Genomic DNA, 60948 nt, shown 5'->3' with positions numbered 1-60948 from the left:
ACTGCTCTGATGTTTCCATTCTCTCCTGGTTATGACCATAGAGCCTTGTCCCAGTCTCTAGACCTGCCTGTCTGTGTGATGGATGACCACCTGACCTCTGAAGCTGTCAATGAGATGGTAAATTGACCTTGTCATTTCATATTACAACATTAATCCAATAAAATGTTATAGTGATGCTATCATTGGCAATGTTGACGTACCACAACCATCTCTGTTGTGTTTCAGTTGTTTAAATTTGTCCAACGTTGCCAATGCTCCTCCACTCTAACGGTTCATAAGTTCTTTCAGTATGATATTTGTTGTATATGTTAAGTTTGACTCTGTTGGTGCCATTATTTGAGACTCATAATGTTTATTTCTACCAGAAGCAAAGCAGCACTGTGGAAACCACAGAAGAAGAGAGCCTCAACAGTGCGAAAAATCTTGAGTCTTTTTCACTGATTATCAACTTCCTGCAGAACCTAACTGAGGAGTATGTTCTATTTTCTTTGGTACAGTACTACTATCAAACCTGTAAAGGATTGTATGAAAGCAGATTCATCAACTACATTTCCATTGCGGAAAAAGTTACATCACACCACAATGTTGTCAAAACAATTGCTACAAAGCATGTGTAAAATACTGTTTAATCTGATGACTCTACTGACCGACATTTCTGACAATATTAATACTATTAATATGAATAATTTTCAGGCAATGGAGTAGGATTCGTTATGGCATTTCTGACCCGGTAAGATCTGAAAGCTTATTTAGAATACAATGATCACTGAATGTTTAGCCTTGTTCATAAGCTTTTGAAAGACGCACTATGCAACATTTTAAAACACTTCTTCTGTTTCTGGAATACAGCTGACAAAACAACAGCTTGCCGGCTTGTGTCTGAGGATTGTCCAGTTTTTATCGGACAAGCTGATGCAGATCATCATCCCAGGTCTTTACGAACTACTGGGCATCCAAGATGCTGCCTCCTCTCCATTGTCACAGAGATCTCTCACAGTGCCACTCACCAGTCTGTTAGACGATAAGGTTAACACCAAGTCCCGCGTGAGATTTACTGAGGCTGGTGTACCTAAGAGGCCAGGCAGTCGAAAGTCTTACAATAGCTTTCGCATCCCGACTCCCTACCCTTCCTCCAACTGTATGGATCAGGAAGAGGAAGAAGAGCAGGAATCACAACAACCTAAGTTCAAGGAGATGTACCTGACTAAGGAGATGGGCAGTCTGGGCAGTGGAAGCTACTGCCCAAAACCATTGCCCAAGCCAGCCATGAGGTATGTCTGTAACCATTCTTCAATACTGCCTTTTATTTATGATTGTCCTTCAACAGTATTTGATGTTTATAGCAATTTCACATTTTTTTTTTAGAGGATAGATATGGCCATATAAAGTTGAATTCTGAGTTTACATACACCTTAGCCAAGTACATTTAAACTCAGTTTTTCACAATTCCTGACATTTAATCCTAGTAAAAATTCCCTGTTTTAGGTCAGTTAGGATCACCACTTTATTTTAAGAATGTGAAATGTCAGAATAATAGAAGAAGAAAGAATCATTTATTTCAGCTTTTATTTCTTTCTTCACATTCCCAGTGGGTCAGAAGTTTACATACACTCAAATAGTATTTGGTAGCATTGCCTTTAAATTGTTTAACTTGGGTGAAATGTTTTGGGTAGCCTTCCACAAGCTTCCCACAAGCTCCTGACAGAGCTGGTATGACTGAGTCAGGTTTGTAGGCCTCCTTGCTCGCACAAGCTTTTTCAGTTCTGCCCACAAATGTTCTATAGGATTGAGGTCAGGGCTTTGTGATGGCCACTCCAATACCTTGACTTTGTTGTTCTTAAGTCATTTTGCCACAACTTTGGAAGTATGCTTGGGGTCATGTCCATTTGGAAGACCCATTTGCGACCAAGCTTTAACTTTAGCTTTAACTGAAGTCTTGAGATGTTGCTTCAATATATCCACATAATTGTCCATCCTCATGATGCTATCTATTTTGTGAAGCGCACTAGACCCTCCTGCAGCAAAGCACCCCCCACAACATGATTCTGCTAACCCCGTGCTTCACGGTTTGGATGGTGTTCTTTGGCTTGCAAGCCTCACCCTTTTTCCTCCAAACATAATGATGGTCATTATGCCCAAATAGTTCTATTTTTGTTTCATCAGACCAGAGGACATTTCTCCAAAAATTACGATATTTGTCCCCATGTGCAGTTGCAAACCATAGTCTGGGTTTTTTATGGCGGCTTCCGGAGCAGTGGCTTCTTCCCTGCTGAGCGGCCTTTCAGGTTATGTCGATATAGGACTCGTTTTACTGTGGATATAGATACTTTTGTACCTGTTTCCTCCAGCATCTTCACACGGTCCATTGCTGTTGTTCTGGGATTGATTTGCACTTTTCGCACCCAAGTACGTTCATCTCTAGGAGACAGAACGCGTCTCCTTCCTGAGTGGTATGCCGGCTGCGTGGTCCCATGGTGTTTATACTTGCGTACTATTGTTTGTACAGATGAACGTGGTACCTTCAGCCATTTGGAAATTGCTCCCAAGGATGAATCAATTATTTTTCTGAGGTCTTGGCTGATTTCTTTTGATTTTCTCATGATGTCAAGCGAAGAGGCACTGAGTTTGAAGGTTGGCCTTGAAATACATCCACAGACCCAAATGATGTCAATTAGTCTAACATAAGCTTCTAAAGCCATGACATCCTTTTCTGGAATTTTCCAAGCTGTTTAAAGGCACAGTCAACTTAGTGCATGTAAACTTCTGACCCACTGGAATTGAGATACAGTGAATTATAAGTTAACTAATCTGTCTGTAAACAATTGTTGGAAAAATTACTTGTGTCATGCACAAAGTAGATGTCCTAACCGACTTGCCAAAACTAGAGTTTGTTAACAAGGAATTTGTGGAGTGGTTGAAAAACGACTTTTAATGACTCCAACCTAAGTGTATGTAAACTTCCGACTTCAACTGTACAAGCCAGTTTCAATACAAATTACTTACAAAAAAATACAAAAAAAGTACTCTAATTTATCATATTATTTGACTTTAAAACAGAATAATTTAGTCTTTTTTTTTCTTCTCCAAACCGGCAGAAGCTTTTCTCTTATCTTTCTGTAATGAAAAGAACTATAGAAGTTGAATAAATTATTATTTTTTATCATTAGATGTGGTTGACACACCTCCACCACACTAAGGTGTTTTCCCAGAGAAAAAGCAACGATTCCCCCACTATTTTCAATGGTGCAGATGTGTTTGACACTCCTCCTCCACCAGAGCAACGTTCCTCACAGCATTACATATTATCTGTTTGACTGTGATGATTTCTGTTTTTTTTTTCAAGAACCTCTCTGTCTGATGTGCAGAAGAAGACAACCAACTCTGACTCGCTACAAGTCCTCTTAGGTGTCTCAGAGGACACCCTCGTCACCTGTGTGCAGGACAGCCTGCAAGGTTCTCTCTCCAAACTTGCATGCATGTCCAATTCTCCATCTGGAAGTGCAGGCTCTCCGAAGATGACCCCTGCTGTAATGGCAGAAGTGATTAAAGATGTCAAGTCGGCCGTATCAGTAGTCGTTAAGAGTGCCTCCGCTAGCCAAACCTCTCAAGTGACACCGGTAAGGGGAGACTCACAGACCAAGGTGACTGAGAGCATGGTGAGAGAGCTGGCTGCTAAACTTGAAAAAGTTGACCAAGAGAGCAAGAGTCTAACAGGGCAAGTCATGACCATGATCTCTGACACAATGGTGGCTTTTGTTGACGAGAACGAACAGAATTTGCTGAAAGATCTGAAGGACAAGATCACGTTTTTGGCATCGCATGTTGGCTTCATTGAGGATCTTGATGCCCTGATAAGGAAATACGAGAGCAGCTACAATATTAGTGAATCTGGTTCCTCCTGCACGCTCACATCTAAGAGCATCCAAAAACTCTCCAGCCGGGAGTTTCAAACATCAGCAATACAAGCAGTGAGTGGAGTTCTTGCCAAAAAAGTCAGTAGTTTGAGCTTTCCTAGTTCAGTCGTTCAGTCTGAGTTAACAGGTGCTGTATCAGGTCAAACATTGTCTGGCATTGTAAAGACAGAGTCAATTTACCCAGTGGGCTCAGCAGCGTCAGTAGTTGTTAAGACTTTCGTGTCAGATATGAAGTCCTTGGCTGAATCTGAAGAGAGTCCCCAACAGAAGAGTGCCTGGTCTGCTGCTGTTCACATTTACCACAGCATCCAAAACAACTTGAAAGATTATTTCGGCAAGCTTCAGAGATTTGCCCTAAAGAGCATTGTCACATCTGATGACAACATCACAACTTGCACCAAAGAAGTCATCTCAGAGCTTCTGGTCTTGAACAAGACTGAGATGTCAAAGGAGGACCCCCTGTACACTGTTGGAGAAAAAGGATCAGACTTCTCTATTGAGAGACAACAATTTGTAGAGGGCGTTCTGGCTCAGCTTGGGGATATCTCCCATTCCAGGGCCTCATCACCAATAGTATATGAGTTCCCCTGTCAAATTGAGGACAGCAGAAGTAAGGCCACAGCTTCTTTGACCAGTCTGTTAGATTGCATGAAACAACTATCAAGTGAGGAATTCAAGAGAGACACCACTCAAGCAGTGAGTGAGTTCCTAGTTAAAAAGTCCAACAGTAGCTTAACTAGTGCAAAGCCTGCTTATTCTGTAGCATCCAGGTCTTGTTCCGTTCAAAACCAGAGAACCTTGTCAAAGGATATTTGTGCGGATTCTGCTGCCTTTGGCATCATTGACACATTTGTGGAAGACCTGCAGAGCTTGGCGCAACCTGCAGAAGTAGAGGAGAGAGAACCTGACCTCCAGGAAAATGCACAAAAGCGAAAGAGCAGGATCTGGTCTGCTACTATTAGTTTATATAAAAATATTAAGAAGACATTAAAGGGCTTCACCATTCACCGGCGGAGGTCAGACGTGCAGAGAAGAATGTCTAGCCATACACCCACAGAAGACTCTGGACATCTTGGGACTAAGGAGTACCTTGGTTTGGCAAGCCAGAACTTGACGCAAGCTAGTAAGAGTGTGCCTCACTTGCTCAGTTTGAACCAGGAAGTGACTCTACACATGGGTGTCAGCGAGAGTTCAAAACTTCTCTGGACTGAAACAGACGAGGGTCTAATGAACAATAGTACCAAACAGGTCATTTCAACAATCTTGACCTCATGCGAGGATCAGACATCAAATGCACCTTGCTTCTCCACAGTAGGAAAGAAAATATCTGATATGTCCCTTGAGGTCAACATATTGGTAGGTGGTGTTCTGTCTCAGCTGAAGGACATCTCCTTGTCAAGGTCCTCAACACCATGTGAAGACATGTTTGAACGTCTCCAAGGTTCTCCTGAGCGAACCTCTCCAGTAAGTCTAGATTGCAGCACGGCTGCCTCCAAAGGCATTGCATCTTCCCACAGTCTTTCAACAAAGAGCCTCCAAAAACTTTCTAGTCATGAGTTCCAAACCAAAGCTGAGAAAGGAGTGAGTGAGGTCCTCTCTAGATCATTTAACATTGTGGAGGAAGGTACAACAGATAAGTACCTCCAGTCTGTATCTACATCCACCACATCTACTGATATTTTACAAACCATGGTGAAAGACCAGCAGGAGCTCACCCAGACCACCCAATCATCTGACATGGTATCTGGAACCTCCCTGCTCACCACTGGACAGGTTTCTGAGAAAAGAATCTGGTCTGTTGCTCGTAACATCTACTACAGTCTGCAAAGTAAGATTACGGAGTTTCTCAGAAAAGATCTTCAAATGTCAGACACAACACTTGGTTCAATCCAAATATTTACATATCAAAGCAGTCCTGCTTCACAAAGAGCAAGTCTCTGCCATCTTGAGGTCAACCAGAGCAGTGTTACACCTGGTGGAAACAATGCCTGTGTGGACATTCCGCACAAATTACTACCTAAAACCACTAAGCTCTCAGGATCCATGCTGGAGGATATTGACACGATCCGTTGTAGGAGTGCTGACAGCCAAAATACAAGAAATACCTCTTCTTCACGCTCCTCCATCTCTCTAACACCTACTTCAAAATCAAAGCAGTCAGAATGGGACTTCACCTTGCCCGGTACTCCCATCCCCACTGAATTATGTGCTCAGAGTGACTTTCCCATTGTAAGAAACATGATCATTCAGGACTTGTTTCACACAGATAACTTACTTCCCCCATCCTTTGTGGACAAAGTCAGGCAAGCTGCTGGGGTGGTAGTGGACGAAATGGTGGAAAGTGTTGAGAACACACAGGAAGATGGACAGGGTGCTTCTCATCCTGACAACCTCCGATCTGCTGTTAGGAAATTGAGAAAAATAATTTCCACTGGGACCATCCACATGTTCAGTCATGAATTTGTGGATAAAGTGATAGCCCTTCAGGACAGCCACAGCACTCCACAGGTCTTAACATTGGCAGCAGCCAGAAGTGCTTCAGACTCCATTCTTTCAAAGCTGAAATGGGGAAAGGAACAATGTGCCATATCCAGGAAGCTCTCCTCTCAGCTTCTCCAGATATTTGCTGAAGAGACAGTGAAGGGCTTCCTAAAACAGTGGTTAGATGAGTATAAAAATATCAACATTGATGTTTCAGTCCAGAATGAACCAAGCACCTCTACTTGCATGGTCTTTCCTATCCAGCTCAATCAGAGCAAGCCAGAGGATAGTGACACAATGAATCAGCTCACGAAGGTCATGGTCAACAAAATGATGGATGCCTTATCAGTTGGCTCAAGTCATCAAATGATCACCAAAGCCAATGCCAAATGTTCTTTTGAGTCCGGTACCAGCATGGCCACCAGAGACATTGTAGAAGGGATGTTGGATTTGGTAAGGGATAGCATCAGCAGTACTGGAGAGCAGATCCCCATCTTCAAGTCCAAGAAAAGCAAGAAAACCATGTTCAGCAAGATATGCTTTAACATAAAGGTATAGTACAAGTGCAGATTTTTCATGAATAACACTGCTTTTGAATGTATGAGATATTATTTGTTTATATAATTCAGTATTTTAGCATTGTATTGCCTTTTTCCAGTTGATGTACTGTACTTTAAGATATATAACAGTTTGTTTTAATGTGCCTTTTCCCACCAAACAGGGTTCCAAGAAAGTTAGAAAGGACCACTGTCCTCAAAAGTCTCTGGAGTACCAGCCTCAGAACACTTCCCCTACTGTGTACTTTACAGGTAAGCCCTGCTGCTGCTCATTCAAGACTAAGATATTATTACTTTAGCGTTCAACTAATTCATTTGGAAAGACATTGCACTCTGCTCTGAATTGTTACCCATGACATACTGGATGGTCTTTCTTTGCAGAGTCGAGGACAAATTCTCATGGCTCCTTTGCTCCAGAGGGAAATGACATCGCATATTCCTTCCCACCTGAAGAGAAGAGTCGCAAACCCTCCCTTTTTACCAGAATGTATAGAGCCATCACTAGAAGCTTCTCCAACCCAAGATAATTGTCCTCATTAAATGAGATTACATTCATTTGTTGTCATATGTTGACTGTTTTGCTAGCACAGACTGTAATATGTTCTGCGATTCACCCACATGCATTGAGGAGTATACCACCTCAGTCACAGGCTACATCAATAAGTGGATCGACAACGTCGTGCCCACAGTGACCATATGTACATATCCCCGACAGAAGCCATGGATTACAGGCAACATCCACACCGCGCTAAAGGCTAGAGCTGCTTCTTTCAAGGAGCGGGACACTAATCCTGACACTTATATGAAATCCTGCTATGCCCTCAGACTAACCATCAAACAGGCAAAGACTATATCTATAAGCCTCATCCAAAGGAACGAAATTCTAAGTCGTCCGCATTGTTTCAGGCATCATCCGTTCCAAAGTCTCATCTTGTTCACTGTAAAAAATAAAAATAAAAACTCAAATAAGAGTTCCTTTTTGGACAATTCCAGGTTGTCCCTCCTTGTTTCAGTATGTTTAATCTGCCTAATGACCAGGATCCTGGTGTCTACCCAATGTGCTGAGCACTCCTCCTGGACAGAGTCCGCGCTACATTCAGCTGCTGCAACCATGGTCTCTGTGTGAAGGCACTGTTAGAGAGTCAATCAACCAGAACAAGGTTAGGAGACCAAATCTGTGTCCTAGCATTGTGAAATACTGTATATGTAATGGCCTCAATACATTAATGAAGCGCCCTTACATTCTATCCTCTCCCCATACTGAAACAACTTGTTAGGGTGAACCAATAAGACTGACACTATATACCTTCTAAGCATGATAGTTGGCTCATGATTTGTTTCAGGACTTGTTAGGGTAAACCTATAACAGCTTCTAACCCCAAGTCATAAGACTGCTGAACAATTAATCAAATGGCCACTGGACAAGTTCAACTGTTTTATTATTTGTTACTTTAGTTTATTAGGTAAATATTCTCTTCAACTCTTCTTGAACTGCACTGTTTGTTAAGGGCTTGTAAGTAAAGTATTTCACGGAAAGATCTACACTTGTTGTATTCAGCGCATGTGACAAATTAAAGTTTGAGTTGATTTAATTTGATTATGTACCTTCTAAGCATGATGGTTGGCTCATGATTTGTTTGTACTGAAATCTATTCAGGGAGGATAAGGGTATATCATAGGCAGTGATGTAGTGGTAAAACCATTGACTGGTAAATGCTGATTGCCGTTCAGGATTAAAGAAGTAACGCTCCCTCTACTTTCAATGCATCTTCCACAAAAGGTGGGTAAATGCTTGAACAAAATAAAATAAAAAGTGTGTAAACAGCTTTTACATGTGTTCCCCCCCACCACCACTGATTATAGGAGGCTTCTTCTGACAGTATTCACACCTTTCATAAGAAACCTCCAGAGAAATATTCATATTCACCGTAGCTGTCATTTAAACTTGGACTAACCTGGCCAAGGCCAAACAGTATATGGCGTTTTCTCTGGGTGTGCGGTCGCAGTGGAGAGAAAAGGCCTCCAGTGAGGTGGTGAGGATCTGGGCGGAGTTTGGTGAGGCAAACACAGGTCTGAGATTGGTGTCTCTGGAAATGGGCAGGAGCGGGACTCTGCTCCTCCATTGGTTGCTGTTCTGATCCCCACTCTCATCCTCCTCACATCCCTTCGCTCCACATCCCCTCTTCTTCTCTCTTTCATCCCTCGTGGCCACAGGGTGTTGCTTCGGTAGTTGAAGAGGTTTATCCTGGGATGCCAGGGCGCGGAGCGGGCAGGTTACATGAGATGGGCAGTTGATGGGGGTCAAACGTCAAGAGGCTGTGGACATCACCCTGATACCCGCCTTGGCCTCACTCCTCCTGGGCTTGGAGGACATCTTGGGGAGGGTGAAGCCGTCCACCAGGACCATGTCGCCCACCCTGGTCCTGAACGGAGCCCTGTTGAGGCCCATGCAGTGCCTGGATGCTGCCCTCCTCTGCCCCAGCCTCACCCAGCCCTTTATCTGGAGGTATGTCCGCATGGGCAGGGCCATACCTGTGAGGACCACCACAGAGCACAGCTTGGTGGCCAGGTGACTCACACACTCCCTGTGGCCGTACACTCAGTATATATAAGTTAGGAGTCATATAATTACAGGGGTAAGATGAAGTGGCTCCTTTGCACTGATCTTAGGTCTGGTTTGTGTTTTTACTGCTAATGGTAAAGGTTAGGATTTGGTGAGAGTAAACTGATCCTAGATCTGTGCCCAAGGGTCATTTCTATCCAGAGACAAATCAAAGGTCCATGCTATTTAAATTTATAATCTACCACCATCTCGTGGCTCAAATTTGTAACAACATTTTCTAATTCATGTGCTGTACTGAGTTTTGTTCTATCACATTGAACACTAATCTGGGTGCAGATTAAATTGAACACTAATCTGGGTGAAAATTAAATTGAAGACTAATCTGGGTGCTGATTAAATTGTTAACTGAAATATTATGAATATCAAATCAAATGAAATCAAATGTATTTATATAGCCCTTCGTACATCAGCTGATATCTCAAAGTGCTGTACAGAAACCCAGCCTAAAACCCCAAACAGCAAGCAATGCAGGTGTAGAAGCACGGTGGCTAGGAAAAACTCCCTAGAAAGGCCAAAACCTAGGAAGAAACCTAGAGAGGAACCAGGCTATGTGGGGTGGCCAGTCCTCTTCCTCTTTATGAACATTTGAACATCTTGACCATGTTTTGTTATAATCTCCACCCGGCACAAATGACCAGCATGGTCGAATAATAATAAGGCAGAATAGTTGAAACTGGAGCAGCAGCACAGTCAGGTGGACTGGGGACAGCAAGGAGTCATCATGTCAGGTATTCCTGGGGCATGGTCCTAGGGCTCAGGTCCTCCGAGAGAGAGAAAGAAAGAGAGAATTAGAGAGAGCATATGTGGGATGGCCAGTCCTCTTCTGGCTGTGCCGGGTGGAGATTATAACAGAACATGGCCAAGATGTTCAAATGTTCATAAATGACCAGCATGGTCGAATAATAATAAGGCAGAACAGTTGAAACTGGAGCAGCAGCACAGCCAGGTGGACTGGGGACAGCAAGGAGTCATCATGTCAGGTAGTCCTGGGGCATGGTCCTAGGGCTCAGGTCCTCCGAGAGAGAGAAAGAGAGAAGGAGAGAATTAGAGAACGCACACTTAAATTCACACAGGACACCGAATAGGACAGGAGAAGTACTCCAGATATAACAAACTGACCCTAGCCCCCCGACACATAAACTACTGCAGCATAAATACTGGAGGCTGAGACAGGAGGGGTCAGGAGACACTGTGGCCCATTCCGAGGACACCCCCGGACAGGGCCAAACAGGAAGGATATAACCCCACCCACTTTGCCAAAGCACAGCCCCCACACCACTAGAGGGATATCTTCAACCACCAACTTACCATCCTGAGACAAGGCTGAGTATAGCCCACAAAGACCTCCGTCACGGCACAACCCAAGGGGGGCGCCAACCCAGACAGGATGACCACATCAATGACTCAACCCAGAGAGCCCCAGTAAAGCCAGTGACTCAGCCCCTGTAATAGGGTTAGAGGCAGAGAATCCCAGTGGAAAGAGGGGAACCGGCCAGGCAGAGACAGCAAGGGCGGTTCGTTGCTCCAGAGCCTTTCCGTTCACCCTCCCACACCTGGGCCAGACTACACTCAATCAGATGACCCACTGAAGAGATGAGTCTTCAGTAGAGACTTAAAGGTTGAGACCGAGTTTGCGTCTCTGACATGGGTAGGCAGACCGTTCCATAAAAATTGAGCTCTATAGGAGAAAGCCCTGCCTCCAGCTGTTTGCTTAAAAATTCTAGGGACAATTAGGAGGCCTGCGTCTTGTGACCGTAGCGTACGTGTAGGTATGTACGGCAGGACCAAATCAGAGAGATAGGTAGGATCAAGCCCATGTAATGCTTTGTAGGTTAGCAGTAAAACCTTGAAATCAGCCCTTGCTTTGACAGGAAGCCAGTGTAGAGAGAGAGGCTAGCACTGGAGTAATATGATCAAATTTTTTTTTTTTTTTGGTTCTAGTCAGGATTCTAGCAGCCGTATTTAGCACTAACTGAAGTTTATTTAGTGCTTTATCCGGGTAGCCGGAAAGTAGAGCATTGCAGTAGTCTAACCTAGAAGTGACAAAAGCATGGATTAATTTTTCTGCATCATTTTTGGACAGAAAGTTTCTGATTTTTGCAATGTTACGTAGATGGAAAAAAGCTGTCCTTGAAATGGTCTTGATATGTTCTTCAAAAGAGAGATCAGGGTCCAGAGTAACGCCGAGGTCCTTCACAGTTTTATTTGAGACGACTGTACAACCATTAAGATTAATTGTCAGATTCAACAGAAGATCTCTTTGTTTCTTGGGACCTAGAACAAGCATCTCTGTTTTGTCCGAGTTTAAAAGTAGAAAGTTTGCAGCCATCCACTTCCTTATGTCTGAAACACATTCTTCTAGCAAGGGCAATTTTGGGGCTTCACCATGTTTAATTGAAATGTACAGCTGTGTGTCATCCGCATAGCAGTGAAAGTTAACATTATGTTTTCGAATAACATCCCCAAGAGGTAAAATATATAGTGAAAACAATAGTGGTCCTAAAACGGAACCTTGAGGAACACCGAAATTTACAGTTGATTTGTCAGAGGACAAACCATTCACAGAGACAAACTGATATCTTTCCGACAGATAAGATCTAAACCAGGCCAGAACTTGTCCGTGTAGACCAATTTGGGTTTCCAATCTCTCCAAAAGAATGTGGTGATCGATGGTATCAAAAGCAGCACTAAGGTCTAGGAGCACGAGGACAGATGCAGAGCCTCGGTCCGATGCCATTAAAATGTAATTTACCACCTTCACAAGTGCCGTCTCAGTGCTATGATGGGGTCTAAAACCAGACTGAAGCATTTCGTATACATTGTTTGTCTTCAGGAAGGCAGTGAGTTGTTGCGCAACAGCCTTTTCTAAAATGTTTGAGAGGAATGGAAGATTCGATATAGGCCGATAGTTTTTTATATTTTCTGGGTCAAGAATATATAAATATATGAATATGTATTTCAATGAACCCAAAGGGCCTCTTCTTCTCCTACTATACGGCCTGCTGTGCTCTACTGTACTCTGCTGTACTCTACTGTTCTCTGCTGTGCTCTGTCTGCTGTACTCTGCTGTGCTCTACTGTACTCTACTGCACTCTGTCTGCTGTACTCTGCTGTGCTCTACTGTACTCTACTGTACTCTGCTGTGCTCTACTGTACTCTGCTGTACTCTTTCTGCTGTACTCTGCTGTACTCTGCTGTGCTCTACTGTACTCTACTGTACTCTGCTGTGCTCTACTGTACTCTACTGTAGTCTGCTGTGCTCTACTGTACTCTACTGTACTCTGCTGTGCTCTACTGTACTATACTGTACTCTGCTGTACTCTGTCTGCTGTACTTTACTGTAGTCTGCTGTGCTCTACTGTACTATACACCACTGGGTATACAGACTCTTCAGATACTGTTAGCGAACACCAGACTGAGGTCGAGGCGATTACATGGGAAAAAGGTTTATGACTGTAAGGGTGTTTGGTACAAAGGCAACACTACATCGGGCCACATTTCAGCTCTATCCCAGGTCAACCATACAATACTATAGATTTCCACTCTAGTCAACCAGCAAGAAGGAGAGACAGACAGAAGGTCTGGCTTTGACTATGTCAATGATGGGATGTGTAAGTAAGGAGTAAGGAACACAAATAAACATTATTCTGATGGTTAAATTTGTACTTAGATACATAACCACTCTCCTCTGTTAGCAAATCTTCCACATAACTTTGTGGAACAGAGTGAGTTCTGTCCCTGTCTGGCTCTGGACATGTACCCAGGGACCTCTGTACAACAACACTTCACACTCACGAAGCAGTGTTCTTACTAATCAATCACTCTACCATAACCATGGTCTCGGTATAAAGCAGTGTCCTTACTAACCAAATACTCTACCATAACCATGGTCTTGGTTGAGCAAGGGCAATATTACTTTAAGTCTCAAGCAGGGTGACCTCAACATACTATATATCGCCATACTATATACCACCACACTATACAGTGGGGCAAAAAAGTATTTAGTCAGCCACCAATTGTGCAAGTTCTCCCACTTAAAAAGATGAGAGAGGCCTGTAATTTTCATCATAGGTACACTTCAACTATGACAGACAAAATGAGAAAGAAAAAAAATCCAGAAAAATCACATTGTAGGATTTTTAATTAATTTATTTGCAAATTATGGTGGAAAATAAATATTTGGTCACCTACAAACAAGCAACATTTCTGGCTCTCACAGACCTGTAACTTCTTCTTTAAGAGGCTCCTCTGTCCTCCACTCGTTACCTGTATTAATGGCACCTGTTTGAATGAACTAAATCACCTAATCATACCTAATCATACTATATAATCATACTATATAATCATACTATATAACCATACTATTTAACCATACTATATAACCATACTATATATTACCACACTCTATATCACCATAATATATATAATCATACTATATAACCATACTATTTAACCATACTATATAACCATACTATATATTACCACACTATATCTGAAACACTTTATGTTAATGATAGTATGAAGCTGTTTCAAGCAATAGCCAGCTCACTTTGATATGCATTTTCAAGCACGGGTAGAAACAGCTAGGTGTTCGGCTGGTACCTTCAGCAGGCAGCAGATGGCACTGCTAGGGGTGATGCCAACGTCTGTCAGGACCCAGCTGTCCCGAAGGATGGATGGGTGCTAGAGGGGGGTTCTGTGGTACCAGAACTCATGAGATATGAGAACTCACGCATATCATCACATTTGGGTAGAGCCATTTACAGAAGGTGAACACATGGGGAACATTTTTAGTAGCCTAGGGTCCGGGAAAGTGTTGGCCTTTTTAAAACCGCATTTCGTGCAATTCTACATCCTTTTACATGACTGGAGACTTTGGCATTATCTTTTTTTAATCCGCACAAATGATCGAAATGGCAGGCTACTTTGACACTGACAAACTTAGTATCTGAGATCAATAAAAACGACCTTGTCTTGAATCCATCAATAGCCTATAGGCCTAGGTTTGTGGAGAAACATATAGTAGGCTACAATATGAGGAGGAAATTAGTCCTAAAAATGCTTTCCAGTTTCACTGACTCACCCAATGATGCGCAGCTCACTCGCTGGAGATTGTCGATGCGCTCGTGTCAAAAGCCTATCTCTCCCTCTCTCTGTTTTGTAAAACAATGTTTGGGTTTTGATCAAATATTTTGGTAGTCTACAGCATAGTCTTATCTTTTCAGCAAGAGTCATTGCTTTTCAATCTGTGTTTTCCCTCGATTGTATTTGAAATATTGCAAAAGGCCTGTTTTGTCTGCCTGCTGTTTTTTCACTGACAGATTTGCCTCGCGTTCCCGACTGTAGGCTATTCTTTGTTATTGGGCTACAATCCGCAGCTAGGCTATTTAAAAATGGGGCCATTGGTCCTCTGTAGCTAAATTACAGGGCTTCTCATGACGTATTAGGCTATTCTGAATGATTTAATTTATTTCTGAACAGACAGCAGTAATTCCGTAACTTTAGAAAATTCCTCCAGAACCCTTCATGCAGCTATGATTCTATAAGGAAACAAATGATGAAGTGCAACTCTGGAGAGATGAGGGGGCAGGATAATTGACGAAGAGGCAACTCGAATGAACTTTGATCGCTTTTATTATAATTGTTACATAGCAAAAAGTGAAAATTATTTTTCATGGCACGAGAGGTACCGGATTCGGCCAAGTAGGTTCCGGAACAAAACAGTCCAGAACGGAACGGTGCCGGATCCTGTTCTGGCATGATCCTGCTCAAATTAAGCACTGATTTGAAGTACCTATGCCTCTACCTGCTGAGTATAAAGATTATTAAACTAGATTCAGTGGGCTTGTCATTCACAGTACTGATGAAAAATCAAGTATATTTGATCTAAATGTGGGTATACGAGGACATCTAGTGGTCACCGGATTTTTAAAAAAAATCATGCAAGCTATCTTTGCACTAGCATGCGATGCCATATATTTGACGCAGGTATTTATTTTTCAACATGTATTGTCATTGACTGGAACAAAATATAATTGTATGAGCTATGCCTCTGTGTCCCGGCGTTGTTGTACCCCTCTACTATCTGGCTTGGTGGGGCGATCTCGTTCTGCATGCCTGCTTCACTGAGATACAATGTGTCGTCATGCATTTGTGCATGCACGCTGTTAACGGTCATACCCGTCTTGCTAACTTAGCTAGCTCATCAACCAGTATTTTATTCGCTTTTTCTGCACGATAGCACTTATTAAAGCCTTGAAACTCATGGGGACCTCACTGTTACCACGGGTCATCGAGCTAGCCCTTATTTGGCAGCAGGGTTGCATCGGTTTCCATTGGATTTGACAGCTTGTTAGGCTGGCTAACTAGGTAGCTAATTCGCTAACGCGAACTGTTTATCACGTAGCAGCCTATGCTGACTAGCATCGCTAGCAACTAGCTAACATGGATAAAGTCTAGTCGTGGGTCCACAAAATCAAACAAATGGTACTGAACTGATGACAAAATCATGTTTAGAAATTGTAGTAGCTATTTATGTTTTTGTTGTTGTTGTTGCTTAATGACATTGCGAATATCATATTTTTTGTCATTTAACTACCGGTATGTATTTAATCCGGTTTCGGCATGAGAAAAGTATTAATGGCAAATTCCAGCACTAACGGATACCGGGAAATAGAAATAAGAGAACCGGTCACGAATGCGGAGCCACGCCCTAAAATAACATGTGACCACAAGGCGTTTGTGACGCATTCATGTGTTCCAATTTTGTCATAATTGTCTGTAGCTTCTAAATTGCTTATGAGCTTGGCTGCCCTTCAGAAAGTAGCTGATTCTTGTACTCTACAGCTGTATTTTCCTACAGTTACTAATAATACTAGCAACAAAACAGATTTCATTCCTTAAAATGATATTGCCAGATGGAAGAAAATAATAAGGTAGGCCTAAACTGTAATAAGATATACCTTAAAGACTGCTTGTGTTTAATCCTGAATCCAGTTGCCCCTCTTGTACTGGGATAAAACAATAGGCAAGCCATGAACCTTATGGAGGAGTACATGTGTTTTGTAGACACACCTGGGTTCTAGACTGGCTGAGGTAAACATTTTAGGAAAGCCTGGGTTTTTAATATCGAAGTCATTCTAAGGGGTAGGTTTGACAAAGCAAATGAGTGAGTGAGGCTTTTGACATGAAGACAGTGGTTAGATTCTGCCATTGGGACTGCTCTGATGTTTCCATTCTCTCCTGGTTATGACCATAGAGCCTTGTCCCAGTCTCTAGACCTGCCTGTCTGTGTGATGGATGACCACCTGACCTCTGAAGCTGTCAATGAGATGGTAAGTTGACCTTGTCATTTCATATTACAACATTAATCCAATAAAATGTTATAGTGATGCTATCATTGGCAATGTTGACATACCACAACCATCTCTGTTGTGTTGCAGTTGTTTAATTGGCCCAACGTTGCCAATGCTCCTCCACTCTTTAACAGTTAATAATTATTTCAGTATGATATGTTGTTTATTAAGTTTGATTATTTGCAATATAATTACATTTCTACCAGGAGCAGAGCAATTGTACCAGGAGCAGAGCAACCTCAGTGATGGAAACCACAGAAGAGGGAAAGCTCAACAATGTGGAACATCTGACACTTATGGACTTCCTTCAAAACCTAACTGAGAAGTATGTTCTGTTTTCTTTGGTACTATCACACCTTCAAGGAAATAGGATCAAATTAGAAACTGATCAATCGGAAAAAAATGTTCAGTGCTAGAAAAGTTGTCACATTGCAATTTTGCCAAAACAACTGACACAAAGCAAGTATAACTTCACGATCAGGCAAATAATTAAATAAAAACAATTCTGCCACGCATCCTGATATGACAACATTTATAACAATATTGTTTTCAGGCAATGGAGGGGGATTCGTGAGGGCATGTTTGACCCGGTAAGATCATGTTACTGACAATTTAATTAGATTACCATGAAAACTCTGCCTAATGTTTAACCTTGTTCATAAGCTTTAAAAAGACGCACTATGCAACATTTTAAAACACTTCTTCTGTTTCTGGAATACAGCTGACAAAACAACAGCTTGCCGGCTTGTGTCTGAGGATTGTCCAGTTTTTATCGGACAAGCTGATGCAGATCATCATCCCAGGTCTTTACGAACTACTGGGCATCCAAGATGCTGCCTCCTCTCCATTGTCACAGAGAACTCTCACAGCGTCACTCACCAGTCTGTTAGACGATAAGACTAACACCAAGTCCCGCGTGAGATTTACTGAGGCTGGTGTACCTAAGAGGCCAGGCAGTCGAAAGTCTTACAATAGCTTTCGCATCCCGACTCCCTACCCTTCCTCCAACTGTATGGAGCAGGAAGAGGAAGAAGAACAGGAATCACAACTTAAGTTCAAGGAGATTTACCTGACTAAGGGCAGTCTGGGCAGTGGAAGCTACCTGCCCAAGGGGGCCATGAGGTATGTTCTTAAAGGGAAATTTAACAACTTCGTATTCATCTCCAGCATCACCATATGTGAAAATTACACATTTCCATGCTTTGTAGTAAAAAAAATATAGAGGGACGTAACTGTTTCCAATAGTGCTGAGAAATTAGTGCTTTTTGAGGTTGGTTTGGTTTCCATTCAAATATTTAAAAAATAATCACGGTTTTGGATTTCAATACTTTTTTTAGACATTGAATGCACTATGGATTATGTGTGTTGAATGCTGTAACAACACATAATAAAACAATGAATACAAGTCCCATGATGGTAGTGACTGTCCATTACTGTTTATGACTTATCAACCATCATTTACTTTCTCATATAAAATATTTATTTGATGACTTTATTATTTCATTCCAAGTCATCAACTCATCTCTATAGAGCTGCTGCTTATTCTGTCTGACAAAATCACTATTTTAGTAGTTCTTCTAAGTAAATAAGACCTACTTTTATGACCGCTGAACACCAACTGTCAATCACTTAGATCATGTATTTCCAGGTAGAGGATCCTCGCAACGCAACTGCTTTTTATCTCTCTCATGCATTCTCTCGTCTCTCCGTCTCAGTCAATGAGGTTTCCGTATCTGCTCCACACAGAGTGGACAAGCAAGTGGGCGTGCAATGGATTATGGGAATTAATTGCCGTATTTTCTGTGCTAAACTATGTAGAATATTGGCCTGTTGGAAACTACAACTCCCTACTACATTGCATAGTTCGTGCTTGATCTGATTTATCTCTACAGAAACTGAGCATCGAGCTCACAGAAGAAGAAAAAAATTAACTATATGGAATTCAAATAATTGAGCCGACGTCGGTCAATTAGTTGTTTAAAAACCGAAAAATAACAAAAATGTTGGTTAAATGCTCAGCTCTAGATTCTAATGACATCATCAGTGTGCATCGTGTGATTTTTAACCAATTATGAGTAGGCATTGCCTGCTAATTGGTTGATGATGTCATAGAAAACACTTATCTTCCTCTTTCTTTTTTACTACAAAACATAGAAATGCCCATTTTTCACATATGCTGATGTTGGGGTGGTGCTGGAGATGATGAATATGAAGTTGAAACATTTAGAAATTTCCCTTTAACATTTCTTCAAACAGCCTTGTATTTATGATTGTCCTTGAAGTTATTAGAAGTTACAGTATTTGAAGTTTATAGCAATTTGGATTTTTGTAGAGGATAGATATTGCCAGGATAGATAGATATCTACAGGCCAGTTTCAATACAAATGACTTATACAAAATACATTTTATTGGGCTTTAGAAATTAAGCAGTTAGGCTGACATCACACTAAGGTTTTTTCTCAGAGAAACAGCAGCGTTTTCCTCATTGTTTTCAATGGTGCAGATGTATTTGACACACTGAATGTGCATCACAGCCTTACATATTATTTGTTTGACTTTGATGATTTCTGCGGGTTTTTTCCCAAGGACTCTAACCTCTCTGTCTGATGTGCAGAAGAAAACAACCAACTCTGAGACGCTACAAGTCCTCTTAGGTGTCTCAGAGGACACCCTTGTCACCTGTGTGCAGGACAGCCTGCAAGGTTCTCTATCCAAACTTGCATGCATGTCCAATTCTCCATCTGGAAGTGCAGGCTCTATGATGCTAACCCCTGCTGTAATGGCAGAGTTGGCTAAAGATGTCAAGTCGGCCTTATCAGTGGTCGTTAAGAGTGCCTCCGCTAGCCAAACCTCTGTAGTGACACCGGTAAGGGGAGACTCACAGACCAAGGTGACTGAGAGCATGGTGAGAGAGCTGGCTGCTAAACTTGAAAAAGTTGACCAAGAGAGCAAGAGTCTAACAGGGCAAGTCATGACCATGATCTCTGACACAATGGTGGCTTTTGTTGACGAGAACGAACAGAATTTGCTGGAAGATCTGAAGGACAAGATCACGTTTTTGGCATCGCATGTTGGCTTCATTGAGGATCTTGATGCCCTGATAAGGAAATACGAGACCAGCTACAATATTGGTGAATCTGGTTCCTCCTGCACGCTCACATCTAAGAGCATCCAAAAACTCTCCAGCCGGGAGTTTCAAACATCAGCAATACAAGCAGTGAGTGGAGTTCTTGACAAAAAAGTCAGTAGTTTGAGCTTTCCTAGTTCAGTCATTCAGTCTGAGTTAACAGGTGCTGTATCAGGTCAAACATTGTCTGGCATTGTAAAGACAGAGTCAATTCACCCAGTGGGCTCAGCAGCGTCAGTAGTTGTTAAGACTTTCGTGTCAGATATGAAGTCCTTGGCTGAATCTGAAGAGAGTCCCCAACAGAAGAGTGCCTGGTCTGCTGCTGTTCACATTTACCACAGCATCCAAAACAACTTGAAAGATTATTTCAGCAAGCTTCAGCGATGTGCCTTAAAGAGCATTGTCACATCTGATGATAACATCACAAATGCTGAGTTTAAGGAGACAGTTCCACTTCCTTGCTTAGACATGACGTATAGGCCCAGTAAGAGTGAGCCTCAGTTGCCAGAGTCCACTGGTGAAGTTACTTTACAAAGAGGCCTAAGTGAGTGCTCAAAACTTCTTTGGGCAAAAACTGAGTCAGAAGAAAGCAAGCTCCTTCTGACAACTTGCACCAAAGAAGTCATCTCAGAGCTTCTGGTCGTGTACAACACTGAGGTGTCAAAGGAGGACCCCCTGTACACTGTTGGAGAAAAAGGATCAGGCTTCTCTATTGAGAGAGAGAAATTTGTAGAGGGTGTTCTGGCTCAGCTTGGGGATATTGCCCATTCCAGGGCCTCATCACCAATAGTATGTGAGTTCCCCTGTCAAATTGAGGACAGCAGAAGTAAGGCCACAGCTTCTTTGACTAGTCTGTTAGATTGTATTAGAAAACTCTCAAGTGAGGAATTTAAGAGAAATGCCACTCAAGCAGTGAGTGAGTTCCTAGTTAAAAAGTCCTCCAGTAGCTTAACTAGTGCACAGCCTGCTTATTCTGTAGCATCCAGGTATTGTTCCATTCAAAACCAGTACACATGGTCAAAGGATATTTGTGCGGATTCTGCTGCCTTTGGCATCATTGAAACATTTGTGGAAGACCTGCAGAGCTTGGCGCAACCTGCAGAAGTAGAGGAGAGAGAACCTGACCTCCAGGAAAATGCACAAAAGCTACAGAGCAGGATCTGGTCTGCTACCACTAGTTTATATAACAATATTCAGAAGACATTAAAGGACTTCATCATTCATCAGCGGAGGTCAGACATGCTGAGCAGAATGTCTAGTCATATACCCACAGAGGACTCTGGACATCTTGGGACTAAGGAGCACATTTGTTTGGCAAGCCAGGACTTGAGGCAAGCTAGTAAGAGTGTGCCTCACTTGCACAGTTTGAACCTTGAAGTGGCTCTACACAGGGGTGTCAGCGAGAGTTCAAAACTTCTCTGGACTGAAACAGACGAGGCTCTACTGACCAATAGTACCAAAGAGGTCATTTCAACAATCTTGACCTCATGCGAAGATCAGGCATCAAATGCACCTTGCTTCTCCACAGTAAGAAAGAAAATATCTGATATGTCCCTTGAGGTCAACATGTTGGTAGGTGGTGTTCTGTCTCAGCTGAAGGACATCTCCTTGTCAAGGTCCCCAACACCATGTGAAGACATGTTTGAACGTCTCCAAGGTTCTCCTGAGCGAACCTCTCCAGTAAGTCTAGATTGCAGCACGGCTGCCTCCAAAGGCATTGCATCTTCCCACAGTCTTTCAACAAAGAGCCTCCAAAAACTCTCTAGTAATGAGTTCCAAACCAAAGCTGAGAAAGGAGTGAGTGAGGTCCTCTCTAGATCATTTAACATTGTGGAGGAAGGTACAACAGATAAGTACCTCCAGTCTGTATCTACATCCACCACATCTACTGATATTATACAAACCATGGTGAAAGACCAGCAGGAGCTCACCCAGACCACCCAATCATCTGACATGGTATCTGGAACCTCCCTGCTCACCACTGGACAGGTTTCTGAGAAAAGAATCTGGTCTGTTGCTCGTAACATCTACAACAGTCTGCAAAGTAAGATTACGGAGTTTCTCAGAAAAGATCTTCAAAGATCAGACACAACACTTGGTTCAATCCAAATCTTTACATATCAAAGCAGTCCTGCATCACAAAGAGCAAGTCTCGGCCATCTTGAGGTCAACCAGAGCAGTGTTACACCTGGTGGAAACGATGCCTGTGTGGACATTCCGCACAAATTACTACCTAAAACCACTGAGCTCTCAGGATCCATGCTGGAGGATATTGACACGATCCGTTGTAGGAGTGCTGACAGCCAAAATACAAGAAATACCTCTTCTTCACGCTCCCCCATCTCTCTAACACCTACTTCAAAATTAAGGCAGTCGAAATGGCACTTTGCTTTACCCGGGACTCCCATCCCCACTGAGTTTCCTGCTCAGATTGACTTTCCCATTGTTAGAAACACAATCATTGAGGACTTCTTTCACACAGAGGACTTACTTCCTGTAACCTTTGTGGACAAAGTCAGGCAAGCTGCTGGGGTGGTAGTGGACATTATGGTGGAAAGTGTTGAGAACACACAGGAAGATGGACAGGGTGCTTCACATCTTGACGACCTCCGATCTGCTGTTAGGAAATTGAGAAAAATCATTTCCACTTGGACCATCCACATTTTCAGCCATGAATTGTTGGATAAAGTGATAGCCCTTCAGGACAGCCACAGCACTCCACAGGCCTTAACATTGGCAGCAGCCAGAAGTGCTTCAGACTCCATTCTTTCAAGGCTGAAATGGGGAAATGAACAATGTGCCATATCCAAGGAGCTCTCCTCTCAGCTTCTCCAGATATTTGCTGAAGAGACAGTGAAGTGCTTCCTGAGACAGTGGTCAGATGAGTATGAAAACATAAACTTTGATGTTTCAGTCCAGAACGATCCAAAGACTTCTACTTGCATGGTCATTCTTCAAATGATCACCAAAGCCACTGCTAAATGTTATTTTGAGTCCGCTACCAGCGTGGCCACCAGTGACATTGTAGAAGGCGTGTTTGATTTGGAAAGGGATACCATCAGCAGTACTGGAGAGCAGGTCCTCACCTTCAATACAAAGGTATAGTACACATACATCTTTCATGAATAACACTGCTGTTGACCTTTTATATGATTCTTTGTGTCATGGCATTGCACTGCTTCTTTGCAGTTGATATGCTGTACTTTAAGATATCGAAAACATTTCAGTTTGTTTTAATGTGCCTTTTCCCACCAACCAGGGTTCCAAGAATGTTAGTAAGAACCTCTGTCCTCAAGAGTCTCTGGAGTACCAGCCTCAGAACATTTCCCCTACTGTGTACTTTACAGGTAAGCCCTCCTGCTGTTTAGGCTGCTGCTCAGTCAAGACTGAGACATTATCCCTTTACCATTCCACTAATTCATTTGGAAAGACGTTGTACTCCTCTGAGTTGTTACCTATGACATACTGTACTGTGGGCTGGGTGGTAGCCTAGTGGGTTAAGAGGTTGGGCCAGTAACCGATAGGTTGCTGGTTCAGAATCCCTGAGTTCACGAGGCAAAATCTGTCAATGTGCTCTTGAGCAAGGCACTTAATCCTAATTGCTCCTTGTAAGTCTTTCTGGATAAGAGTGTCTGATAAATGAGTAAAAATGTAAATTGATGGCATGCTGGATGGTCTTTCGTTGCAGAGACGATGACAACATCTCATGGCTCCTTTTCTCCAGAGGGAATTTATGATATCGCATCGTCCTTCCCACTTGAAGAGAAGAGTCGCAAACCCTCCCTTTTCACCAGATTGTCTAGATCCATCACGAAAGGCTTTCTCAGCCCATTCAAATCTTCAAGGAAAACCAAATTATTTAAATAAATTCCTCATTATAACAACGAGAACATTCATTTTTTCAGATGAAAAACTAATCGTATTGGTCACATATGCCGAAAACAACTGTGAGATGCTTTATTACGAGCCCATTCCCAACAATGCAGAGTTAAAAAGTAAGAAAATATTTTCTAAATAGTAACACAATAACAATAACAAGGCTATATACAAGGAGTACCAGTACCGAGTCAATGTGCATGGGTGGGAGGTAGTTGAGGTAATACAGTATGTACATGTAGGTAAGGGTAAAAGTGACTAGGCAATCAGGATAGATAATAAACACAGTAGCAGCAGCTAGTGTGAAAGTCGGTCAGTGTCACAGTGAATGTGTGGGTAGAGTGTAGTGAGTGTGCATCGAGCCAATTCAAGAGAGTCAGTGGAAAACAATTAGAAAAATACATCAATAACCAAGGGGGTCAATGCAAATAGTGCAGGTGGCCATTTAATTAACGTTCATCAGTCTGATGGCTTGGGGGTAGAAGCTGTTCAGCAGTCTAATGACTTGGGGGTAGAAGCTGTTCAGCAGTCTAATGGCTTGGGGGTAGAAGCTGTTCAGCAGTCTAATGACTTGGGGGTAGAAGCTGTTCAGCAGTCTAATGACTTGGGGGTAGAAGCTGTTCAGCAGTCTAATGAGTTGGGGGTGGAAGCTGTTCAGCAGTCTAATGACTTGGAGGTAGAAGCTGTTCAGCAGTCTAATGACTTGGGGGTAGAAGCTGTTCAGCAGTCTAATGACTTGGGGGTAGAAGCTGTTCAGCAGTCTAACGAGTTGGGGGTGGAAGCTGTTCAGCAGTCTAATGACTTGGGGGTAGAAGCTGTTCAGCAGTCTAATGCCTTGGGGGTAGAAGCTGTTCAGCAGTCTAATGACTTGGGGGTAGAAGCTGTTCAGCAGTCTAATGACTTGGGGGTGGAAGCTGTTCAGCAGTCTAATGACTTTGGGGTAGAAGCTGTTCAGCAGTCTAATGACTTGGGGGTGGAAGCTGTTCAGCAGTCTAATGACTTGGGGGTGGAAGCTGTTCAGCAGTCTAATGACTTTGGGGTAGAAGCTGTTCAGCAGTCTAATGACTTGGGGGTGGAAGCTGTTCAGCAGTCTAATGGCTTGGGGGTGGAAGCTGTTAAGGAGCCTTTTGTCCCAGACTTGGTGCTCTCGTATCGCTTGCCGTGTGGTAGCAGAGTGAACAGTCTATGACTTGGGTGGTTGGAGCCTTTTGCCAATCATTTACATATCACTTACTTTATTTTATTTTGATTTGATGTCATATTGTAAACGTATGTATCTGTTTTGCTGAAAATATGATTTTGAAAACAATGAATGTCTACAAGTGCTTCATAAAACAGTTATATTTATTTTTGTATTTTCAAAAGACAGCAAATAGCCAATCAAGTATCAACATAAGTGAAATGAAAGACAGATTTAATTTTCAGTGAATAATTGTCTTGTCCAGTGAGCAACTCAATGACAGCGATTCAATGACATCATTAGATCACCTCCAAGAAGCATCTTCAACGTTCACCTGACAACCCATTGGATAAGACACATACACTAACCAAGTGTTTCTTACCTGTCAACAAGGTTGAGATCAGAATATAAGGTCCATAAACAAACTGAAAATGGCATACTGAAGATGGAGTCAAAAGGAACTCAGCCTTTCACCCTTTTCATAGCAATGGAATATGTGACACGGTTCGTTATAGTTCATGTTTTCTACAAAGAATGATAAAGGCAGATTCGATTATCCAGTTTATAAAAAAACGTTTTTTTTAATCGACAGAACTACCGTCCTTGGGTGTTCCTGAGCTCACAGTAAAGACATGTTATTGTGAGTTCTGGAGGGAGCAGATGCTGTTGGTGGTCGATCAAGGGCACTTCCTGTCTACGCACTGCTTCCCGCCCTCTTCGTACTCCTGTTTTGAGATCCACATTTGCTGGAAAGTTCCCTAGAGTAAGACAACATGATGCTTATCAGTACAAATCCCAAACAATACAACCACCATCATTGATGAAGTGCATTAGGTCAAAGTAGTAGGTTATTATCAAACTATTTCAAAACAGGCCAACACACAAATCCCAAAACAAATAGACAAATCATAGTGTGCAAGAGACCAGAAGCATTGCAATACAGTATAAGTATATATCAATGGAGGCTGCTGAGGCTGCTGAGCTGCTCAGTGGAGGCTGCTGCCTCTCTGTGGTGAGAGCACTAACACACTGAACATGATGGACAAGGATGCTATATATAGCCATCCATCACTGTCCAGGCACAGCCTGGGTGTATGTAATACAATATGACCAGATATGGTTTGATATCTCTTCTGAAACTGGGGTGGGGTTATTGAGTTCAGGGTTGTGTAATGGTTGCTTCCATGTCAGTCCTCAAAGATGAAATTGCATAGAATCGAATGAATCACATCCAATGATTTCCCGTTTTGGGCATTGTTTTGAAAATGATTCTCCATAGCTGCCATACCTTTGATGTCATAACCTGTTACAGAATTCCCCTTCCTTATTATAAACTCTGATTAAAACTATGGAGTTCATTGGCCTATAACACGTGTGTAATAATAATAATAATAATAAGATATACTTTAAAGATACTATAAATAGCAGGAGACATACCTGGGTTCTAGACTGGTTATCAGGGCAAGCATTTTAGGATTATACATATGGTTAGTGTCAACTTCTACTTACACGTTAAAGCTCAGCCATGTTGCTACATGTTTACTCATTGACTTCAAGTAGAGCATTGTTTGTGAATCTGAATAAAAGCCTAATAAAAGTGTATTGCCCCCAGCTTGGGCAGCACTGCTACACTGCTTTTTTGGGCTAAAGGTGTTTGTGACACGTGCATGTGTTCCAATGATGTCATAATTGTCTGTAGGTTCTATGTTGCCTATCAACTTGGCTGTCCTTCAGAAAGTAGATAATACTTGTGTTTTCAAACAATTAATAAAAATACTAGCAACAAAACAAACTAAATAGATTTAATCCATTAATATGATATTGCCAGATGGAATAAAATAACAAGGTAGGCCTAAACTGTAATAAGATATATCTTATAGACTGCTTCAGTGCATTTGGAAAGTATTCAGACCCCTTGACTTTTTTACACATTTCATTTTTTACATTACAGCCTTATTCTAAAATGGATTACATACAACATTTTCCTCATCAATCTACACACAATATCCCATAATGACAAAGCAAAAACAGTTTAGACATTTTTGCAATTTAAAACGGAAAAAAACAGAAATACCTTATTTACATAAGTATTCAAACCCTTTGCTATGAGACTCGAAATTGAGCTCCGGTGCGTCCTGTTTCCCTTGATCATCCTTGAGGTATTTCTACAACATGATTGGAGTCCACCTGGGGTAAATTCAATTGATTGGACATGATTTGGAAAGGCACATACCTAAGGTCCCACAGTTGACAGTGCAAAAATCTATTTTAATTCCAGGTTATAAGGCAACAAAATAGGGAAAATGCCAAGGGGGGTGAATACTTTCGCAAGCCACTGTAAATGGTTCAGTTCACATAAACAGTCATTATTTTCAGTTTGAGAGATCATCCCGGGCTTTGCCCCGTCTGCTGTAGCTGAGATGTCCCTGGAGGACATAGAACAACAAGACTATGATGTTTCTGACACTGAGAGAGTCAGGTAAGGCCACTTACACTCTGTCCAGTTAGATATTTGTGTGGAGATTAAGAGAGAGAGACTACTAAGAAAGAACTTGTTATGGGGCAGGTCAGGCGTCATTCATGGAGTCATTTGTAGTGTCAACTCCCCAGCCGATCTATTTGAACCGCTCATTATTTGTGGCCATGTATTAACTACTAAGTGAGTCTTTGACATGAAGACAGTGGTTAGATTCTGCCATTGGGACTGCTCTGATGTTGTTTCCATTCTCTCCTGCTTATGACCATAGAGCCTTGTCCCAGTCTCTAGACCTGCCTGTCTGTGTGATGGATGACCACCTGACCTCTGAAGCTGTCAATGAGATGGTAAATTGACCTTGTCATTTCATATTACAACATTAATCCAATAAAATGTTATAGTGATGCTATCGTTGGCAATGTTGACGTACCACAACCATCTCTGTTGTGTTTCAGTTGTTTAAATTTGTCCAACGTTGCCAATGCTCCTCCACTCTCTAACGGTTCATAAGTTCTTTCAGTATGATATATGTTAAGTTTGACTCTGTTGGTGCCATTATTTGAGACTCATAATGTTTATTTCTACCAGAAGCAAAGCAGCACTGTGGAAACCACAGAAGAAGAGAGCCTCAACAGTGCGACACATCTTGAGTCTTTTTCACTGATTATCAACTTCCTGCAGAACCTAACTGAGGAGTATGTTCTATTTTCTTTGGTACAGTACTACTATCAAACCTGTAAAGGATTGTATGAAAGCAGATTCATCAACTACATTTCCATTGCGGAAAAAGTTACATCACACTACAATGTTGTCAAAACAATTGCTACAAAGCATGTGTAAAATACTGTTTAATCTGATGACTCTACTGACCGACATTTCTGACAATATTAATACTATTAATATGAATAATTCATATTAATCATTTTCAGGCAATGGAGTAGGATTCGTAATGGCATTTCTGACCCGGTAAGATCTGAAAGCTTATTTAGAATACAATGATCACTGAATGTTTAGCCTTGTTCATAAGCTTTTGAAAGACGCACTATGCAACATTTTAAAACACTTCTTCTGTTTCTGGAATACAGCTGACAAAACAACAGCTTGCCGGCTTGTGTCTGAGGATTGTCCAGTTTTTATCGGACAAGCTGATGCAGATCATCATCCCAGGTCTTTACGAACTACTGGGCATCCAAGATGCTGCCTCCTCTCCATTGTCACAGAGATCTCTCACAGCGTCACTCACCAGTCTGTTAGACGATAAGGTTAACACCAAGTCCCGCGTGAGATTTACTGAGGCTGGTGTACCTAAGAGGCCAGGCAGTCGAAAGTCTTACAATAGCTTTCGCATCCCGACTCCCTACCCTTCCTCCAACTGTATGGATCAGGAAGAGGAAGAAGAGCAGGAATCACAACAACCTAAGTTCAAGGAGATGTACCTGACTAAGGAGATGGGCAGTCTGGGCAGTGGAAGCTACTGCCCAAAACCATTGCCCAAGCCAGCCATGAGGTATGTCTGTAACCATTCTTCAATACTGCCTTTTATTTATGATTGTCCTTCAACAGTATTTGATGTTTATAGCAATTTCACTTTTTTTTTTAGAGGATAGATATGGCCATATAAAGTTGAATTCGGAGTTTACATACACCTTAGCCAAGTACATTTAAACTCAGTTTTTCACAATTCCTGACATTTAATCCTAGTAAAATGTCCCTGTTTTAGGTCAGTTAAAATCACCACTTTATTTTAAGAATGTGAAATGTCAGAATAATAGAAGAAGAAAGAATAATTTATTTCAGCTTTTATTTCTTTCTTCACATTCCCAGTGGGTCAGAAGTTTACATACACTCAAATAGTATTTGGTAGCATTGCCTATAAATTGTTTAACTTGGGTCAAATGTTTTGGGTAGCCTTCCACAAGCTTCCCACAATAAGTTGGGAGAATTTTCGCCCATTCCTCCTGACAGAGCTGGTATGACTGAGTCAGGTTTGTAGGCCTCCTTGCTTGCACAAGCTTTTTCAGTTCTGCCCACAAATGTTCTATAGGATTGAGGTCAGGGCTTTGTGTTGGCCACTCCAATACCTTGACTTTGTTGTTCTTAAGTCATTTTGCCACAACTTTGGAAGTATGCTTGGGGTCATGTCCATTTGGAAGACCCATTTGCGACCAAGCTTTAACTTCCTGACTGAAGTCTTGAGATGTTGCTTCAATATATCCACATAATTTTCCAGCCTCATGATGCTATCTATTTTGTGAAGTGCACTAGACCCTCCTGCAGCAAAGCACCCCCACAACATGATTCTGCTACCCCCGTGCTTCACGGTTGGGAGGTGTTCTTTAGCTTGCAAGCGTCACCCTTTTTCCTCCAAACATAATGATGGTCATTATGCCCAAACAGTTCTATTTTGGTTTCATCAGACCAGAGGACATTTCTCCAAAAAGTACGATCTTTGTCCCCATGTGCAGTTGCAAACCGTAGTCTGGGTTTTTTATGGCGGCTTCCGGAGCAGTGGCTTCTTCCCTGCTGAGCGGCCTTTCAGGTAATGTCGATATAGGACTCGTTTTACTGTGGATATAGATACTTTTGTACCTGTTTCCTCCAGCATCTTCACACGGTCCATTGCTGGATTGATTTGCACTTTTCGCACCCAAGTACGTTCATCTCTAGGAGACAAAACGCGTCTCCTTCCTGAGTGGTATGACGGCTGCGTGGTCCCATGGTGTTTATACTTGCGTACTATTGTTTGTACAGATGAACGTGGTACCTTCAGCCATTTGGAAATTGCTCCCAAGGATGAACCAATTCTTTTTCTGAGGTCTTGGCGGATTTCTTTTGATTTTCTCATGATGTCAAGTGAAGAGGCACTGAGTTTGAAGGTTGGCCTTGAAATACATCCACAGACCCAAATGATGTCAATTAGCCTAACATAAGCTTCTAAAGCCATGACATCCTTTTCTGGAATTTTCCAAGCTGTTTAAAGGCTTTAAAGGCTTTTCTCATTTATCTTTCTGTAATGAAAAGAACTATAGAAGTTGAATAAATTATTATTTTTTATCATTAGATGTGGTTGACACACCTCCACCAGAGCAACGTTCCTCACAGCATTACATATTATTTGTTTGACTGTGATGATTTCTTTTTTTTTTTTTCAAGAACCTCTCTGTCTGATGTGCAGAAGAAGACAACCAACTCTGACTTGCTACAAGTCCTCTTAGGTGTCTCAGAGGACACCCTCGTCACCTGTGTGCAGGACAGCCTGCAAGGTTCTCTCTCCAAACTTGCATGCATGTCCAATTCTCCATCTGGAAGTGCAGGCTCTATGATGCTAACCCCTGCTGTAATGGCAGAGTTGGCTAAAGATGTCAAGTCTGCCTTATCAGTGGTCGTTAAGAGTGCCTCCGCAAGTCAAACCTCTCTAGTGACACCGGTAAGGGGAGACTCACAGACCAAGATGACTGAGAGCATGGTGAGAGAGCTGGCTGCTAAACTTGAAAAAGTTGACCAGGAGAGCAAGAGTCTAACAGGGCAAGTCATGACCACCATCTCTGACACAATGGTGGCTTTTGTTGACGAGAACGAACAGAATTTGCTGGAAGATCTGAAGGACAAGATCACGTTTTTGGCATCGCATGTTGGCTTCATTGAGGATCTTGATGCCCTGATAAGGAAATACGAGAGCAGCTACAATATTAGTGAATCTGGTTCCTCCTGCACGCTCACATCTAAGAGCATCCAAAAACTCTCTAGCCGGGAGTTTCAAACATCAGCAATACAAGCAGTGAGTGGAGTTCTTCACAAAAAAGTCAGTAGTTTGAGCTTTCCTAGTTCAGTCGTTCAGTCTGAGTTAACAGGTGCTGTGTCAGGTCAAACATTGTCTGGCATTGTAAAGACAGAGTCAATTCACCCAGTGGGCTCAGCAGCGTCAGTAGTTGTTAAGACTTTCGTGTCAGATATGAAGTCCTTGGCTGAATCTGAAGAGAGTCCCCAACAGAAGAGTGCCTGGTCTGCTGCTGTTCACATTTACCACAGCATCCAAAACAACTTGAAAGATTATTTCGGCAAGCTTCAGCGATGTGCCTTAAAGAGCATTGTCACATCTGATGATAACATCACAAATGCTGAGTTTAAGGAGACAGTTCCACTTCCTTGCTTAGACATGAAATATAGGCCCAGTAAGAGTGAGCCTCAGTTGCCAGAGTCCACTGGTGCAGTTACTTTACAAAGAGGCCTAAGTGAGAGCTCAAAACTTCTTTGGGCAAAAACAGAGTCAGAAGAAAGCAAGCTCCTTCTGACAACTTGCACCAAAGAAGTCATCTCAGAGCTTCTGGTCTTGTACAACACTGAGATGTCAAAGGAGGACCCCCTGTACACTGTTGGAGAAAAAGGATCAGGCTTCTCTATTGAGAGAGAGAAATTTGTAGAGGGTGTTCTGGCTCAGCTTGGGGATATTGCCCATTCCAGGGCCTCATCACCAATAGTATGTGAGTTCCCCTGTCAAATTGAGGACAGCAGAAGTAAGGCCACAGCTTCTTTGACCAGTCTGTTAGATTGTATTAGAAAACTCTCAAGTGAGGAATTTAAGAGAAATGCCACTCAAGCAGTGAGTGAGTTCCTAGTTAAAAAGTCCACCAGTAGCTTAACTAGTGCACAGCCTGCTTATTCTGTAGCATCCAGGTCTTGTTCCATACAAAACCAGTACACATGGTCAAAGGATATTTGTGCGGATTCTGCTGCCTTTGGCATCATTGAAACATTTGTGGAAGACCTGCAGAGCTTGGCGCAACCTGTAGAAGTAGAGGAGAGAGAACCTGACCTCCAGGAAAATGCACAAAAGCTACAGAGCAGGATCTGGTCTGCTACCTCTAGTTTATATAACAATATTCAGAAGACATTAAAGGACTTCATCATTCATCAGCGGAGGTCAGACATGCTGAGCAGAATGTCTAGTCATATACCCACAGAGGACTCTGGACATCTTGAGACTAAGGAGCACATTTGTTTGGCAAGCCAGGACTTGAGGCAAGCTAGTAAGAGTGTGCCTCACTTGCACAGTTTGAACCTTGAAGTGGCTCTACACAGGGGTGTCAGCGAGAGTTCAAAACTTCTCTGGACTGAAACAGACGAGGCTCTACTGACCAATAGTACCAAAGAGGTCATTTCAACAATCTTGACCTCATGCGAGGATCAGGCATCAAATGCACCTTGCTTCTCCACAGTAGGAAAGAAAATATCTGATATGTCCCTTGAGGTCAACATGTTGGTAGGTGGTGTTCTGTCTCAGCTGAAGGACATCTCCTTGTCAAGGTCCCCAACACCATGTGAAGACATGTTTGAACGTCTCCAAGGTTCTCCTGAGCGAACCTCTCCAGTAAGTCTAAATTGCAGCACTGCTGCCTCCAAAGGCATTGCATCTTCCCACAGTCTTTCAACAAAGAGCCTCCAAAAACGTTCTAGTCATGAGTTCCAAACCAAAGCTGAGAAAGGAGTGAGTGAGGTCCTCTCTAGATCATTTAACATTGTGGAGGAAGGTACAACAGATAAGTACCTCCAGTCTGTATCTACATCCACCACATCTACTGATATTATACAAACCATGGTGAAAGACCAGCAGGAGCTCACCCAGACCACCCAATCATCTGACATGGTATCTGGAACCTCCCTGCTCACCACTGGACAGGTTTCTGAGAAAAGAATCTGGTCTGTTGCTCGTAAAATCTACTACAGTCTGCAAAGTAAGATTACGGAGTTTCTCAGAAAAGATCTTCAAAGATCAGACACAACACTTGGTTCAATCCAAATCTTTACATATCAAAGCAGTCCTGCATCACAAAGAGCAAGTCTCGGCCATCTTGAGGTCAACCAGAGCAGTGTTACACCTGGTGGAAACGATGCCTGTGTGGACATTCCGCACAAATTACTACCTAAAACCACTGAGCTCTCAGGATCCATGCTGGAGGATATTGACACGATCCGTTGTAGGAGTGCTGACGGCCAAAATACAAGAAATACCTCTTCTTCACGCTCTTCTATCTCTCTAACACCTACTTCAAAATTAAGGCAGTCGAAATGGCACTTTGCTTTACCCGGGACTCCCATCCCCACTGAGTTTCCTGCTCAGATTGACTTTCCCATTGTTAGAAACACAATCATTGAGGACTTCTTTCACACAGAGGACTTACTTCCTGTAACCTTTGTGGACAAAGTCAGGCAAGCTGCTGGGGTGGTAGTGGACATTATGGTGGAAAGTGTTGAGAACACACAGGAAGATGGACAGGGTGCTTCTCATCCTGACGACCTCCGATCTGCTGTTAGGAAATTGAGAAAAATCATTTCCACTTGGACCATCCACATTTTCAGTCATGAATTGGTGGATAAAGTGATAGCCCTTCAGGACAGCCACAGCACTCCACAGGTCTTAACATTGGAAGCAGCCAAAAGTGCTTCAGACTCCATTCTTTCAAGGCTGAAATGGGGAAATGAACAATGTGCCATATCCAAGGAGCTCTCCTCTCAGCTTTTCCAGATATTTGCTGAAGAGACAGTGAAGTGCTTCCTGAGACAGTGGTCAGATGAGTATGAAAACATAAACTTTGATGTTTCAGTCCAGAACGATCCAAAGACTTCTACTTGCATGGTCATTCTTCAAATGATCACCAAAGCCACTGCTAAATGTTATTTTGAGTCCGCTACCAGCGTGGCCACCAGTGACATTGTAGAAGGCGTGTTTGATTTGGAAAGGGATACCATCAGCAGTACTGGAGAGCAGGTCCTCACCTTCAATACAAAGGTATAGTACACATACATCTTTCATGAATAACACTGCTGTTGACCTTTTATATGATTCTTTGTGTCATGGCATTGCACTGCTTCTTTGCAGTTGATATGCTGTACTTTTAAGATATCGAAAACATTTCAGTTTGTTTTAATGTGCCTTTTCCCACCAACCAGGGTTCCAAGAATGTTAGTAAGAACCTCTGTCCTCAAGAGTCTCTGGAGTACCAGCCTCAGAACATTTCCCCTACTGTGTACTTTACAGGTAAGCCCTGCTGCTGTTTAGGCTGCTGCTCAGTCAAGACTGAGACATTATCCCTTTACCATTCCACTAATTCATTTGGAAAGACGTTGTACTCCTCTGAGTTGTTACCTATGACATACTGTACTGTGGGCTGGGTGGTAGCCTAGTGGGTTAAGAGGTTGGGCCAGTAACCGATAGGTTGCTGGTTCAGAATCCCTGAGTTCACGAGGCAAAATCTGTCAATGTGCTCTTGAGCAAATCCTAATTGCTCCTTGTAAGTCTCTCTGGATAAGTCTGTCTGATGTCTGATAAATGAGAAAAAATGTAAATTGATGGCATGCTGGATGGTCTTTCGTTGCAGAGACGATGACAAAATCTCATGGCTCCTTTTCTCCAGAGGGAATTTATGATATCGCATCGTCCTTCCCACTTGAAGAGAAGAGTCGCAAACCCTCCCTTTTCACCAGATTGTCTAGATCCATCACGAAAGGCTTTCTCAGCCCATTCAAATCTTCAAGGAAAACCACATTTATTTAAATAAATTCCTCATTATAACAACGAGAGCATTCATTTGTTCAGATGAGAATCTAATCGTATTGGTCACATACGCCGAAAACAACTGTGAGATGCTTTATTACGAGCCCATTCCCAACAATGCAGAGTTAAAAAGTAAGAAAATGTTTTCTAAATAGTAACACAATAACAATAACAAGGCTATATACAAGGAGTACCAGTTCCGAGTCAATGTGCATGGGTGCGAGGTAGTTGAGGTAATACAGTATGTACATGTAGGTAAGGGTAAAAGTGACTAGGCAATCAGGATAGATAATAAACACAGTAGCAGCAGCTAGTGTGAAAGTCGGTCAGTGTCACAGTGAATGTGTGGGTAGAGTGTAGTGAGTGTGCATCGAGCCAATTCAAGAGAGTCAGTGGAAAACAATTAGAAAAATACATCAATAACAAAGGGGGTCAATGCAAATAGTGCAGGTGGCCATTTAATTAACGTTCATCAGTCTGATGGCTTGGGGGTAGAAGCTGTTCAGCAGTCTAATGGCTTGGGGGTAGAAGCTGTTCAGCAGTCTTATGGCTTGGGGGTAGAAGCTGTTCAGCAGTCTAATGACTTGGGGGTAGAAGCTGTTCAGCAGTCTAATGACTTGGGGGTAGAAGCTGTTCAGCAGTCTAATGACTTGGGGGTAGAAGCTGTTCAGCAGTCTAATGAGTTGGGGGTGGAAGCTGTTCAGCAGTCTAATGACTTGGGGGTAGAAGCTGTTCAGCAGTCTAATGACTTGGGGGTAGAAGCTGTTCAGCAGTCTAATGACTTGGGGGTAGAAGCTGTTCAGCAGTCTAATGACTTGAGGGTAGAAGCTGTTCAGCAGTCTAATGACTTGGGGGTAGAAGCTGTTCAACAGTCTAATGACTTGGGGGTAGAAGCTGTTCAGCAGTCTAATGAGTTGGGGGTGGAAGCTGTTCAGCAGTCTAATGACTTGGGGGTAGAAGCTGTTCAGCAGTCTAATGACTTGGGGGTAGAAGCTGTTCAGCAGTCTAATGACTTGAGGGTGGAAGCTGTTCAGCAGTCTAATGACTTGGGGGTAGAAGCTGTTCTGCAGTCTAATGACTTGAGGGTAGAAGCTGTTCAGCAGTCTAATGACTTGGGGGTAGAAGCTGTTCAGCAGTCTAATGACTTGGGGGTAGAAGCTGTTCAGCAGTCTAATGAGTTGGGGTGGAAGCTGTTCAGCAGTCTAATGACTTGGGGGTAGAAGCTGTTCAGCAGTCTAATGACTTGGGGGTAGAAGCTGTTCAGCAGTCTAATGACTTGAGGGTGGAAGCTGTTCAGCAGTCTAATGACTTGGAGGTAGAAGCTGTTCAGCAGTCTAATGACTTGGGGGTAGAAGCTGTTCAGCAGTCTAATGACTTGGGGGTAGAAGCTGTTCAGCAGTCTAATGACTTGGGGGTAGAAGCTGTTAAGGAGCCTTTTGTCCCAGACTTGGTGCTCTCGTATCGCTTGCCGTGTGGTAGCAGAGTGAACAGTCTATGACTTGGGTGGTTGGAGCCTTTTGCCAATCATTTACATATCACTTACTTTATTTTTATTTGATTTGATGTCATATTGTAAACGTATGTATCTGTTTTGCTGAAAATATGATTTTGAAAACAATGAATGTCTACAAGTGTTTCATAAAACAGTTATATTTATTTTTGTATTTTCAAAAGACAGCAAATAGCCAATCAAGTATCAACATAAGTGAAATGAAAGACAGATTTAATTTTCAGTGAATAATTGTCTTGTCCAGTGAGCAACTCAATGAGAGCGATTCAATGACATCATTAGATCACCTCCAAGAAGCATCTTCAACGTTCACCTGACAACCCATTGGATAAGACACATACACTAACCAAGTGTTTCTTACCTGTCAAGAAGGTTGAGATCAGAAGCTTCTTCAATACCCCAGAAATGGAAAGGCTTTGAGACAAAGACAATCAACTGTCCAGATAATGCACATACACTAACCCGGATGTTCTACTTGCCCCACTGAGTTACAGTAAAGTTATCATTTATGCATGGGTCCACGATCCACTCATAGCTCTCACAGCTATCTGACAGTTCTCAGAATACTAAGGAAGAAGTGTGTGATATTGGATTTGGTATCCTTCCCACTCCCAAGTGATTGGGAGTTTCATAGGGTGCTGCATAATTGGCCCAGCGTCGTCCGGGTTTGGCCATCATTGTAAATAAGAATTTATTATTTTGACACTGCACAGACTCATATGAGCAATAATGATCCACATCTTAATAAAAGAGTTTTAAGGCAGGGGGTTGGAGCCTCAATTAGACCCATGTCAAACACTTACAATTACGTACAGTACAATCACATACAGCACAACCACATAGTCACATTCAGTACAATCACATAGTCACATTCAGTACAATCACATACAGTACAATCACATAGTCACATTCAGTCAACTGAATGATTCTAGAATAATAATAATTCCATTCACATTTGGCTACTACAAATAGCCAGTGAAATATGATACGTTTTTTGTTACTTGAGAGGAATGACTGAGAATCCACTGCCTGCCGTTGTAAACTTTCTGCACACAAATCAAACACAGTACTGACTATATCTATAAGCCTCATCCAAAGGAACGAAATTCTAAGTTGTCCGCATTGTTTCAGGCATCATCCGTTCCAAAGTCTCATCTTGTTCACTGTAAAAAATAAAAACTCAAATAAGAGTTCCTTTTTGGACAATTCCAGGTTGTCCCTCCTTGTTTCAGTATGTTTAATCTGCCTAATGACCAGGATCCTGGTGTCTACCCAATGTGCTGAGCACTCCTCCTGGACAGAGTCCGCGCTACATTCAGCTGCTGCAACCATGGTCTCTGTGTGAAGGCACTGTTAGAGAGTCAATCAACCAGAACAAGGTTAGGAGACCAAATCTGTGTCCTAGCATTGTGAAATACTGTATATGTAATGGCCTCAATACATTAATGAAGCACCCTTACATTCTATCCTCTCCCCATACTGAAACAACTTGTTAGGGTGAACCAAGAAGACTGACACTATATACCTTCTAAGCATGATAGTTGGCTCATGATTTGTTTCAGGACTTGTTAGGGTAAACCTATAACAGCTTCTAACCCCAAGTCATAAGACTGCTGAACAATTAATCAAATGGCCACCGGAAAAGTTCAAATGTTTTATTATTTGTTACTTTAGTTTATTGGGTAAATATTCTCTTCAACTCTTCTTGAACTGCACTGTTTGTTAAGGGCCTGTAAGTAAAGTATTTCACGGAAAGATCTACACTTGTTGTATTCAGCGCATGTGACAAATAAAGTTTGATTTGATTTGACTATGTACCTTCTAAGCATGATGGTTGGCTCATGATTTGTTTGTACTGAAATCTATTCAGGGAGGATAAGGGTATATCATAGGCAGTGATGTAGTGGTAAAACCATTGACTGGTAAATGCTGATTGCCGTTCAGGATTAAAGAAGTAACGCTCCCTCTACTTTCAATGCATCTTCCACAAAAGGTGGGTAAATGCTTGCACAAAATAAAATAAAAAGTGTGTAAACAGCTTTTACATGTGTCCCCCCCCCCCCCCCCCCCACTGATTATAGGAGGCTTCTTCTGACAGTATTCACACCTTTCATAAGAAACCTCCAGAGAAATATTCATATTCACCGTAGCTGTCATTTAAACTTGGACTAACCTGGCCAAGGCCAAACAGTATATGGCGTTTTCTCTGGGTGTGCGGTCGCAGTGGAGAGAAAAGGCCTCCAGTGAGGTGGTGAGGATCTGGGCGGAGTTTGGTGAGGCAAACACAGGTCTGAGATTGGTGTCTCTGGAAATGGGCAGGAGCGGGACTCTGCTCCTCCATTGGTTGCTGTTCTGATCCCCACTCTCATCCTCCTCACATCCCTTCCCTCCACATCCCCTCTTCTTCTCTCTTTCATCCCTTGTGGCCACAGGGTGTAGCTTCGGTAGTTGAAGAGGTTTATCCTGGGATGCCAGGGCGCGGAGCGGGCAGGATACATGAGATGGGCAGTTGATGGGGGTCAAACGTCGAGAGGCTGTGGACATCACCCTGATACCCGCCTTGGCCTCACTCCTCCTGGGCTTGGAAGACATCTTGGGGAGGGTGAAGCCGTCCACCAGGACCGTGTCGCCCACCCTGGTCCTGAACGGAGCCCTGTTGAGGCCCATGCAGTGCCTGGATGCTGCCCTCCTCTGCCCCAGCCTCACCCAGCCCTTTATCTGGAGGTATGTCCGCATGGGCAGGGCCATACCTGGGAGGACCACCACAGAGCACAGCTTGGTGGCCAGGTGACTCACATGCTCCCTGTGGCCGTACTGAAGGGCGATCCTCAGGGGGTCACGACCCTGGGGATCCTGACAGGCAAGGGTCAGAACGCTGCTGGCGATACAGAGTTTGAGGATGGTGAGCTGGCCGCGCTCGATGGAGGCGACAGCGGGACACTTGGCGACGTCGGGGTGGGCCGTCTGGTGGCACCACTCACGGTAAGGGTGAACCCCCACCGGCTCAATGACACGCACCCCCCTCTCCAGCAGCCAGCCGGCCAGGTCCAGGTGGCCCAGAGAAGCAGCGATGTAGAGTGCCACCCGGAGCTGGAACCTGGAATAATACAGAATCAATGTATTTATTTCAAGTTTTTTTTGTCAAGTTCACAAGATACAGTGGGTTATAAAACAGTACAGTAAAATGCTTACTTGCAAGCTCTTTCCCACAATGCAGTATTAAATATCAGGGTAAGAGAAAAAACATATGAAGGAAAAAAACACGAGAATATAAGCTATATACAGGGTCAGTACTATCATTGTAAGCTAAATACAGGGTCAGTACCATTATTGTAAGCTATATACAGGGTCAGTACTATCATTGTAAGCTATATACAGGGTCAGTACTATCATTGTAAGCTATATACAGGGTCAGTACTATCATTGTAAGCTAGATAAAGGTTCAGTACCATCACTGTTGATAGTAAGTCTATCATACAGTTCAGTGTGTAGATGTGTATTCTGACCTCATCACAGGTCTCTCCCTAGACAGGTGTCGTTGGACGGTCAGTCTGTGTCCCAGGAAGCAGCCTCTGAGGAACTCCGCCCACCCATCCCAGGTGTCCAACCGTAGAGTAGCCCCTGGGAGACAGAGACACATGCAGGTTGTCCTCCTGGTTTCCATGAACCAAGAATGTGTTCCATACAGTCCATTTGTCTCTATGTTACATCCATAAGGTGTTGAGCCAGAGGACCATTGATCTACTGCACAAGGAAGGCCATACCCAGGTCAATGGCGTGGTATACTCAGTATATATAAGTTAGGAGTCATATAATTACAGGGGTAAGATGAAGTGGCTCCTTTGCACTGATCTTAGGTCTGGTTTGTGTTTTTACTGCTAATGGTAAAGGTTAGGATTTGGTGAGAGTAAACTGATCCTAGATCTGTGCCCAAGGGTCATTTCTATCCAGAGACAAATCAAAGGTCCATGCTATTTAAATGTATAATCTACCACCATCTCGTGGCTCAAATTTGTAACAACATTTTCTAATTCATGTGCTGTACTGAGTTTTGTTCTATCACATTGAACACTAATCTGGGTGAAAATTAAATTGAAGACTAATCTGGGTGCTGATTAAATTGTTAACTGAAATATTATGAATATCAAATCAAATCAAATCAAATGTATTTATATAGCCCTTCGTACATCAGCTGATATCTCAAAGTGCTGTACAGAAACCCAGCCTAAAACCCCAAACAGCAAGCAATGCAGGTGTAGAAGCACGGTGGCTAGGAAAAACTCCCTAGAAAGGCCAAAACCTAGGAAGAAACCTAGAGAGGAACCAGGCTATGTGGGGTGGCCAGTCCTCTTCTGGCTGTGCCGGGTGGAGATTATAACAAAACATGGTCAAGATGTTCAAATGTTCATAAATGACCAGCATGGTCGAATAATAATAAGGCAGAATAGTTGAAACTGGAGCAGCAGCACAGTCAGGTGGACTGGGGACAGCAAGGAGTCATCATGTCAGGTATTCCTGAGGCATGGTCCTAGGGCTCAGGTCCTCCGAGAGAGAGAAAGAAAGAGAGAATTAGAGAGAGCATATGTGGGATGGCCAGTCCTCTTCTGGCTGTGCCGGGTGGAGATTATAACAGAACATGGCCAAGATGTTCAAATGTTCATAAATGACCAGCATGGTCGAATAATAATAAGGCAGAACAGTTGAAACTGGAGCAGCAGCACAGCCAGGTGGACTGGGGACAGCAAGGAGTCATCATGTCAGGTAGTCCTGGGGCATGGTCCTAGGGCTCAGGTCCTCCGAGAGAGAGAAAGAGAGAAGGAGAGAATTAGAGAACGCACACTTAGATTCACACAGGACACCGAATAGGACAGGAGAAGTACTCCAGATATAACAAACTGACCCTAGCCCCCCGACACATAAACTACTGCAGCATAAATACTGGAGGCTGAGACAGGAGGGGTCAGGAGACACTGTGGCCCATTCCGAGGACACCCCCGGACAGGGCCAAACAGGAGGGATATAACCCCACCCACGTTGCCAAAGCACAGCCCCCACACCACTAGAGGGATATCTTCAACCACCAACTTACCATCCTGAGACAAGGCTGAGTATAGCCCACAAAGACCTCCGCCACGGCACAACCCAAGGGGGGGGGGGGGGGGGCGCCAACCCAGACAGGATGACCACATCAGTGACTCAACCCAGAGAGCCCCAGTAAAGCCAGTGACTCAGCCCCTGTAATAGGGTTAGAGGCAGAGAATCCCAGTGGAAAGAGGGGAACCGGCCAGGCAGAGACAGCAAGGGCGGTTCGTTGCTCCAGAGCCTTTCCGTTCACCCTCCCACACCTGGGCCAGACTACACTCAATCATATGACCCACTGAAGAGATTAGTCTTCAGTAGAGACTTAAAGGTTGAGACCGAGTTTGCGTCTCTGACATGGGTAGGCAGACCGTTCCATAAAAATGGAGCTCTATAGGAGAAAGCCCTGCCTCCAGCTGTTTGCTTAAAAATTCTAGGGACAATTAGGAGGCCTGCGTCTTGTGACCGTAGCGTACGTGTAGGTATGTACGGCAGGACCAAATCAGAGAGATAGGTAGGAGCAAGCCCATGTAATGCTTTGTAGGTTAGCAGTAAAACCTTGAAATCAGCCCTTGCTTTGACAGGAAGCCAGTGTAGAGAGGCTAGCACTGGAGTAATATGATCACATTTTTTTTTTTTTTTGGTTCTAGTCAGGATTCTAGCAGCCGTATTTAGCACTAACTGAAGTTTATTTAGTGCTTTATCCGGGTAGCCGGAAAGTAGAGCATTGCAGTAGTCTAACCTAGAAGTGACAAAAGCATGGATTAATTTTTCTGCATCACTTTTGGACAGAAAGTTTCTGATTTTTGCAATGTTACGTAGATGGAAAAAAGCTGTCCTTGAAATGGTCTTGATATGTTCTTCAAAAGAGAGATCAGGGTCCAGAGTAACGCCGAGGTCCTTCACAGTTTTATTTGAGACGACTGTACAACCATTAAGATTAATTGTCAGATTCAACAGAAGATCTCTTTGTTTCTTGGGACCTAGAACAAGCATCTCTGTTTTGTCCGAGTTTAAAAGTAGAAAGTTTGCAGCCATCCACTTCCTTATCTTTGAAACACATTCTTCTAGCAAGGGTAATTTTGGGGCTTCACCATGTTTAATTGAAATGTACAGCTGTGTGTCATCCGCATAGCAGTGAAAGTTAACATTATGTTTTCGAATAACATCCCCAAGAGGTAAAATATATAGTGAAAACAATAGTGGTCCTAAAACAGAACCTTGAGGAACACCGAAATTTACAGTTGATTTGTCAGAGGACAAACCATTCACAGAGACAAACTGATATCTTTCCGACAGATAAGATCTAAACCAGGCCAGAACTTGTCCGTGTAGACCAATTTGGGTTTCCAATCTCTCCAAAAGAATGTGGTGATCGATGGTATCAAAAGCAGCACTAAGGTCTAGGAGCACGAGGACAGATGCAGAGCCTCGGTCCGATGCCATTAAAATGTCATTTACCACCTTCACAAGTGCCGTCTCAGTGCTATGATGGGGTCTAAAACCAGACTGAAGCATTTCGTATACATTGTTTGTCTTCAGGAAGGCAGTGAGTTGTTGCGCAACAGCCTTTTCTAAAATGTTTGAGAGGAATGGAAGATTCGATATAGGCCGATAGTTTTTTATATTTTCTGGGTCAAGAATATATAAATATATGAATATGTATTTCAATGAACCCAAAGGGCCTCTTCTTCTCCTACTATACGGCCTGCTGTGCTCTACTGTACTCTGCTGTACTCTGCTGTACTCTACTGTTCTCTGCTGTGCTCTGTCTGCTGTACTCTGCTGTGCTCTACTGTACTCTACTGCACTCTGTCTGCTGTACTCTGCTGTGCTCTACTGTACTCTACTGTACTCTGTCTGCTGTACTCTGCTGTGCTCTACTGTACTCTGCTGTACTCTGTCTGCTGTACTCTGCTGTACTCTGCTGTGCTCTACTGTACTCTACTGTACTCTGCTGTGCTCTACTGTACTCTACTGTAGTCTGCTGTGCTCTACTGTACTCTACTGTACTCTGCTGTGCTCTACTGTACTCTACTGTACTCTACTGTACTCTGTCTGCTGTACTTTACTGTAGTCTGCTGTACTCTGCTGTGCTCTACTGTACTCTACTGTACTCTGCTGTGCTCTACTGTACTCTACTGTAGTCTGCTGTACTCTGTCTACTGTACTTTACTGTAGTCTGCTGTGCTCTACTGTACTATACACCACTGGGTATACAGACTCTTCAGATACTGTTAGCGAACACCAGACTGAGGTCGAGGCGATTACATGGGGAAAAGGTTTATGACTGTAAGGGTGTTTGGTACAAAGGCAACACTACATCGGGCCACATTTCAGCTCTATCCCAGGTCAACCATACAATACTATAGATTTCCACTCTAGTCAACCAGCAAGAAGGAGAGACAGACAGAAGGTCTGGCTTTGACTATGTCAATGATGGGATGTGTAAGTAAGGAGTAAGGAACACAAATAAACATTATTCTGATGGTTAAATTTGTACTTAGATACATAACCACTCTCCTCTGTTAGCAAATCTTCCACAGAACTTTGTGGAACAGAGTGAGTTCTGTCCCTGTCTGGCTCTGGACATGTACCCAGGGACCTCTGTACAACAACACTTCACACTCACGAAGCAGTGTTCTTACTAATCAATCACTCTACCATAACCATGGTCTCGGTATAAAGCAGTGTCCTTACTAACCAAATACTCTACCATAACCATGGTCTTGGTTGAGCAAGGGCAATATTACTTTAAGTCTCAAGCAGGGTGACCTCAACATACTATATATCGCCATACTATATACCACCACACTATACAGTGGGGCAAAAAAGTATTTAGTCAGCCACCAATTGTGCAAGTTCTCCCACTTAAAAAGATGAGAGAGGCCTGTAATTTTTATCATAGGTACACTTCAACTATGACAGACAAAATGAGAAAGAAAAAAAATCCAGAAAAATCACATTGTAGGATTTTTAATGAATTTATTTGCAAATTATGGTGGAAAATAAGTATTTGGTCACCTACAAACAAGCAACATTTCTGGCTCTCACAGACCTGTAACTTCTTCTTTAAGAGGCTCCTCTGTCCTCCACTCGTTACCTGTATTAATGGCACCTGTTTGAATGAACTAAATCACCTAATCATACCTAATCATACTATATAATCATACTATATAATCATACTATATAACCATACTATATAACCATACTATATATTACCACACTATATCTGAAACACTTTATGCTAATGATAGTATGAAGCTGTTTCAAGCAATAGCCAGCTCACTTTGATATGCATTTTCAAGCACGGGTAGAAACAGCTAGGTGTTTGGCTGGTACCTTCAGCAGGCAGCAGATGGCACTGCTAGGGGTGATGCCAACGTCTGTCAGGACCCAGCTGTCCCGAAGGATGGCACCAGCATAGCTCAGCTCCAGGAAGTACCTCACCTGCTTGTCGTCTGACAGTTGCACGTGGAAGTAATCCTGCCAGAGGAAGAAGATTGGAAACACAAGGAGCCGTAATTGAGTGTCCCATACAATCAGAGTGAGAGGGCTCAACACTGATGGAGCCGTAATGGAGGGTGTCCCACACAGACACCCATTATGGAGGGTGTTCCACCCAGGCAGATGTCAATGTTTACCATACAATAATTGTAAAAGTGTCCAAATGTGTACAATTAAGAAATAAGGCCCAAGGAGGTGTGGTATATGGCCAATATACCACGGCCAAGGGCTGTTCTTAGGCACAACGCAACGTGGAGGTATATTGGCCATATACCACAAACCCCCAAGGTGACTTCTTTTTTTTCTTCTCCAATTTAGTGGTATCCAATTGGTAGTTACAGTCTTGTCCCATTGCTACAACTCCCATATGGACTTGGGAGAGGCGAGAGCCAAGAGCCGTGCGTCCTCCGAAACACAACCCAGCCAAGCCACACTGCTTCATGACACCATGCCCGCTTAACCTGGAAGCCAGCCGTGTCGACCGTGTCAGCGTGCACTGCTGCGTGCACTGCGCCTGGCCCGCCACAGGAGTCACTAGTGCGTGATGGGACAATGTTGACAAAGCACTGCTGGCGTGGCTGTCTCCTACTGTAAGTACTATCGCCCTATAACATGTCTCCTACTGTAAGTACTATCGCCCCATCACATGTCTCCTACTGTAAGTACTATCGCCCCATCACATAACCATGTCTCCTACTGTAAGTACTATCGCCCCATCACATGTCTCCTACTGTAAGTACTATCGCCCCATCACGTCTCCTACTGTAAGTACTATCGCCCCATCACATGTCTCCTACTGTAAGTACTATCGCCCCATCACGTCTCCTACTGTAAGTACTATCGCCCCATCACATAACCATATCTCCTACTGTAGGTACTATCACCCCATCACATAACCATGTCTCCTACTGTAAGTACTATCGCCCCATCACATGTCTCCTACTGTAAGTACCATCGCCCCATCACGTCTCCTACTGTAAGTACGATCGCCCCATCACGTCTCCTACTGTAAGTACTATCACCCCATCACATAACCATGTCTCCTATTGTAAGTACTAGTCACATACTTTACTTGACACCAGCCAAATGAACAAATTGCTTCTTAGAATCATCTTCCTTTCCCATGGAGCTGTTGGCCGAGGTTGGAGAAGCCAGGAGGAAGGCATGGCCAGCCGTTGAGAAATGCTTGTTGAAGTTTTTGGTTATCATGGATTTATCTGTGGTGACTGTTTTACCTAGCCTCAATGCAGTGGGCAGCTGGGAGGGATGCAAACAGGCTCACATGAAACCCTTCAAGAAGACAAGTAGCCTAGTGGTTAGAGTGTTGGACTGGTAACCGAAAGGTTGCAAGTTCAAATCCCTGAACTGACAAGGTACAAATCTGTCATTCTGCCCCTGAACAGGCAGTTACTGTTCCTAGGCCTTTAATGAAAATAAGAATTTGTTTTTAACTGACTTGCCTTGTAAAATAAAAATTTGAAGCAGAGCTTAATTTGTAAATTGGGAGGTGCCAGAGGGGGGGCTCTGTGGTACCAGAACTCATGAGAAAAAATATCACCTATTATAATAGAGCATTGAACGCATATCATCACATTTGGGTAGAGCAGTAGAGTAGAGCCATTTAAAGTAGGTGAACACATGGGGAACATTTTTAGTAGCCTAGGGTCCGGGAAAGTGTTGGCCTTTTTAAAACCACATTTCGTGCAATTCTACATCCTTTTACATGACTGGAGACTTTGGCATTATCTTTTTTTAATCCGCACAAATGATCGAAATGGCAGGCTACTTTGACACTGACAAACTTAGTATCTGAGATCAATAAAAACGACCTTGTCTTGAATCCATCAATAGCCTATAGGCCTAGGTTTGTGGAGAAACATATAGTAGGCTACAATATGAGGAGGAAATTAGTCCTAAAAATGCTTTCCAGTTTCACTGACTCACCCAATGATGCGCAGCTCACTCGCTGGAGATTGTCGATGCGCTCGTGTCAAAAGCCTATCTCTCCCTCTCTCTGTTTTGTAAAACAATGTTTGGGAGTTGATCAAATATGTTGGTAGTCTACAGCATAGTCTTATCTTTTCAGCAAGAGTCATTGCTTTTCAACCTGTGTTTTCCCTCGATTGTATTTGAAATATTGCAAAAGGCCTGTTTTGTCTGCCTGCTGTTTTTTCACTGACAGATTTGCCTCGCGTTCCCGACTGTAGGCTATTCTTTGTTATTGGGCTACAATCCGCAGCTAGGCTATTTAAAAAAGAAGCTATTGGTCCTCTGTAGCTAAATTATAGGGCTTCTCATGACGTATTAGGCTATTCTGAATGATTTAATTTATTTCTGAACAGACAGCAGTAATTCCGTAACTTTAGAAAATTCCTCCAGAACCCTTCATGCAGCTATGATTCTATAAGGAAACAAATTATGAAGTGCAACTCTGGAGAGATGAGGGGGCAGGATAATTGACGAAGAGGCAACTCGAATGAACTTTGATCGCTTTTATTATAATTGTTACATAGCAAAAAGTGAACATTATTTTTCATGGCACGAGAGGTACCGGATTCGGCCAAATAGGTTCCGGAACAAAACAGTCCAGAACGGAAAGGTGCCGGATCCTGTTCTGGCATGATCCGGCTCAAATTAAGCACTGATTTGAAGTACCTATGCCTCTACCTGCTGAGTATAAAGATTATTAAACTAGATTCAGTGGGCTTGTCATTCACAGTGCTGATGAAAAACCAAGTACAGTTGATCTAAATGTGGATATACGAGGACATCTAGTGGTCACCTGATTTTTTAAAACTCATGCAAGCTATCTTTGCACTAGCATGCGATGCCATATATTTGACGCAGGTATTTATTATTCAACAATGATAGTCATTGACCCGGACAAAATATAATTGTATGAGCTATGCCTCTGTGTCCCGGCGTTGTTGCACCCCTCTACTATCTGGCTTGGTGGGGCGATCTCGTTCTGCATGCCTGCTTCACTGAGATACAATGTGTCGTCATGCATTTGTGCATGCACGCTGTTAACGGTCATACCCGTCTTGCTAACTTAGCTAGCTCATCAACCAGTATTTTATTCGCTTTTTCTGCACGATAGCACTTATTAAAGCCTTGAAACTCATGGGGACCTCACTGTTACCACGGGTCATCGAGCTAGCCCTTATTTGGCAGCAGGGTTGCATCGGTTTCCACTGGATGTGACAGCTTGTTAGGCTGGCTAGCTAGGTAGCTAATTCGCTAACGCGAACTGTTTATCACGTAGCAGCCTATGCTGAATAGCATCGCTAGCAACTAGCTAACATGGATAAAGTCTAGTCGTGGGTCCACAAAAATCAAACAAATGGTACTGTAGTAGCTATTTATGTTGTTGTTGTTTAATGACATTGCGAATATAATAATTTTTGTCATTTAACTACCGGTATGTATTTAATCCGGTTTCGGCATGAGAAAAGTATTAATGGCAAAATCCAGCACTATCGGATACCGGGAAATAGAAATAAGAGAACCGGTCACGAATGCGGAGCCACGCCCTAAAATAACATGTGACCACAAGGCGTTTGTGACGCAATCATGCGTTCCAACTTTGTCATAATTGTCTGTAGGTTCTAAATTGCTTATGAGCTTGGCTGCCCTTCAGAAAGTAGCTGATTCTTGTACTCTACAGCTGTATTTTCCTACAGTTACTAATAATACTAGCAACAAAACAGATTTCATTCCTTAAAATGATATTGCCAGATGGAAGAAAATAATAAGGTAGGCCTAAACTGTAATAAGATATACCTTAAAGACTGCTTGTGTTTAATCCTGAATCCAGTTGCCCCTCTTGTACTGGGATAAAACAATAGGCAAGCCATGAACCTTATGGAGGAGTACATGTGTTTTGCAGACACACCTGGGTTCTAGACTGGCTGAGGTAAACATTTTAGGAAAGCCTGGGTTTTTAATATCAAAGTCATTCTAAGGGGTAGGTTTGACAAAGCAAATGAGTGAGTGAGTCTTTGACATGAAGACAGTGGTTAGATTCTGCCATTGGGACTGCTCTGATGTTTCCATTCTCTCCTGGTTATGACCATAGAGCCTTGTCCCAGTCTCTAGACCTGCCTGTCTGTGTGATGGATGACCACCTGACCTCTGAAGCTGTCAATGAGATGGTAAATTGACCTTGTCATTTCATATTACAACATTAATCCAATAAAATGTTATAGTGATGCTATCATTGGCAATGTTGACGTACCACAACCATCTCTGTTGTGTTGCAGTTGTTTAATTGGCCCAACGTTGCCAATGCTCCTCCACTCTTTAACAGTTAATAATTATTTCAGTATGATATTTGTTGTTTATTAAGTTTGATTATTTGCAATATAATTACATTTCTACCAGGAGCAGAGCAATTGTACCAGGAGCAGAGCAACCTCAGTGATGGAAACCACAGAAGAGGGAAAGCTCAACAATGTGGAACATCTGACACTTATGGACTTCCTTCAAAACCTAACTGAGAAGTATGTTCTGTTTTCTTTGGTACTATCACACCTTCAAGGAAATAGGATCAAATTAGAAACTGATCAATCTGAAAAAAATGTTCAGTGCTAGAAAAGTTGTCACATTGCAATTTTGCCAAAACAACTGACACAAAGCAAGTATAACTTCACGATCAGGCAAATAATTAAATAAAAACAATTCTGTCACGCATCCTGATATGACAACATTTATAACAATATTGTTTTCAGGCAATGGAAGGGGATTCGTGAGGGCATGTTTGACCCGGTAAGATCATGTTACTGACAATTTAATTAGATTACCATGAAAACTCTGCCTAATGTTTAACCTTGTTCATAAGCTTTAAAAAGACGCACTATGCAACATTTTAAAACACTTCTTCTGTTTCTGGAATACAGCTGACAAAACAACAGCTTGCCGGCTTGTGTCTGAGGATTGTCCAGTTTTTATCGGACAAGCTGATGCAGATCATCATCCCAGGTCTTTACGAACTACTGGGCATCCAAGATGCTGCCTCCTCTCCATTGTCACAGAGATCTCTCACAGCGTCACTCACCAGTCTGTTAGACGATAAGACTAACACCAAGTCCCGCGTGAGATTTACTGAGGCTGGTGTACCTAAGAGGCCAGGCAGTCGAAAGTCTTACAATAGCTTTCGCATCCCGACTCCCTACCCTTCCTCCAACTGTATGGAGCAGGAAGAGGAAGAAGAACAGGAATCACAACTTAAGTTCAAGGAGATTTACCTGACTAAGGGCAGTCTGGGCAGTGGAAGCTACCTGCCCAAGGGGGCCATGAGGTATGTTCTTAAAGGGAAATTTAACAACTTCATATTCATCTCCAGCATCACCATATGTGAAAATTACACATTTCCATGCTTTGTAGTAAAAAAAATATAGAGGGACGTAACTGTTTCCAATAGTGCTGAGAAATTAGTGCTTTTTGAGGTTGGTTTGGTTTCAAATCAAATATTTAAAAAATAATCACGGTTTTGGATTTCAATACTTTTTTTAGACTTTGAATGCACTATGGATTATGTGTGTTGAATGCTGTAACAACACATAATAAAACAATGAATAAAAGTCCCATGATGGTAGTGACTGTCCATTACTGTTTATGACATATCAACCATCATTTACTTTCTCATATAAAATATTTATTTGATGACTTTATTATTTAATTCCAAGTCATCAACTCATCTCTATAGAGCTGCTGCTTATCCTGTCTGACAAAATCACTATTTTAGTAGTTCTTCTAAGTAAATAAGACCTACTTTTATGACCGCTGAACACCAACTGTCAATCACTTAGATCATGTATTTCCAGGTAGAGAATCCTCGCAACGCAACTGCTTTTTATCTCTCTCATGCATTCTCTCGTCTCTCCGTCTCAGTCAATGAGGTTTCCGTATCTGCTCCACACAGAGTGGACAAGCAAGTGGGCGTGCAATGGATTATGGGAATTAATTGCCGTATTTTCTGTGCTAAACTATGTAGAATATTGGCCTGTTGGAAACTACAACTCCCTACTACATTGCATAGTTCGTGCTTGATCTGATTTATCTCTACAGAAACTGAGCATCGAGCTCACAGAAGAAGAAAAAAATTAACTATATGGAATTCAAATAATTGAGCCGATGTCGGTCAATTAATTGTTTAAAAACCGAAAAATAACAAAAATGTTGGTTAAATGCTCAGCTCTAGATTCTAATGACATCATCAGTGTGCATCGTGTGATTTTAACCAATTATGAGTAGGCATTTCCTACTAATTGGTTGATGATGTCATAGAAAACACTTATCTTCCTCTTTCTTTTTTTACTACAAAACATAGAAATTACCGTTTTTCACATATGCTGATGTAGGGGTGGTGCTGGACATGATGAATATGAAGTTGAAACATTTAGAAATTTCCCTTTAACATTTCTTCAAACTGCCTTGTATTTATGATTGTCCTTGAAGTTATTAGAAGTTACAGTATTTGAAGTTTATAGCAATTTGGATTTTTGTAGAGGATAGATGTTGCCAGGATAGATAGATATCTACACGCCAGTTTCAATACAAATGACTTATACAAAATACATTTTATTGGGCTTTAGAAATTAAGCAGTTAGGCTGACATCACACTAAGGTTTTTTCTCAGAGAAACAGCAGCGTTTTCCTCATTGTTTTCAATGGTGCAGATGTATTTGACACACTGAATGTGCATCACAGCCTTACATATTATTTGTTTGACTTTGATGATTTCTGCGTTTTTTTTCCCCAAGGACTCTAACCTCTCTGTCTGATGTGCAGAAGAAAACAACCAACTCTGAGACGCTACAAGTCCTCTTAGGTGTCTCAAAGGACACCCTTGTCACCTGTGTGCAGGACAGCCTGCAAGGTTCTCTCTCCAAACTTGCATGCATGTCCAATTCTCCATCTGGAAGTGCAGGCTCTATGATGCTAACCCCTGCTGTAATGGCAGAGTTGGCTAAAGATGTCAAGTCGGCCTTATCAGTGGTCGTTAAGAGTGCCTCCGCAAGTCAAACCTCTCTAGTGACACCGGTAAGGGGAGACTCACAGACCAAGGTGACTGACAGCATGGTGAGAGAGCTGGCTTTTAAACTTGAAAAAGTTGACCAAGAGAGCAAGAGTCTAACAGGGCAAGTCATGACCACCATCTCTGACACAATGGTGGCTTTTGTTGACGAGAACGAACAGAATTTGCTGGAAGATCTGAAGGACAAGATCACGTTTTTGGCATCGCATGTTGGCTTCATTGAGGATCTTGATGCCCTGATTAGGAAATACGAGAGCAGCTACAATATTAGTGAATCTGGTTCCTCCTGCACGCTCACATCTAAGAGCATCCAAAAACTCTCTAGCCGGGAGTTTCAAACATCAGCAATACAAGCAGTGAGTGGAGTTCTTGACAAAAAAGTCAGTAGTTTGAGCCTTCCTAGTTCAGTCATTCAGTCTGAGTTAACAGGTGCTGTATCAGGTCAAACATTGTCTGGCATTGTAAAGACAGAGTCAATTCACCCAGTGGGCTCAGCAGCGTCAGTAGTTGTTAAGACTTTCGTGTCAGATATGAAGTCTTTGGCTGAATCTGAAGAGAGTCCCCAACAGAAGAGTGCCTGGTCTGCTGCTGTTCACATTTACCACAGCATCCAAAACAACTTGAAAGATTATTTCGACAAGCTTCAGAGATTTGCCCTAAAGAGCATTGTCACATCTGATGACAACATCACAAATGCTGAGTTTAAGGAGACAGTTCCACTTCCTTGCTTAGACATGAAATATAGGCCCAGTAAGAGTGAGCCTCAGTTGCCAGAGTCCACTGGTGCAGTTACTTTACAAAGAGGCCTAAGTGAGTGCTCAAAACTTCTTTGGGCACAAACTGAGTCAGAAGAAAGCAAGCTCCTTCTGACAACTTGCACCAAAGAAGTCATCTCAGAGCTTCTGGTCTTGTACAACACTGAACTGTCAAAGGAGGATGCCCTGTACACTGTTGGAGAAAAAGGATCAGGCTTCTCTATTGAGAGAGAGAAATTTGTAGAGGGTGTTCTGGCTCAGCTTGGGGATATTGCCCATTCCAGGGCCTCATCACCAATAGTATGTGAGTTCCCCTGTCAAATTGAGGACAGCAGAAGTAAGGCCACAGCTTCTTTGACCAGTCTGTTAGATTGTATTAGAAAACTCTCAAGTGAGGAATTTAAGAGAAATGCCACTCAAGCAGTGAGTGAGTTCCTAGTTAAAAAGTCCACCAGTAGCTTAACTAGTGCAAAGCCTGCTTATTCTGTAGCATCCAGGTATTGTTCCATTCAAAACCAGTACACATGGTCAAAGGATATTTGTGCGGATTCTGCTGCCTTTGGCATCATTGAAACATTTGTGGAAGACCTGCAGAGCTTGGCGCAACCTGCAGAAGTAGAGGAGAGAGAACCTGACCTCCAGGAAAATGCACAAAAGCTACAGAGCAGGATCTGGTCTGCTACCACTAGTTTATATAACAATATTCAGAAGACATTAAAGGACTTCATCATTCATCAGCGGAGGTCAGACATGCTGAGCAGAATGTCTAGTCATATACCCACAGAGGACGCTGGACATCTTGGGACTAAGGAGCACATTTGTTTGGCAAGCCAGGACTCGAGGCAAGCTAGTAAGAGTGTGCCTCACTTGCACAGTTTGAACCTTGAAGTGGCTCTACACAGGGGTGTCAGCGAGAGTTCAAAACTTCTCTGGACTGAAACAGACGAGGCTCTACTGACCAATAGTACCAAAGAGGTCATTTCAACAATCTTGACCTCATGCGAGGATCAGACATCAAATGCACCTTGCTTCTCCACAGTAGGAAAGAAAATATCTGATATGTCCCTTGAGGTCAACATGTTGGTAGGTGGTGTTCTGTCTCAGCTGAAGGACATCTCCTTGTCAAGGTCCCCAACACCATGTGAAGACATGTTTGAACGTCTCCAAGGTTCTCCTGAGCGAACCTCTCCAGTAAGTCTAGATTGCAGCACGGCTGCCTCCAAAGGCATTGCATCTTCCCACAGTCTTTCAACAAAGAGCCTCCAAAAACGTTCTAGTCATGAGTTCCAAACCAAAGCTGAGAAAGGAGTGAGTGAGGTCCTCTCTAGATCATTTAACATTGTGGAGGAAGGTAAGTACCTCCAGTCTGTATCTACATCCACCACATCTACTGATATTATACAAACCATGGTGAAAGACCAGCAGGAGCTCACCCAGACCACCCAATCATCTGACATGGTATCTGGAACCTCCCTGCTCACCACTGGACAGGTTTCTGAGAAAAGAATCTGGTCTGTTGCTCGTAACATCTACTACAGTCTGCAAAGTAAGATTACGGAGTTTCTCAGAAAAGATCTTCAAAGATCAGACACAACACTTGGTTCAATCCAAATCTTTACGTATCAAAGCAGTCCTGCATCACAAAGAGCAAGTCTCGGCCATCTTGAGGTCAACCAGAGAAGTGTTACACCTGGTGTAAACGATGCCTGTGTGGACATTCCGCACAAATTACTACCTAAAACCACTGAGCTCTCAGGATCCATGCTGGAGGATATTGACACGATCCGTTGTAGGAGTGCTGACAGCCAAAATACAAGAAATACCTCTTCTTCACGCTCTTCCATCTCTCTAACACCTACTTCAAAATTAAGGCAGTCGAAATGGCACTTTGCTTTACCCGGGACTCCCATCCCCACTGAGTTTCCTGCTCAGATTGACTTTCCCATTGTTAGAAACACAATCATTGAGGACTTCTTTCACACAGAGGACTTACTTCCTGTAACCTTTGTGGACAAAGTCAGGCAAGCTGCTGGGGTGGTAGTGGACATTATGGTGGAAAGTGTTGAGAACACACAGGAAAATGGACAGGGTGCTTCTCATCTTGACGACCTCCGATCTGCTGTTAGGAAATTGAGAAAAATAATTTCCACTTGGACCATCCACATTTTCAGCCATGAATTGGTGGATAAAGTGATAGCCCTTCAGGACAGCCACAGCACTCCACAGGTCTTAACATTGGAAGCAGCCAAAAGTGCTTCAGACTCCATTCTTTCAAGGCTGAAATGGGGAAAGGAACAATGTGCCATATCCAAGGAGCTCTCCTCTCAGCTTCTCCAGATATTTGCTGAAGAGACAGTGAAGGGCTTCCTGAGACAGTGGTCAGATGAGTATGAAAACATAAACTTTGATGTTTCAGTCCAGAACGATCCAAAGACTTCTACTTGCATGGTCATTCTTCAAATGATCACCAAAGCCACTGCTAAATGTTATTTTGAGTCCGCTACCAGCGTGGCCACCAGTGACATTGTAGAAGGCGTGTTTGATTTGGAAAGGGATACCATCAGCAGTACTGGAGAGCAGGTCCTCACCTTCAATACAAAGGTATAGTACACATACATCTTTCATGAATAACACTGCTGTTGACCTTTTATATGATTCTTTGTGTCATGGCATTGCACTGGTTCTTTGCAGTTGATATGCTGTACTTTAAGATATCGAAAACATTTCAGTTTGTTTTAATGTGCCTTTTCCCACCAACCAGGGTTCCAAGAATGTTAGTAAGAACCTCTGTCCTCAAGAGTCTCTGGAGTACCAGCCTCAGAACATTTCCCCTACTGTGTACTTTACAGGTAAGCCCTGATGCTGTTTAGGCTGCTGCTCAGTCAAGACTGAGACATTATCCCTTTACCATTCCACTAATTCATTTGGAAAGACGTTGTACTCCTCTGAGTTGTTACCTATGACATACTGTACTGTGGGCTGGGTGGTAGCCTAGTGGGTTAAGAGGTTGGGCCAGTAACCGATAGGTTGCTGGTTCAGAATCCCTGAGTTCACGAGGCAAAATCTGTCAATGTGCTCTTGAGCAAGGCACTTAATCCTAATTGCTCCTTGTAAGTCTCTCTGGATAAGAGTGTCTGATACATGAGTAAAAATGTAAATTGATGGCATGCTGGATGGTCTTTCGTTGCAGAGACGATGACAACATCTCATGGCTCCTTTTCTCCAGAGGGAATTTATGATATCGCATCGTCCTTCCCACTTGAAGAGAAGAGTCGCAAACCCTCCCTTTTCACCAGATTGTCTAGATCCATCACAAAAGGCTTTCTCAGCACATTCAAATCTTCAAGGAAAACCAAATTATTTAAATAAATTCCTCATTATAACAACGAGAGCATTCATTTGTTCAGATGAGAATCTAATCGTATTGGTCACATACGCCGAAAACAACTGTGAGATGCTTTATTACGAGCCCATTCCCAACAATGCAGAGTTAAAAAGTAAGAAAATATTTTCTAAATAGTAACACAATAACAATAACAAGGCTATATACAAGGAGTACCAGTACCGAGTCAATGTGCATGGGTGCGAGGTAGTTGAGGTAATACAGTATGTACATGTAGGTAAGGGTAAAAGTGACTAGGCAATCAGGATAGATAATAAACACAGTAGCAGCAGCTAGTGTGAAAGTCGGTCAGTGTCACAGTGAATGTGTGGGTAGAGTGTAGTGAATGTGCATCGAGCCAATTCAAGAGAGTCAGTGGAAAACAATTAGAAAAATACATCAATAACAAAGGGGGTCAATGAAAATAGTGCAGGTGGCCATTTAATTAACGTTCAGCAGTCTAATGACTTGGGGGTGGAAGCTGTTCAGCAGTCTAATGACTTGGGGGTAGAAGCTGTTCAGCAGTCTAATGACTTGGGGGTAGAAGCTGTTCAGCAGTCTAATGACTTGGGGGTAGAAGCTGTTCAGCAGTCTAATGACTTGGGGGTAGAAGCTGTTCATCAGTCTAATGACTTGGGGGTAGAAGCTGTTCAGCAGTCTAATGAGTTGGGGGTGGAAGCTGTTCAGCAGTCTTATGGCTTGGGGGTAGAAGCTGTTCAGCAGTCTAATGACTTGGGGGTAGAAGCTGTTCATCAGTCTAATGACTTGGGGGTAGAAGCTGTTCAGCAGTCTAATTACTTGGGGGTAGAAGCTGTTCAGCAGTCTAATGACTTGGGGGTAGAAGCTGTTCAGCAGTCTAATGACTTGGGAGTAGAAGCTGTTCAGCAGTCTAATGACTTGGGGGTAGAAGCTGTTCAGCAGTCTAATGACTTGGGGGTAGAAGCTGTTCAGCAGTCTAATGGCTTGGGAGTAGAAGCTGTTCATCAGTCTAATGACTTGGGGGTAGAAGCTGTTCAGCAGTCTAATGACTTGGGGGTAGAAGCTGTTCAGCAGTCTAATGACTTGGGGGTAGAAGCTGTTCAGCAGTCTAATGGCTTGGGTGTAGAAGCTGTTCAGCAGTCTAATGACTTGGGGGTGGAAGCTGTTCAGCAGTCTAATGACTTGGGAGTAGAAGCTGTTCAGCAGTCTAATGACTTGGGAGTAGAAGCTGTTCAGCAGTCTAATGACTTGGGGGTGGAAGCTGTTCAGCAGTCTAATGACTTGGGGGTAGAAGCTGTTCAGCAGTCTTATGACTTGGGGGTGGAAGCTGTTCAGCAGTCTAATGACTTGGGGGTGGAAGCTGTTCAGCAGTCTAATGGCTTGGGGGTGGAAGCTGTTCAGCAGTCTAATGACTTGGGGGTGGAAGCTGTTCAGCAGTCTAATGACTTGGGAGTAGAAGCTGTTCAGCAGTCTAATGACTTGGGGGTAGAAGCTGTTCAGCAGTCTGGTGGCTTGGGGGTAGAAGCTGTTCAGCAGTCTAATGGCTTGGGGGTAGAAGCTGTTCAGCAGTCTTATGGCTTGGGGGTAGAAGCTGTTCAGCAGTCTAATGGCTTGGGGGTGGAAGCTGTTCAGCAGTCTAATGACTTGGGGGTGGAAGCTGTTCAGCAGTCTAATGACTTGGGAGTAGAAGCTGTTCAGCAGTCTAATGACTTGGGGGTAGAAGCTGTTCAGCAGTCTGGTGGCTTGGGGGTAGAAGCTGTTCAGCAGTCTAATGGCTTGGGGGTAGAAGCTGTTCAGCAGTCTTATGGCTTGGGGGTAGAAGCTGTTCAGCAGTCTAAGCAGTCCCAAGTGATTGGGAGTCCCATATTGTGCCGCATAATTGGCCCAGCGTCGTCCGGGTTTGGCCATCATTGTAAATAAGAATTTGTTCTTAACTGACTTGTCTAGTGAAATAAAGGTTAAATAAAAAATAAACTATTTAAGCTGTCTGCTATATTGCTGTGTAAATCCACACACTGCAGGGGAATGATGACACATGCTGTGCTAACACATCGTCACAGTAGTTGTCAGTTTTGTAACGTAAATAAAGAGTTTGTCAAATACTCTGTGAAATACAGTATGTATTATTTTCCCATAATGCCATTATTTCATGTCTTGTGGTATTTTTTAGCATTTTTTCCCCCCTTATGTATCAGGTGTATTATTTTGACACTGCACAGACTCATTTAAATGAGCAATAATGATCCACATCTTAATAAAATAGTTTTAAGGCAGCAGTGTTCATACTGTATTTTACATTGATTTCAACCACTATAGGTCTTCATCAGCAAGTGAGGATTTCTATGGATAAAAACTAGTGTTAAGTGTGGGGGGGGGGGGCCTCAATTAGACCCATGTCAAACACTTACAATCACGTACAGTACAACCACATTCAGTACAATCACATAGTCACATTCAGTACAACCACATAGTCACATACAGCACAACCACAGTCACATTGTCAACTGAATGATTCTAGAATAATAATAATTCCATTCACATTTGGCTACTACAAATAGCCAGTGAAATATGATACGTTTTTTGTTACTTGAGAGGAATGACTGAGAATCCACTGCCTGCCGTTGTAAACTTTCTGCACACAAATCAAACACAGTACTGACTATATCTATAAGCCTCATCCAAAGGAACGAAATTCTAAGTTGTCCGCATTGTTTCAGGCATCATCCGTTCCAAAGTCTCATCTTGTTCACTGTAAAAAATAAAAATAAAAACTCAAATAAGAGTTCCTTTTTGGACAATTCCAAGTTGTCCCTCCTTGTTTCAGTATGTTTAATCTGCCTAATGACCAGGATCCTGGTGTCTACCCAATGTGCTGAGCACTCCTCCTGGACAGAGTCCGCGCTACATTCAGCTGCTGCAACCATGGTCTCTGTGTGAAGGCACTGTTAGAGAGTCAATCAACCAGAACAAGGTTAGGAGACCAAATCTGTGTCCTAGCATTGTGAAATACTGTATATGTAATGGCTTCAATACATTAATGAAGCGCCCTTACATCCTATCCTCTCCCCATACTGAAACAACTTGTTAGGGTGAACCAATAAGACTGACACTATATACCTTCTAAGCATGATGGTTGGCTCATGATTTGTTTCAGGACTTGTTAGGGTAAACCTATAACAGCTTCTAACCCCAAGTCATAAGACTGCTGAACAATTAATCAAATGGCCACTGGACAAGTTCAACTGTTTTATTATTTGTTACTTTAGTTTATTGGGTAAATATTCTCTTAACTCTTCTTGAACTGCACTGTTTGTTAAGGGCTTGTAAGTAAAGTATTTCACGGAAAGATCTACACTTGTTGTATTCAGCGCATGTGACAAATAAAGTTTGATTTGATTTGATTTGACTATGTACCTTCTAAGCATGATGGTTGGCTCATGATTTGTTTGTACTGAAATCTATTCAGGGAGGATAAGGGTATATCATAGGCAGTGATGTAGTGGTAAAACCATTGACTGGTAAATGCTGATTGCCGTTCAGGATTAAAGAAGTAACGCTCCCTCTACTTTCAATGCATCTTCCACAAAAGGTGGGTAAATGCTTGCACAAAATAAAATAAAAAGTGTGTAAACAGCTTTTACATGTGTTCCCCCCCCCCCCCCCACTGATTATAGGAGGCTTCTTCTGACAGTATTCACACCTTTCATAAGAAACCTCCAGAGAAATATTCATATTCACTGTAGCTGTCATTTAAACTTTGACTAACCTGGCCAAGGCCAAACAGTATATGGCGTTTTCTCTGGGTGTGCGGTCGCAGTGGGGAGAAAAGGCCTCCAGTGAGGTGGTGAGTATCTGGGCGGAATTTGGCGAGGCAAACACAGGTCTGAGATTGGTGTCTCTGGAAATGGGCGGGAGCGGGACTCTGCTCCTCCATTGGTTGCTGTTCTGATCCCCACTCTCATCCTCCTCACATCCCTTCCCTCCACATCCCCTCTTCTTCTCTCTTTCATCCCTCGTGGCCAAAGGGTGTTGCTTCGGTAGTTGAAGAGGTTTATCCTGGGATGCCAGGGCGCGGAGCGGGCAGGATACATGAGATGGGCAGTTGATGGGGGTCAAACGTCGAGAGGCTGTGGACATCACCCTGATACCCGCCTTGGCCTCACTCCTCCTGGGCTTGGAGGACATCTTGGGGAGGGTGAAGCCGTCCACCAGGACCGTGTCGCCCACCCGGGTCCTGAACGGAGCCCTGTTGAGGCCCATGCAGTGCCTGGATGCTGCCCTCCTCTGCCCCAGCCTCACCCAGACCTTTATCTGGAGGTATGTCCGCATGGGCAGGGCCATACCTGGGAGGACCACCACAGAGCACAGCTTGGTGGCCAGGTGACTCACACACTCCCTGTGGCTGTACTGAAGGGCGATCCTCAGGGGGTCATGACCCTGGGGATCCCGACAGCTAAGGGTCAGAACGCTGCTGGCGATAAAGAGTTTGAGGATGGTGAGCTGGCCGCGCTCGATGGAGGCGACAGCGGGACACTTGGCGACGTCGGGGTGGGCCG

General features: G+C 42.9%; 4 protein-coding genes across 4 annotated transcripts in view; 3 read left to right on the top strand and 1 right to left on the bottom strand.

Annotated features, from left to right (window-relative positions):
- Positions 1-1140: 1140 nt before the first annotated feature.
- LOC110511657 (uncharacterized) lies at positions 1141-7479 on the top strand. Its single transcript, XM_090182610.1, has 4 exons — positions 1141-1271; positions 3857-6947; positions 7117-7204; positions 7334-7479. The coding sequence occupies exons 1-4, from the start codon at positions 1141-1143 to the stop codon at positions 7477-7479; spliced, it is 3456 nt and encodes a 1151-aa protein (XP_090038736.1).
- Positions 7480-16837: 9358 nt separating this feature from the next.
- On the top strand, positions 16838-23938 carry LOC118936734 (uncharacterized). The gene is made up of 7 exons (XM_090236905.1): positions 16838-16909; positions 17137-17255; positions 17484-17520; positions 17652-18052; positions 19517-23156; positions 23317-23404; positions 23746-23938. The coding sequence occupies exons 1-7, from the start codon at positions 16871-16873 to the stop codon at positions 23922-23924; spliced, it is 4503 nt and encodes a 1500-aa protein (XP_090093031.1). The 5' UTR covers positions 16838-16870; the 3' UTR covers positions 23925-23938.
- Positions 23939-28965: 5027 nt separating this feature from the next.
- Positions 28966-56408, top strand: LOC110514646 (uncharacterized). The gene is made up of 12 exons (XM_090182607.1): positions 28966-29096; positions 30743-34376; positions 34538-34625; positions 34966-35132; positions 38876-38939; positions 39240-39430; positions 39472-39723; positions 49975-50004; positions 50136-50536; positions 52002-55632; positions 55793-55880; positions 56222-56408. The coding sequence occupies exons 1-12, from the start codon at positions 28966-28968 to the stop codon at positions 56398-56400; spliced, it is 8856 nt and encodes a 2951-aa protein (XP_090038733.1). The 3' UTR covers positions 56401-56408.
- A 4035-nt stretch (positions 56409-60443) lies between these two features.
- The window catches only part of LOC118966266 (protein ANKUB1-like), a 1420-nt gene continuing 915 nt past the window's right edge, over positions 60444-60948 (bottom strand). Inside the window, exons 3-4 of the mRNA XM_090182600.1 lie at positions 60541-60948; positions 60444-60448 (exon numbers count right to left, since the gene is read on the bottom strand). The exon at positions 60541-60948 is cut by the window's right edge and continues 127 nt beyond it. Coding sequence (XP_090038726.1) covers positions 60444-60448; positions 60541-60948 — 413 coding nt within the window. The remainder of the gene's footprint in view (positions 60449-60540) is intronic.

The sequence above is a fragment of the Oncorhynchus mykiss genome, chromosome 1 (genome assembly GCF_057628025.1).
Source record: "Oncorhynchus mykiss isolate SJ-2025 chromosome 1, ASM5762802v1, whole genome shotgun sequence".
NCBI lineage: Eukaryota > Metazoa > Chordata > Actinopteri > Salmoniformes > Salmonidae > Oncorhynchus > Oncorhynchus mykiss.
This window is presented reverse-complemented; position numbering and strand designations above follow the sequence as displayed.

Bases quoted from the DNA above. Each gene is read 5' to 3' on its own strand.
- LOC110511657 (XM_090182610.1), top strand. From the start codon at position 1,141: ATGGATCAGGAAGAGGAAGAAGAGCAGGAATCACAACAACCTAAGTTC. The intron at 6,948-7,116 runs GTATAGTACAAG...CCCACCAAACAG, and splicing joins AGATATGCTTTAACATAAAG to GGTTCCAAGAAAGTTAGAAA. The intron at 7,205-7,333 runs GTAAGCCCTGCT...CTTTCTTTGCAG, and splicing joins CCCTACTGTGTACTTTACAG to AGTCGAGGACAAATTCTCAT.
- LOC118936734 (XM_090236905.1), top strand. From the start codon at position 16,871: ATGGATGACCACCTGACCTCTGAAGCTGTCAATGAGATG. The intron at 16,910-17,136 runs GTAAGTTGACCT...CATTTCTACCAG, and splicing joins CTGAAGCTGTCAATGAGATG to GAGCAGAGCAATTGTACCAG. The intron at 17,256-17,483 runs GTATGTTCTGTT...TATTGTTTTCAG, and splicing joins CTTCAAAACCTAACTGAGAA to GCAATGGAGGGGGATTCGTG.
- LOC110514646 (XM_090182607.1), top strand. From the start codon at position 28,966: ATGGATCAGGAAGAGGAAGAAGAGCAGGAATCACAACAACCTAAGTTC. The intron at 38,940-39,239 runs GTCTGAGATTGG...TGGGCTTGGAAG, and splicing joins GTTTGGTGAGGCAAACACAG to ACATCTTGGGGAGGGTGAAG. The intron at 55,881-56,221 runs GTAAGCCCTGAT...CTTTCGTTGCAG, and splicing joins CCCTACTGTGTACTTTACAG to AGACGATGACAACATCTCAT.